We start from the raw sequence: 71075 nt of genomic DNA, 5'->3' as shown, positions 1-71075 counted from the left end.
TGTGAAGTAGGAAAACAATAGATAAGGACCACTGTGCTGGGCCTTAGGGCTCAGGCCTGAGAGGGACTGGGCTCAGCTCTGAGTGCAGCAAGTGGGGATGGAGTGGTGCGGGATCTGTAGGGAAGGTGGCTAAATCCAAGCACCAGCCTAAGGGACCTCTGGCTAAGTTGACCTAATGGGACAATTGCTGAAGCCTGCCCAGGATGGTCAGTGGCTACCTGTGGGAAGGTGAGGGACCAGGACCCTAATCAGGGATCAGCCCTGGAATTTCTACCTAAGCTGATGTAGCAAGGGTTCTTTGCTATAAGTGCATTTCATAAGGATGAGTCATAAGCCTAACTAAAGTTTGGCCAAGCAAACGTCCATGTCACCTGCAATGGAGCTGTAACACCTGTGCTTCACATCAAAGCTGAGCTTCATTGGTACACCTATGATCAGCCCTATTTACACTACCTGAGGACTGTGGGCTTGCAGGAGAATGAAGAAAGCTAACGAGAAGTGCTCACTTCTCCAGCAGTGATCACCGCCACTCTGTTGCTGATGACACACTGCAACTTCTAGGTCTGATCTGCACTGGAAAAGTGAGAAGGCAAGTGGGGACACCGCAGCTACTTCCAAGTCACACCTGCAGACGGTGGGATGAAGCGCTATCTTCGCTACTTCCTCCAGGTGGCTGTGTTGCATAGCTTTTGGCCACAATCGCCTTTTCTATGGGTCAGGGTGTCCATAAGAGCGTTTCTGAGTCTGGAGTGATGGAATTTAAGTATAAGGTCATAACCTTGTGTCTTTCTGTTACCACTATGTGAAATCAAACTCTTTTCCACTCAATGTCCCTGAGAAGCCAATAACTATTTATCAGTGTTTGCATGTATTATTCCACTCAATATGTGCTCTTTTCTCCAACATGTTTGTCCATGTCCACAAAAGTCCTCCTTGAAAAGAGTCAGGTCCAGCTCTGCAGTAAAACTGTGGACAACATGAGGCCTGTCCTCACTTCTGCCATAATCTCCTCATCTAGCAACTGACTCAGGTCCAAAAAGTAAGTGAGATTGTGATCATCTTTCAGCTGGTTCAAGTCAGACCTCTTTTCAGCAGACCCCAATTATTCTTGGTTTTATAAGCCTGATGGGAACAACTTAGATGGCCCAATCATTCATTAGTCCTAACCTGGGATCAACTGACTATATGCACAGGTTTCTAGGTTCTAGCATCTAGTAGGTACATCGTCTGTGCCCAGCCATGCTGCTGATACCACAGGTTAAGGGTGGTGAGTTCTGCTCCCTCCCATATTGAAGTATGGCATTAGAGAAGCACACCAAGGCAGGCATATAAACAGGGTTTATTTAAAAGGGGGTACATAGACTTCTGCAGGAGGGAGTAGGGGGCTATAGCTGGTATCCTGGTATCCCAGGAAGCGAGGGTGTCCTGCCTAGGCTTCCTGAGTTCTCCTGCTCTCTTCCCTCTCTTCCCTCTCCTTCCTATGTGCCTGATTATGCTCAGGAGATGCTCAGTGGATGACCACAAGGTGAGAAGCAGATGGGTGGGGAAGGGCCAGATGGAGCAGCCCAGGAAACATTAATTAACAACTTTCACAACCCCCTGTAGGGAGGGGCAATCCCTGGGACAGGTTACCTCAGCAGGTTGTCTTGATAGGGTGGAGGAAGGGCTCTGAAGGCCTTTCAGTCCCTCAGGGGACAGTCTCCAACTTCCCAGACTCACTCCAATAGGCGTCCGCGATGCGACCTGGCTCCATTTACCTGTCTATCCTGACTGCCTGTCTGATTCTGGCTTCACTGCTACCTGCCTGTCCTCGCATCTTGACACCCTCTGTCCCTACTAGAATCCAGGAGCTTTCTTTATTACAGGTTCTCTTCAGTGTGCCCAGGACAAAAGGGGAGCTTGCTGAGCGCTCTTCAAAGTGCAAGGAACCAACAGAGGAGGCAGGAAGTGGGGGCAAATTCAGCGACTCCGTCCTCAGTGAGCACCACCCCATCTCTTGGAGGAGGTCCGTGCACTTCCTGTGTTGTCGGTCCAAAGTCAGAAGGTGGCCTTGAGCAGAATTCTGGAAACTTCCCTGGGACCCCAATAAAACTAGAGGGCAGGAGGGGCATGCTGTCCTGTCCTCTCTGGGAGGACCCTCTCTCCCTGGAGACTGTCCCTTTTCCCTTTCCATCCCTCCTATTAAATCTTGCCCGATACTCTGAGCACTCTATCTGAAATCTTTCTGACTTGATGGCAAAAATCAGGGTTTGAAGCGAGTTCCCAGGGCCCCAGTTTCCCTGAAGGTCCCTGCTCTGAAACAGAGTTAAGCAAACCACGTTTGTTACCTGCCTGGTCCTGGCCAGCCCAGGAGGTCTCACTGAATTTCCACCGGCCCTAATCCTGTACAGAGGACAGGTTGCTCAAGGCCAGAGCCCTTCTTCAGGGGCTGGTGAACCTGGAGTTAATATGCTGACAGAGTGACCACCAGACAACTCTGACTTCATCACAATAACACACTGGAATGCCTTTCCTCTTCGCAGCGCAGCCAGCCCTCCCTCTCATTCCTTTTACCCTACCTTAATTGCTGCCCCATCTGAAGGGTGAGAAGTTCACTTAGGAGTCCAGCTTTTACTCCACCTGTTCTTAGCCAAGAATCAAATTCTCCTTGACTTCTCAATTGGCATTTAATTCTGTTGCAACCAAAAGCTCAGTTCTAATTCCTATGCCAATTCAATAAGGAGGACATGGTTTTGAGAAAAGGGAAAATAAATTTTATTGCTTTGCTGGCAAAGGAGAAATACAGGGGACTTCAGACCCAGAGGCGGTGATTCTGCCCATCAGCAGGAACAACAGGGGGACTTTAAAGGAGCTATTCAAAGGCTGCATTCTAGGAGTGCCCTGAAAGGCGATCTCCAGGTGCCCTAGGGGTGTGTTAGGATTTACTTGTTAATTTGGGAGATAACCACTTCCTAGATCCTCTGGCAGACATCTGGCTTCTGTGAGGCACAGATAACTCAAAGATAATCTTGTTCCCACCCCCAGTTAGGGAGGGGTAAAGCGAGAAGAGGAAAAGGAAAACAGTCCTTTTTAAAAATAAGCCTCAGAGCTATTTCAAAAGGTACTGGTCAATGTTACACTGTTGCTGCTTCTACAGTTCTGAGTGAGAAAGGACCCAGCCTTGGGGTCAAAATTGGCAACACTTTGTTCTCTCTGAGATATTTTTCCAGAGGCTCGGAGTTTGGCACCTTCCAAGCTGCCTGGGGACAGGGAGCATGGAGTCCACTCAGAACACTAGTGAGCTTCTTCCAAAAGGAGGAGGGTCCCAGGGGTCCAGGGAGCTCTGCCCCATTCCCAGGAACCCCTCCCAGGGCTAGCCCAGCAGGATTCCTGGGTTTCATTCTGGGGAGGGTCTCACAGGGAGCCCAGTTGCCTGTTCACCCTCAGCCCGGCCACACCCTTAATCCTTTATACAGGGGACTTGCCTATTCACACCCAGGTTCCCCTGAAGCCCAGGAAGCCTCCCCTGGGAGCTCTGGTTTGGTTCCACTTAACCCCACCCCAGGGCTGGTACCTTGTGACTTGTGGTGTGGAGAGGAGGAAATGAGAGGTGAGGTGGGGACTGCACAGGCCAAGGAGGTCTGGGAGGCACAGGGCTGGGAAGTACTGTGGTGGCAGAGGAGCCTGGGCCACCTCCCACCTCCTTTCCCTGGTCTGTGTTGTTGTCCTGGCTCTTCCCTAGAGGTGTCTGCCCTCAGGGCAAAGGTGACCTGCCCCTAGGTCCTCAAAAAGTGACCTGAGTCCCAGTAGTGAGTGTCACCTGGGGGATGGGGGAAGTGCAGACCCTCAGCCCTCCCAGAACCCCTGAATCAGAGTGTGCCTCCCAACTCTCAGGGGATCTGTGTGCACAGCAAGTGGAGGATCCCAGGGGAGTCTCCAAAGTGTAGAAGTTTCACACTTTGAAAGTTTCTGTGCAGTAGGAACCTCAGGGATTGGAGTCAGAGAGGCCCTGGGTAAATCCTGGTTCTCTTCTCCTGAACAAATCTCCTGATGCAACCTCCACATCTCAAGCACCAAGTGGGTACAGTGGGAAGGGTGCCAGTCACACTGGACTCTCACAAGCACAGAGGTGAGATGAACTGAGCACCAGGTGGGAACCTGGCAAACATCAGGTGCTTCTCACAAGCAAAATTAAAACACAACTGCAGAATCATCATGCTTCAAGAGTCAAATGGTTCAAAATCAATGTCACATGTGAAAATCTTCATGAATCCAGAGTGTTAATCCAGACATGAATCCAGACATGAATCCAGACATCAGGGACAATGACCAAGTTTGGGGAAGAAGATGTTACAGGTGTGAGGCCTTCAGGGAAACTGAGGCACGGGAAAGACTCCAAACTATCAAACCCTGACTCTGTGATCACATCAGAAAGGTTTCAGGCATGTCAGTCAGAGTAACAGGCATGAGTTTACTGAAGGGATAGGAAAACAGGGAAGGGGACACTCTCAAGTGAGAGACTCAGGCCACTTAGAGAAGAGAGGGACAGTGTACCATTCCTGCACTCCAGTTTTATTGGGGTCCCAGAGTGGTTTCCAGAAAGACCAGTCCAGGTCCACCTCTTGACTTTAGATTGAAAACAGGGTGACATAAGACTTTCAAGTCCCCACTATCATGGTAACCCTATGTCACCTTGGCCCATGCTGACCAGTTCTAATTGGATACTTTTTTTTTTTTTTTTTTTTGTACCTGGGATTGAACTCAGGGGCACTAGACCCTGAGCCACATCTCCAACTCTCTTTTGTATTTTATTTAGAGACAGGGTCTCACTAGTTGTTTACAGCCTCGCTTTTGCTGAGGCTTTGAACTTGTGATCCTCCTGCCTCAGCCTCCCAGTCACTGTGCCCAGCCTGGATTCTTAACTATACATTCTTACAGGTTTTATGGTTAGGAGGAATTGTGCTTATCTTTCAGAATCTGGCCTGGGAAAAGGGTCACAAAGTCACTCCCTTCAAACTCTCTTGGGTTCCTCTCATTAACGCTAATTCCTACCTGCATTTCCGTGCAGAAAACAGGTAGTTTGCTGATGAATTTGACATATCCCTGTCCACTTAGGCCAGGCAGGGCTGCAGGGAAATTGCTTTTTGGCAAAGAAAGCATGGGGAGGGGGTATCAGCCAGTGGGCCCATCTTATAGTCATCCTCTTAAACTTGTGTACCCACCATACTCATCTATTTGTCCAACAAAGGGCAGAAATACCATGTAAGCCTGTGGTGCAATATGGGAGAGAAAACACCAAACCACACTGAACTCAGCCTTTGATGCCATCCAGGAAAAGACAGTAGTTCACACCAAGAGCCCGGATAGAGCTGGGGGATTCTAGATACAATGCATATGTGAGAGCACAATGTGAACTAACAACAAACTACAGAAGCAGAACTCAGAGAGGGGCTGCTTCCAGTGAGGCCCTGATAGGAGCTGGTGGGGTGAGGTCTGCACACCTGGGTGTGGGTGACAGGCCCTGTGCTGTTCGCTCATAAACAGGTTTCAGAAGGCCAGCCCTGCTAGGATGCTGAGAGCTGCAGGCTGAGACCAGTTTTGCTCCACAGCTCAGAGGCCAGCAGTGGCCCCACTGTAGCTGACCCTGAGGCTGGATGCTGGGCAGTTCAGGGCCTCACTCCTTGCCCCCCTTTCTGTTCCCCAGCAGCAGCCTTCTCAGTGCCCCCTTCACCTCCTTGTTTCTGAGGGTGTAGATCAGGGGGTTCAGGAGGGGGGTGACGATGTTGTAGAAGAGGGTGAGGAACTTGCCCTGGTCCTGGGAGGACCTGCTTCCTGGCTGCATGTACATGTATATGATGTTCCCGTAGAACAGGGAGACCACAGTGAGGTGGGAGCCACAGGTGTTGAAGATTCTGTGTCTTCCTGAGGACGACTGGATTCTGAACACAGCCCTGACGATGTGGCCATAGGACACCAAGATGAAGACCAGGGGAGACAGCACGATGCCCACGGCCAAGACAAAGACAGTGCCTTCTATGGCCACTGTGTTGACGCAGGCCATGCGGATCAGGGCTGGCATCTCACACAGGAAGTGGTCCACCTTGTTGTGCCCGCAGCGGGGTAATCGTAGGGTCACTGGAGACATGACCAAGGAGTTGGCCATTCCACAGCCCCAGGCCACTGATACCAAGCCCAGGCAGAGCCTGGAACTCATGATCACCGTGTAGTGCAGGGGCTTGCAGACGGCCACAAACCTGTCATAGGCCATGATGGCCAGCAGCAGACACTCCACTCCACCCAGGCCCAGGAACAGGAAGAGCTGGACCACGCAGCCCACATAGCTGATGGTCTTGTCGCGGCCACTCAGGTTGTGGAGCAGCTGGGGGATGGAGCTGGTGGTGAAGCTGAGGTCCAGGAAGGACAGGTGGGTGAGAAAGAAGTACATGGGCGTGTGGAGCCGGGAGTCCAGCCGAGACACCAGGATGATGGTGCTATTGCCCACCAGGGTCAGCAGGTAGGCTACCAGGATGACCACAAAGAGGACCCTCTCCAGGTGGGGGCGGTCAGAGAAACCCAGGAGGATGAAGTGGCCCTGAGTGCTGCCGTTGGTCCTGTCCATCTCTACTATACCTGAGGAGAGGTGTCAACACCAGTAGTGGCACCTGCTGATGCTGGAGTATGGACTCCTCGCCAGGCTTAGAGGAGCACAGAGCAGGTTTTTTTTACTCACCTAAGCCCTAAACAGTGGTGTGGAGGCTCTGCTATGATTACTGTCTCCAAATTGTAGAAAAGGAAACTGAGACACCTGTGGGTTAAGTAAATGTCACATGTGGAGAAGCAAAGCTGGTCTGCCCCAGGGAACATGCCTGAAATCTTCATCCGTATCCACCGCTGTGCTCTGTCATTCCAGAGAGGAAAGGCACACACCTGCCAAGCTCCAACCTCTGCTTCTTCCAGAGCCACAAGTTCCTGAGCTCCTGTCAAAACCTCAGAGGCACAAAAGATCACTCCAAACACCTGGTAGGGTTTAGGAAATACCAATGCAGCTCATCCTTGAACACCTCCGTCCACTTATGCACAGATTTTTTTTTAAATATATACACTATAAATACACACACACACACACACACATATGGATGTGTGTAAACATAAAAGTTTCTGTGTGTGTTAAATAAAGCTGATGTGTCATGCAAACAGAGAACATGAAAATAAGCCTTTTTTTAGGAAAAAAAAAGTCTACAAGGAGAAATTGTACTAACATATATCTAAGCATACCTTGAAAATACAGGAATTAAAACATAAGTGGCATGAGTGACGTGACATTTGGGGCGGAGGAGGGGGTTGTAGATCCCTGCTGTATTCCTTATGCCAAAACAAACCAAATTACATATTTAAACATTTTAAAATGTTCAACTACTGAAGAAAGTATGAAGACTTTTCTATTTTCCTCCTCATCTTGGACTTGAATAGATTTCACAAGTCAAATTTCAGTTCTTAAAAATGGTGAAATAAAATATGAATAAATCTGGATATATTTTTTAAAGAATCTCTGCTTCTAACGAAGTCTGAAAAATGACAATGGTAGAAGACTACTTTGTAATTTTTTTTTTTCAAAACGTTGGCAAGTAAAACCTATAATAACAGAAATCAGAGATGACTTGGAACAGCTCGCTAGACTATAAGTGATTCACAACCCAGTGACTTGTAGGTGCTAGGAATGTTCCCACTGATGACTGAGGCTATACAAATTGGAGCATAAAGTCGTTTGCTTTTTTGATAGGTTAATCTAAGAGTTGAAAAATGTGGGTGACACCCAGAGCTTAGGGAAGCATGGGAGAGGAGCAGACTCATGACCCCTGCTGGGAGTTACCTTACAGTAGTGCCTTTGGTCACATAAGTTCAAATTTAACCCAAAACGTCACTTTTAAAAAACGGGAAATAAACATCACCTATTTCTCTCCAAAATAAATAAATAAATAATCAAAATAAACCCAAGCAGAGGGGCAGGAGCACCTGTCCTGCTGCCCACACTTGCCTCTCTGTGGAGGAGGGCCCCTAAGGAGTGCAGGGCTCCTTTACCTTCTGGGAAGGACAAGTGTTTTCTCCTGGAATCCTCACTCTAGAATAAAGTGGATCCTCTATTCCCTGCATGGAGAGGTCCCTTGGAGCCACTGGCCCAGTCCTCGTGGCTCTCTGCGACCCAGCAGTTTGCCCTGCAAACACCTTCTACCATCCCTGCCAAGGTTATCCTATTAAATAATCGGCCACCTTTTCCTGCACACGGTGGGTTTCTCTGTATTTCTTGTGGACTGGTCAACACTCTTCCATGTTCTCTCCTGGAGAAAGGGTAGATTTCCCACAGCCCTTTACATCTGGGCGCTTGGCTCAGGGAGCCCCCAGCAGGTGACAGCGGTGGAGCTGCAGCCAGCGCTCCCTGACCTTGGGGAAGCTCTTCCTCCTCACGGAGCCAAGCGAAACACAGCCAGCAATGCTGCTCACTAAACTGGTGAGTGCTCCCCGCCAGGTGCCCACCACGGTGACAGTGGAGAGGCCAAGAACCGGCTGCAAACACGGGTTTGCCAGACAGAGCGCCCCGCTGAGCCCGCAGAGAGTGGGGCGCCCCCTGAGGCAGGAGGCCCGGCGTTAGGAACGCACTTGCTCGGCTGTGGGCCAGGGTTGGGGGCCAGGCCACTCGCAGGTCCTGCGGGCCACTCGCTGGTCCTGAGGCCCGGGGGCTGCGGGCTGGTCACACAGCGGGAAAGCTTCCCCGAAGTACTGTCTGTCTCAGAAAGTACTGTCTGTCTCAGAAAGGGCCATTCGCAAGCCACAAGTCCAAAAAGTGCCCTTTTCAGTTCCTGGAGCGAGGAGGTAGTTATATGGTTGAGTTTTTCTAGTTAATCTTAAAATTTAAAAAAAAAAAAATTAAATTAAAACTAAATTATTTTGTTTGAATTTTAAAAATAATTTTACTTTGTAGCATTGAAGATTAAAGAACTCAAAATTGACAGAAATTATGAATGCAATGACAGATGATGGAGAGTGAGATCTTGTTTTCAGAGAAGGGCACAGGCCCCCTCACCCAGGCAGCGGCTGCCGGCTCCTCAACCTCACTGGAGGCTGAGGACCACGCCCTTTCCATTGTTTTGTTTTGTTTTCAATAAAATTCACGTCAGAGATTCCATTTTCTTAGTTCTGCCTGTCAAATCTCAGTTCTTTTTTTTTTTTTAATTGCTTTTCACGAGTTACCTTCTAAGCAATTTTATACCTAATCCTTTAATATAATTTCGCATTGAAAAATTTACTGCTTCTTTTACTTAAGTAACTTGGGTTGGATATGCATGCTCCTATGTGCACCTGTCTTTGGTGTGTCTGTCATAGTCCATAAACTCTCCAAGAGGAAGCTCTTCATTCTCTTTCCTTCCACACCTTTGAGGCAGTCTTGGGATTTTTTTCCCATTATGGGGGATGGAACCCAGGGCGTGGAGCTTTCCAGGCAAGGGCTCTACCGCTGAGCCAAACCCCAGCTCAGCTTCTTTCTTCAGCAAACCAACCTGAAAGAGCACATCTCTGAGATGAGCTTCTCAATCAGAAACCCACTCACCATTTCTCCTTGCACACTGTGCACTGTTAGGGGCCACAGCCAATCAGGACGTAGAAGGTCCCCATCTGGCCATTTGCTCCCCCCTGATGCACAGTGCCAGGCATGGGAGGAACTGGGGGCGCCCTCAGGCTCAGCCCGTTCTTCTATCCAATGGGCCACACGTGTGTGCAGAGGGGTTTATGGCAATTGCGGGTTCATGCAGTTCCCCTGAGGAAATATCAGAGAGGGACCTGAGGACCGGCCAGGTGCATCAGCCTCCCCAAGCTCTGGGGAAACTTCTGAAACCACCAGGCTCAGCAAGCCTCACCTCAAATGCTCCAGCTTCCCGTAGGGTTCAGGCAGAAAATGAGGACTATGAGAATTTGTCCCTCGAGATCAGAAGGAATTAATACCTCACACAAGTAAAACTGGAGTTCTCCGTCCAGGGTTGCTCAGAGGACATAAATCCCAGGGCCACTTGCTTCCCTCTCCAGCTCCCCAGAAGTATTATATACCAAGAAGCAACCAAATGCTTGGATCTACTAAAAACAGAGCAAATGTATGTTGACATCTTCTGGCTAACAATATTATCTATGAAAAAGAAAAACACCCATTATCCACCTACTGAAAGAACTCCAGAGGTGCCCCGATGAACAAAAAGCTTGTTTTACTTATGTTTACTTCTTTTTACTTTTGGATATGAAAGGAGGTGTCAGCCTATGCCGGTTTATATTTTAATTTTAAACTAACCAGAAGGAAATCGAACATCTTGTGACTGATTCCTTAGACTGTGCGTATGTGCCCATGTTGATGATGCTCTTGTAGAGGCAAAAACGGTGTCACAGGCTAAAACTTTTTGAAAAGTGATCAAATGAAGAGAAACTGAGACCCTGCAATCAGCAAGGCAGTGTCAGAGAAAGAGCCAGCTAATTGATTTCCTGGGTGACCAAGGGGTCAATCAAAATGCTGCTCAGGTACTTTGGTAGAGGTGGTGGAGAGGGGCGAAGAGACCATTCCGCGAGGGCAGCGAGCAGCTTGCGTCGGCGGAGCTGGGCTCTGCACCGAGCAGCCTCCCTCCGCCTCCCCTGGGCAACAGGACCGACCCAGCGGGGACCAGCAGCAAGCCCGAGAGTCTCCGGTGGAAATGGTTCAATGGGAGGCTGGTGCCGAGAGCGGGCGGTGTACCCAGTCCCGTGGCGCTGACTCCTCTGCCCTCTGGGAGCTGGGAGTTTAAACCAGTCCCTCCTCGGCGGCGAAGGGGCTGTTCACCTCCCGTCCCACCAGCTCCAGGTGACCACCGCCCAGCTGCCTTCTCTCAGGCCGTCCCCACTGCCCCGAAAGGGCCGCTTAGCTAGTTCTCTCGACGGACTTGCCACTGTTTCACTAGAGAGGGACTTGAGAAGAGAGTTTACCTGTCAAATTAGTGACTTCAATGATGAACCCAGGCTTCTGGGAACACAGACTGTGGCCCAGCTGTGGAGCGCTACCCGGAAAGTGAGCGCCGGGATCTAACAGGGAGGATTTCATTCTATTTTATTCGTATTATTTTTTATTTTATTTTGTTTTGTTTTGTATTATATTTTATTTTATATTTCATTATTTTATTTTTTATGTTTTTATTTTATTATTTTATTTTATTTGTATTATTTTTATTTTATTGTATTGTATTATTTTATTTATTTTATTATTTTATTTTATTTTGTTTTGTTTTTAAATTTTATTTATTTATTCATTTAATTTTGTTTTGTTTTGTTTTATATTTTATTTTATATTTCATTTCATTGTATTTCATTTATTTTTATTTTAATTTTTTTATTATTTTATTTGTATTTTTAAATTTTATTATTTTATTTTAATTTATTTATTTATTTTATTTCATATTTCATTTTTTAAATTTTTGAATTTTTTTATTTTTAATTTTATTATTTTATTTTATTTCATTTGTATTATTTTTTATTTTATTTTATTTTGTTTTATATTTTATTTTATATTTCATTTTATTTCATTTCATTTTTAATTTTTTAATTTTATTATTTTATTTTATTTGTATTATTTTTATTTTATTTTCTTCGTATTATTTTACTTATTTTATTGTTTTATTTTATTTTGTTTTATATTTTATTTTATATTTCATTTTATTTCATTTCATTTTTAATTTTTTAATTTTATTTTTTTGTATTATTTTTATTTTATTTTCTTCGTATTATTTTACTTATTTTATTGTTTTATTTTATTTTGTTTTATATTTTATTTTATATTTTATTAAATTTTTAAATTTTTAAATTTTATTTTATTTCTATTATTCTTTATTTTATTTATTTTATTTTTTAATTAATTAATTTTATTTTATTTTGTTTTGTTTAATATTTTATATTTCATTTAATTTATTTTAATCTTTTAATTTAATTTTGTTTTATTTGTATTATTTTTAAATTTTTTAAAATTTTTTAATTTATTATTTTATTTTATTTGTATTATGTTTTACTTTACTATTTTTTATTTTATTTTATTTTTTATTTTTTTATTTTATTTTGTTTTGTTTTATATTTTATTTTATATTTGATTTCATTTTTTTATTTTTTTATTTATTTTATTTTGTTTTCAAATTTATTTTACTTATTTTTTATTTTATTTTACTTTTTATTTTTTAAATTTTTAAATTTTAAATTTTTAAATTTTTATATATTAATTTTTTATTTTTTGATTTATGTTTATTTGGTTTTTTGAATTTTTTAAATTTTATTTTTAATTTTATTTTATTGCATTTTATTTTATTTTATTTTACTTTATTGTGTTTTATTTTATTTTATTGCATATTTTATTTTATTGTCTTTTATTTATTGTATTGTTTTTATTTTATTTCATGGTATTTTACTTTATTGTTTTGTATCTTATTGTATTTTATTTTAATTATTTTACTTTATTGCATTGTATTGCCTTGTATTGTATTGTTCTTTATTGTATTTTACTTTGTTGTATTGTATTTATTTTATTTTATGGTATTGTATTTATTATATTGTATTGTATTCTATTGTATCTTATTTTATTTATTTCCTTTTATTTTATTGCTTTGCATTGCCTTCCATTGCCTTGAATTGCCTTTTATTGCATTTTATTTTATTGTATTTTACTTTATTTTATTTTACTTATTTTATTTTTTTGCATTGTACTGCTTTGTATTGCATTTTATTGTATTGTATTTTACTTCATTGTATTGTACATTAATTTATTATATTGAATTGTATCGTATTTTATTTTATTTCATTGTATTTTTTGTATTTTATTTTATTTCATTTATTGTATTGCATTTTATTGTATTGTATTGTATTTTACTGTATTTATTTTGTTTTATTTTCCTGCATTGTATTGCCTTGTGTTGTATTGTCTTGCTTTGCCTTACATTGTCTTCCATTGCCTTGTATTGCCTTTTATTGCATTTTAATGTATTGTATTTTACTTTATTGTATTGTATTGTATTGTATTTCATTTTATTCATTTTATTGTATTGTATTTTATCGTATTTTATCTTATTTTATCTTTTTCATCTTATTTCATCTTATTGTATTTTATAGCTGGGAATTGGACCCAGGCCTTTTAGGGAATTTGATATTTATTAGGGTTGCATTTAAGGATTTGTCAGAGAGAGGAAAGCCAAAGTGATGTGAGTTAGGAAGAAGCTCAACATACAGCAAGGAAAGGGAAGGGCAGTGGAGGGAGCCCGTGTGGAGCAGGGCAGACCCAGGAGTTTGTTTCTGGAGCAAGCACTCTGCCCTAACATTTAGAAAGAGTCGCACAGAGGGCCTAGGAACCCACTCTCCAATGAGAAGGTTTAATCCATAGGCATTTAGAGCGGGTCTCCAGCTTCCTAGCCAGAGTAGCATCTTGAGGGATGGCTATGGAGCATGAGGGGTGCCTAATGCAAGGGTGTCTCCGTGAAATCACAGGGAGCTGGAATGGCAGGAGGCTCCATGCCTTGCCTAGGATGCAGAGCTCCTGTGTGGCTGAACTCAGGTGCTTTCCAGCAGGGCTCTGTCACACTGTCTCTGTACCTAAACACTGACATTGCCATTGAGCCCCTGGTACTGAGCTTTACTGGAAACCAGGCATGGTGAGGCACGCCTATAATCCTAGCAACTTGGAAGGCTGAGACAGGAGGTTCTTAAGGTCAAAGCCAGCCTCAGCATGTTAGCAAGGTCCTATCTTGAAAAATAAGAATTGAAAAAAAAAAAAAAAAGATGGATACATAGTTCAATGCCACAAAACTCCTGGGTTCAATCCCCAGTACTGCCAAAAAATTAAACAAAAAATAAAAAAAATTTAACTTAAACCCTTTATTGGACAATGGTTACTATTATTACTAAAAATATCATAACAACTTATTACATTTCACAAAACATTTTCAGATCCATAATTTAATTCTGCTCTCCACAAAGTCAAACATTTATTCATTCATTCAACAAGTAAGCATTCAGTGCTGACCATGAGCAAACAGTGTTTGAGGTGCTGGGAATGTGTCCAAGACTTATGTTGTCCCTAGATTAAACACCTCTCCCTCTTGGTCCTTGCATCTGCCAAATGAATAAACTAATAAATTAATTCTAAAACAATATATAAGGGAACAATAGAAGCTGACTTGTGCACCTTATTGGAAAGGAAAGAGCCCTGGTGCCCTGGGGCCTTCCAGGCGGGGAGCCCAGGGGCTGTGGGTGAGCACAGCTGCTCCCTCCTGCAGCTGCTCCCTCCAGCAGCTGCTCCCTCCTGCTTCCCAGGGAGCAGGATTAGAGTAGCCCAAAGGAGAGAAGAAAGGGAGTCCCAGAGGCCTGAGGAAGGGGACTGTCAAGCAAAAAGAGTTGGGCAAGCCCCCCCCCCCCCCCCCCCCGCAGGAAGTGAGGCTACCAGGGATCTTTGTCTCTAAATGGAAGGAGCAGCCCCCCCCCCCGCCCCCCCCCCCACACACACACAGGGTCTGGGAAGGGTCAGGGTCAGTTCATTCACTGGAGTTGAGAATGAATGGGAAGGACAGGGACAGCCAGGACTGAAACTGTTAGGATTCACTTGTTAATTTGGGAGATCCTCACTTCCCAGATCCTCAGCAGGCCTCCTCTTCCTGTAGTGGGTGTGTTGGGGCAGTTAACTGGGGAAGAAAAGATGACACTGTCTCCCCAATCTTGTTAGGGAGGGGGAGGGGAGAAGAGAGAGAGCAATGAGGGCTACATCCAGAAGGTGAAGGGACCACATTACATTTCCCCACTGTCAATTTCTACCTTCCATTTCTATGGAAAAGGGGCTACTTCCACATGTCCAAGCTACTTTGAGCTGAGGGAGGGCCAAGTTGGGGGAAAGTGACCAAAGTCCTTGTTTTCTGTGAGGTAGGGCATGGACAGTGAAGGATATTCAACACCACAACAGTCCAGAGGTCCATGGTGGCAGCTGGATATTCAACACCACAACAGTCCAGAGGTCCATGGTGGCAGCTTATACCTTGTCCAGACAAGGTATAAGCAAGGTTTATGCCAGGACAACAATAAACATGACAGAAAGCTTTACTTTTTTGTCAAACAAGTACAATGAAAGCAATCGGTATTTCAGCCAGTCTCTGGAATGCAGGACAGCCTGTGTCTCTGGAGTCCTCCGTGATGGTTAAACATTAGGCACTTTCCTAAGTACCCTTCCTTTACAGCCTCCAGCTTTCTTAATTTTGGTAGGACTGACACAAGTGTACATCTTAAGTTCTATTAAAAAAAAAAAAAAAATATATATATATATATATATATATATATATATATATATATATATATATATAGTATTTTTGTAAATGTCCCTGAAGGGCTGTGCTCAGGCTAGACTCTCCTGCCAGGTGTTCAAGACCAACTTGGTCAAAACTGACCTTGTTCCCATCTATTCTTAAGAGTCAGCTGAGATCAGCAATCATTCTTGGGGACATGGCTGAAGCCTCCTGGCTCCTTTAGATTTTCTCTATCAGTGGTGCCATGAGCCAGGATGGGTCAGGTCGGGGGTCTTGATGACCACACATGTGGCTTCTCTTAGAAACTTCATGCATTTCACTCTCCAGTGACCTTCCTCTTTGCAGAATAGCCACCACCAGTTGGCTTTCTGTTCTCTAGGGTCCTCTCCATCTCCCTTATGGCAGATAAGGTGACTCACCAGGGTTTCAGAGCCCTTAGAGAGTCCCATGATTCCCTGTGTGCTGGCTGACCTTAGAGGCCAAGGGCCAAATATTGGCTGTTTTTCCCTTTGCCCTTTTACTTCCTTTTTTGACTTTTGTCTCCAAATTTTTTGTTTTAAACACCCATCAAGCCAATTGCACCAGTCTTAAAGAGGGAGTAACAGGTTATATAATATCTGTAAGTTTACAGTTAACCCTTTCACTTAATTGGGTTAGTATTAGTACTGCAAATCAGCATTTTATACTATTTGTCCTGTAGGTGATGGTGGCTTATTCTCCCAAATTAACCCAAGGGTTTTTTTTTGTTTTGTTTTTGTTTTTTTTTTCTTTTAGAAGCAGTTCCTCTGCAAAATACAAACAGGCAACACTTACAAAGTCTACAAGGAAAATTAAAAATGAAGGGCTGGGGATGTGACTCAAGCGGTAGTGCACTCCCCTGGCATGCTCAGGGTGCTGGGTTCGATCCTCAGCACCACATAAAAATAAAATAAAGATGCTGTGTCCACTGAAAACTAAAAAATAAATATTAAAATCTCTCTCTCTCTTAAAAAAATGAAATTAACAGAGCAAAAACATATTCAGTTTGTGTAGTAGCTATGAGTCAAAAAAAATGACTTATAATCTTGAACCTTTACATAGTTATACATTCTATCCCCTGTTTGAGAATCACAGTAATCTTTACAACAAAAGTCAATCTTTTGAACACAGAAGTCTAGCTTCTTTTGGAGCCATTCTAACATGGAATAAGGTGGGATGTGGGATGCTATTCTTGCATGCGATTCGAGTCACCTCCCTGGCTGGGTGAGAGGCACTTAGACACATTTTTGTGTTCAGAGCTTTCTCCACCCTTCTCAAGTTGAGGGCTTGTCCCTGTGGAGGCGTGCCTGACCACAGCCCCTAAAGAACCAAGGTCTCACCTGACCTTGGGACACTGCCCCCCTTAATCTTCATTGGATGGGATTTTCCCCAGAATTTTTTGTTCCCCAATAAAAGTTCACTCCCTAGTGTGTTCTCTCTCTCTCTCTCTCTCTCTCTCTCTCTCTCTCTCTCTCTCTCCTCTTCAGTAAAGCTCGCTACTCTAATAGGTAGCTCATGCAGGAAGCCATCCTGGAGCTGGTTTAAAGGTAGTTAGAATCTGTCTCTTTAATTCAAACTCCCTTTGGATTCCTAGGTATGGAACCTTCACCTATGAAGCCTATGCTGGCCAAGGGCTGAAGTGGGAGCCAGAGCCTGATCTAAGGTAGTGTGGGGTTCTTCATATATCTGAAATATGAATGAAAGAAAATATGAATGAAAGAAAAGCTTAGAGAGCTTTTAACCCTTTTGTGGACAGTGCTAAAATGTTTTCATGTTTTACAATATCCACCTTTAAAAAGATCAGGCACTTATTATCTTTTAAAAATACATTTACCCCAGTATAAAAAGTAACATAAGGGTTGTGGTTGTGGCTTAGCCATAGAGTGCTCACTTGGCATTCCTGAGGCATGGAGTTTGACCTTCAGCACCACATAAAAATAAAAATAAAGATATTGTGTTCACTTGGAAAAAAAAAAAAAAAACACCTAAAAATAAATAAATAAATATTTTTTAAAAGTAACAAAATTATATATATATATCTTATTGATAACAGGTCCTGTTACAGAACATTAAATGACATAAAGAAATCTCTAATTAAATTTCTATTTCCAAGCTTTATATTTTAAAACTTGTATATTAGAAGAACATGAGTATACTTAATATGCAAAGAACTAGTAGTTAGCATTATGATTACACAGATGTCCTTATAATAATCAGGTTTAATTTTTTACAGTAAAATTCAGAATTCATAGATTGTTACAGGTTTGCAGAGTTTACCAGCACTACCAAAAATCAAAGGAGAGCCTTAAATCTCTTATGCATTTAGAGAACAGTGTTAATGGTAAGAACTAGACTTAGTTAAAGCAGACAGATTTATATCAGTTTCTCAATTGGCAGTGTGGCTCTTTTATGTCAGATGCAATATATAAAAGATAGTGCTTGTTGGTTAAACCTATATGAACTTTCATTTTATAAACTTTTATAGAACATTTAAATAAGGCTCAGAAAAACATATTTAGTTTCAGATGTATACATCTATCAAGGGACATATATTCAGGTTATTCATGAAAAAAAAATCAAGCCTGGCCAAAATTATAAGTTATCTGTTTCTCTAACAAAGAAAAATCCTAAAAGTAATGGGCATCACACTTTAATATTTTAGAGCTCAAGCCTTGCACAAACTGTTACTCATTAGTGTGGAGTTTTTTAACAGGCAGCATAGGCAGAGTAGGAGATCTGGCAAAGCTGACTCAAGTCACATTTCCAACAACCATCCAGAAGATGAATCCCCATTAATGACTCTCTCTTAAGGGGTTATCCCCTCCTCCTCAAGGGCAAGTTATTTCCTCCTAAAATAAAATTGTGGTTGAGAAAACATTGATCACTTTCTCAGGGTCCTTCTGGTCTGAAAAGCCTCCTTCTCTTCTAGGAGACCTCCAGCAGAGAGGAAAGCACTTGCAAATGAAGTTGTTACTCTTTGGGTGAGTGAGCATGTTATCTGTACATTTAATTTTTATAACAAATTTTGTCCCAGGAAAGGGATCAGTCTGGAATATTTAAAAACAAAAAACTGTGCCTTAATCTTTTTCCCTTCCAGTTTGTGCTCAAGAGGTTGGGGCACAGGTTATCCTTGTTTGACCAGTCTCCCTTATCATCATCATAATGCCATCAACTTTAAGTGAGTTCCCCACTGTCAATTGTATCCAGAGATTCTCTCTACATATGTATGTATGTATGTATCTAGGGAATTCTGTACAAGGAAGCTCACATTGACTATACAAAGACTGTTAGGGACCTCTCTCTGCAGAAATCAGCAGTGCCAAGACATAGGTGCTTTGGCCCTTGTATTTTAACTTTTTGGACAACAGGTAGGGCTGCACCCAGAAGTGTCCTCTGGCCAAATAGGACATGCTGTCAGAGCTTAGAAAGGGGAGACTATTTTCTCCCCAGGTTATTGTTTTATTGAAGAGTACTGGAACCCATTGCCCCTTTCCTAGTGACTGGCAGCTTTTATTTTTATTTTTTTACCCCCCATTAAGATAGGCTAGTTAATCATCAGACAATGAGTGTAATGGGCTCCAGATAAGGCTATTTATTTATTTGTTTACTTTTTCCAAATGTAAAGTAAACCCAGTGAGGTCCAGCATTCCAGTCCACTCCTTTATCCCCAGGGTGGCAGGAAAATGGAAATGGGGGTGGGCCCAAATGGAGGTTGCAAAAAAAATTCAGACTTCAGGGCTAAAGGCATTCAGCCAAATAGAAAGTCACTCGGCCAAGCCAATAACTTTCATCCCTTCCCAACATCCTACAGCATAGATTCCAACAATTAGTTCGAACGCTTTTAATGTCTGTTCAGCATGGACTTTATCCAGCAGCCTTAAGTTCCCAGACTAGTGTACTCAAGTGGAAAAGCTTTCAGCCACTTTCTTCCTCACATGACAGGGAATTTCATTTCTTTTTCCTCACTCAAAAATAATTTAAAAAAATTTTATCCTCTGCCATCATCCATGGATTTCATTCTTTGAACCCATGAGACAAGAACACAGAAAGAAAATCGGTGAGACCTACAGCCCGCATACATTTCATTTGTCTTCAGAGGCAGCAAACTGAGCCCTGTTCTCAAACTGATGGGAGTCCAACCATCCCTCCCTTTACTTACAGGAATAGCTCCTCTGGTTCAGTTCCACCAGAGGCCCACTCACCCCTAACTTTCCAGGAGTTCTCCCAAAGTTCATCTTACATCTTCACCATGGAAGTGCAGTTCATGGGGTGTCAGGCCTGTCCAAGAAACCTAGAGTGGGCTACTTCTTGGGTCCCATCTGGGGTGCCAAGATTTGTAACCAAAAGCTCTGTCCCTGTCTCCAATGCCAATTTGATAATGAGGCCAAGGTTTTGAGGAAAAGGAAAGAGAAGCTTCATTGCTTTGCTAGCAAAGGAGATAAAAACATTTTTTCAAGGGTTACATTCCAGGAGGGGGCCCCAGGTTGCCCTGATGGCCTATTAGTATTCACATTTTGGAGATCCTCACTTCCCAGATCCTCAGCAGGCACCCTCTTCCTGTAGCAGGTGTTCGAGGGCAGTTAACTAGGGGAAGAAAAGATAAATGACACTGTCTTCCAAATCTTGAGGGGGAGAGGGGAGAAGAGAGGGAAAAAAATTTTTTTAATAAACCTTAGAGCAATGAGGGCTGCATTCAGAGGTGAAGAGACCACTGTGAGATGAACCCAGTAATCTCAAGGCAGGGGAAGCTCAGACTACCAGGATGGGGGTGGGGAAGGGCTGACTGGACTCTGGTCCATGGGAGCCAACAGAGTGTTACCGCTGAGGGACGGGAGCTGGAGTGAAATGCAGAAAGGAGTCACTGAGGTGTTTGGTCTACGTGACAAAGAAATGAGCAGGCCTCCCTTCAGAAGGGGAGGCTTTAAAATATCTTTTTATCATTCAGGGAGACCTGGAGATATTTGTGGTTAAGATTTAGGCATATAGAGCTTAGAATGTCTTTTTTTTTTTTTTTTTTTTTTGGTGTTGGGGATTAAACCCAGGGCCTTGTGCATGCAAAGCAAGCATTCTACCAACCGAGCTATGTCCCCAGCCCCTAGAATATCTATTTTGATGACAGGTGGCACTTGACTGTGAAAAGCTAAGGCTCAGGAGAAAGAATGAAGAAGGTCAGGAATTAGATACGGATTTAGAGGATCTGGCGGGAAATGAGCCAGAATCCCAGGGGAATGGTGGGAACCTTTTAGGAATTGGAAGGAATGAAGAAGAGGTTGCAATAGGAACTGTGAAGATCCCTGAAGCTTAGCACACTGAAGCTGAGAAGTACTGACATTTAGTGGCCCACAGAAATCAAAATAAAATCCAGGAGGTGACAAGTCTCAAGGCCACTGTTGAGACAAGGCTGTCAGGTTCCAGGGCAGGCTGGGGGTGTTCCTGAGGCTCCCTTCACCCTGCAGAGAGAGCAGAGGCTTGTAGACTTGCCACTTCCCACTGAGAAGGCTTCCTGTCCCAGAGAATGGCTGGGTCCCTGGAGGTTTCACCCCAGAGAGCCTTTGTCATCCCTGTGGGGAAGGCTGCACTGCAGAGCTGTCCCCTGCACTGCTTGCACATCAGAGACAGCTTGGTTTCTACAACATCTTTCTACCTCTTCTGTTTGCAAATGAGAGGCAGAGGGCAAGCATTTGCTTGTCATCAGACAATTAAGAATCTGAAAATAAAGTTGTCATTTACATGATTGCAAGGCAAGGGAAGGACAGTCGCAGAAATCTCCTAGAAGAAAAAAGCATCTTGAACTTTGAGATGGAGTTAAAAAGGAAGAATACACTTTGGACAGATTATCAAGATAACATTAATTAAATTTGCTCATAATTTCTATTTCTTCATCATTTAAGCATTTAGCATTAGAATATTATAATATTTGTTTAGCAATTACATATTAGATAAAAATGAAGACAAAGGTGGGAGAATAGGGGGTCTTCAATGACTTTTAAAGGATTTTGTTGGAAAGGTACAGAATATACTTCAAAAGTAAGTTATTTTTATGATTTCATTTTCAACATCACCATTTAATTTGAATAACACAGTTAATTTAAACTAGTCACATCAATCATGACCTTAAATACCTACCCTAATACTGTGAGGGCAGTAAATTGTTCCAGGCACAGGAGACCCCGAGGGAAGGACCCCTGCTGCGGCCCTGGGGCCAGTCCCCTGAGCAGGCAGGAGGCTGCAGCTGTCCCCTGGCCCCATGAAGAAAACCAGTTGAATCAAATTTCTAGGGCATTCCTACTTTTACAAACATTCGCAGAGATAAAGAGAGAAGATGGAAATCCATGTTATGGTCTGAGCAATGAATTTCACGACCCTCAAAAACTGTTCCCAGAATAAAGACGACAGAAAGCAAGTGAAGACTGTGACTGGAAACACACACTTGTGAAGGATGATTTTGAATATGTTGATGTAAAAGGAAATGAAACTTTAAACAACCAGAGGTATCCAGGAAAAAAAAAGGGGGGGTGGGGAGGGGAGGGCAAGGAATGAGACAGAGGAGGAGCCAGCCAGGAAGGTGAGGGAGGGTTGGGAGGGAGCAGCCTCAGCCTGCTCGTTCGCCCTGCAGGGTTTCCATCTCTCAGCCTCGATTCAGCGTCGGGATGGGAAGATACTGAAGAGAATGGAAATTATAACGAACATACAGAACTCTTTAATACGAGACTATTAATTTGAAAGAAAAGCCATCTGGGAATAGTTTGAGGAGACCCTCCAGGTCCAACGTTCCCGCATACACAGCATCTCCTGTCTGCTTGGATTTCAAGAAACCTCCCCAGGCCCGAGCAAGAGGCTGCCCTGAGCTGGGCACTTGGTGAAGCTGTATGTCCGTCCTCCGCCGCTCTCCAGAGCCCTTGGATAGGCAGCGGGAGGACCCTGAGCACAGCACTTCAGGACTGAAGGTCGCCCACCAGAGGAGGGTCAGGGTGGCCCCCGGATGCCCAGTTCTCTGCCTCCGCTTCTGCCATCGGTGGCAAGATCAGCGGCGCCTCGTCGCAGACGAAGAAGTAGGGCCGGAGGACACCCGATGACACCTGGCTAAAGCTGTAGATGTAGGACCCGTCCGTGACGTTGTAGAAGGACACCTCGCCGGCCTCGTAGTCCAGGAAGACCCCGATGCGGCGCGGCCGCTCCAGCTGCAGCAGGGGCGCGGACGGAGAGGCCAGCACCATGTACTCGCAGCCGCGCAGCAGCCACAGGGCCCAGACGCCGTTCTCCGGGGACGGCGTGGCTTCCCCCTTCCTCTGCACCGAGTCCTGGCAGACGCCCAGGCCCCACTCGGCCCGCACTCCCACCACCACCTCCCAGTAGTGTCTCCCTGATGAGAAGCTCTGCAAGCCCAGGATGCAGGGCCAGGTGTCGAATCGCTCGGGGTTGTGGGGCACGTCCCTCCACAGCTCCCCGTCCTGCACGCTGCGCAGGTCGGCCGTCAGCAGGAGGCTCGGGTGCGCGGTGGAAGGGTCCAGCTTCACGTCCACTGCAGAGAGAGTGGTGGGACACGTGAATGCACGGGAAGGACTAGATGCCCCGGGAGTGAGCGTTGGCAACGCCCTCTCTCAGACTGCCCAAGAAATAGGCCTTTCTCCAGGGTCTGAGCAGGTCTTCGACCTACTGGGGTGCCCGGGTGGCCTTGGCATGACCAGGCCATTAGAACAGTGCTGTCAGCTTGCTGGGAAGCCAAACGCCCAGTCGAAGGCACCTTTTCATCTGCACCCAGAGCTCCTGGGTGCACTTAGAATCATCTGCGCATAGCATGAAATTCATAAACTGCTTGGGGATTGTATAAGATAACATCATTAATATGAAATCCACTACTTTCAAAGTGGTGTGACTGGTGGGGGAATTGTACACTAGATGCCCTGACTCCACGCCCTGGTGTTATTACCTTCGTGATTATGTGACATTCTAGGACAACAGAGGCTATCTGGGAGGGTCTGACCTAATCCCACGAGCCCTTTAAAACTAGAAAGTCCTCTAGCTATCAGGATGGTGGCAGAAGAGAGTCCTAGACTTGGCTCTGATACAGCCTTGCCAGGGTGGAAGTGGGAAGGGTCACACCAGGGGAAGGTGAGAGCACTCTGGAGCAGAGTGGCCCCAAATGCTGGCTTGCAGGAAAACAAAGACCATGGTGTTGCAGCTGCAGGGAACTCCAGCTGGAAAGTCCTTCCCCAGACTCCTCAGAGAGGCTCAGTCCTTGGTTTTGGCCTTCAGAAACCCTAACCCAAGCAAGGGAGCCAGCTGCTCCCACCTGCAAGTCTGATCTTTGGATCTGTGAGCTTACTACTGGGTGTGGTCTAAGGTGGCTGTTTGTAGTGATTGGTTCCACAACAGGAGGACCATCTAACATGTACTGTGGAATCCCAGGAAGACTGATGCAGGATTGATTCACATACATAGTAGGCAAATGAATCTACATCAAAACCAGAGTACTTCCTTGTAAGCACTCAAAGGTAGTAAATTCATTAATAGACCTTAAGGTCATGGCAAAAACCGTTACTACTTGTACTAGTCCAATTCATCTTCAAGCCACACGTCATGAACTTCTATGGATACCTAAACCTGACTGGCCACATCACTAGGCTCTGTGTGTTCATTACCTATGTTAAATCAGGAAGCCTTCTTCTTCTTCTTCTTCTTCTTTTTTTTTTTTTTTTTTTGTATCAGGGCTTGAACTCAGGGCACTCAACCGCTGAGTCACATCCCCAGTCCTATTTTGTATTTTATTTAGAGACAGGGTCTCACTGAGTTGCTTAGCACCTTGCCATTGCTGAAGCTGGCTTTGAACTCATGATCCTCCTGCCTCAGCCTCCCCAGCTGCTGGGATTACAGGCAGGTGCCACCAAACCCGGCTAGGAAGCCACCCTTAATGTGGTTACTACCACCTCATAATATTGATGAGGAGATTCAAAGACTGTACCTGATTTCCCAACTCCACAGGAAGCAAATACCAGCCTGGAATGTGGCTGGAGGGGGTGGGACTTCGGGGCTCATTTAACATGCACAATGCTCAGCTTGCTCTTTCACAGATTTCTTTGACTAGTTCTCTCTGTTCCTTCCTCCTAAACCTAGCTATCAAGGGTAATGGGATCATCGTGCACAACAAACTGTCCTGCCCACCTGCCCAGTGGCCACCAGGGTGGTGAAGGTACCTTCCTGTGTCAGTCGGCACTATGAGGACCTGACTGCCTGGAGAGACTCCTGCTCTTTTCCAGACTCACCAGCGCCCATGCTTCCCTCCTTCTTGATCTCCTCTCTCCTCTGTCACTGCCCCAGGTCAAAGCCGCAGTGCCAAGTTGGGGACTTCTTTCTCAGCCCATGCCCTGTGGTTCTAGGTTGGCTCACTCAACTCTCCAGTCAATTCCAGTCCTCTGCTACTGATTGCAGTGCCTGTTGCCAGCCTGGCCTCTCCCCTGGAGGTCCTTATTGTGAACTCATCTGCCTCCCTGGCCAGTTTTGGATGCTAAGTATCTGCCAACCTACCCCCAAACCAGTCGTCCTTCTTGGGCCTTGCCTGCAGCATGGCCATCAGCACAACCAGCCGTTTTGTGTGGCAGTTCTTAGGGTCCAAAACCATGGGTCCTCCTCACTCTCCTCTAACCACAAAACACAGCTCATCCAGGAGCAGATCCCAGCAGCTCCGTCTCCATGGCCGGCCAAGGATGTGGCCATCTGGCACCTTTCATACCAACACTGGGGGTCACCTACACTCATCTGTCACTGAACAGTGACAAAGGACACCAGCTGCTGTCTTGGTGCCTTTAATTCATCACAATAAAGCACCCAGATGATGTGCACACAAGGCCAGTCCTGCCCAGGGACACCTTGTGCTCTCCCACTGAGTGCTGCTCACAGAAGCAGCCCACCTCTCCAGCTCTGCATCCTTGTCCTCCTCGCCCTCCCCCTGGGCTGCCCTCACCATCCTGTCCTCACAGTCCCAGCACACCTGCTGCACTTCCTGCTGCCCGAGGCTCTGCTCCTCTCCCCGTCGCGCAGCTTTTTCTTTCTATTATTATAATTATTAACGTGCATCAAATCACACTCTCCAGAAGCCCATGTCCTCTCCTCACAGCCATGTGCCTGGGTAACTGAAGTCAGTATTTGCACTGTGAATCACGGGTCATAGCACATTTGATTTGCATTTGTTCTTCAATGATTCACTCTACTGGTAGAAAGGGCAGCATAAACTAGGCAGCATGGGGTGGATTCATTCAATAACTATTTCATTGGGTAAAAAGGAAAAGCATAGGAGGTGACAGAGTCTGGGGGTGTGCTGCGAAGGCCCTCATCAAGTCACATGGCTAGTGTATGCTCATCTGTCCACCAAAGCGGGGGGTCACTGGGCTTTATAACTGAGGTAGGTTTTCTCATTACAGGACAAGAATGTCCCTGGGAAACCACAGTTTGTATTATGTGGTGCAAAGTAGATTTTAAAAGGAAATAGTAAAAATACTGAATCATCACCATTTTAAAGAACAACATGATTGGGTGAACAAAGCCATTTCGTGCAGACCCTCTGGGTGTCCCTGACTGGCATCTGCTCGGATTGTGCACAAATGTCCCCTCCCCCTTCCTGCAGGCAGGTGCACTGCTCCACCCCTTCACAGCCAGACTCACCCCAACACTGAAATCCTCAGGAAGGCCAAGGGCAGTGCTTGAGTCATGGTGAGAGAGTGCAGTATATTTTGGTCTATGCCCCAGGTCCTGACACACCATCTCCCAAAAGTCCTGAGACAAGGGACTCTTTTGTATACTAATGAGATGGCTGGTGTTGGTGGCCTAGATGGCCTCAGGATGGGGACTGGTTTCCAGAGAACCCCCTTGGGATTAAAGGGATAGAACCTTCAGTCCAACATCCCCTACCTCTGGGAGGAGAGTGGGGCTGAAGCTCCAGGGGTCAGCAGTGGCCAGTGGTGTCATTGGTCATGCCTGTTAAATGAAACCTCCATAAACCCAAAGATGAGCTTGCCAGTGGCTGCACACAAGGAGATCCTGCAAGGAGCACCCAGAGAGGGCGTGTTGCCCCTCCCCACACTACCCTATTGGTTTCCTCCACCCGGCTGCTGGTCCTCATCCTCTGCAACACCCTGAACAATAACTGACCAAGTGTGAGTAGGGTTTGAGTTCTGGGAGCTGCTCTAGCAAACAAACCGCGCTCATAGAACGGGTCCCAGGAAAGCTGCTTTGCAGTTGGCTTGTCAGAGGCACAAGCCACAGCCTGCTTGTTCCTTGCTCCTGAAGCAGGGCACAGCCTTGCGGGACAAGGCCCTCAACCTGTGGGATTCGATGATGCTTGCAGGTGGACAGTGTCAGAATAGAGTGAGTGGGAGCCAGCGGGGCAACCCTGGAGAACTGACCGACTCCTCGAGGGAGACACCCACATGTTCTGCTGGGCAGGGCTGATGCACTGTGCCCTGGGAAGGAGCTGGAGGTCTGCCAGGCTGGGCCCCAGGTGAGAGGCTGCGACACCCTGAGAGCACACTCGCACAGTGAGTCTCAGAGACCTGGGGCTCTGCTGTGGCTGCTCTGCTGTGGCCACAGGCCAGGGCAGTAAGGGCAGCAGTAAGCCCCACACTCTCAGCATCAGTTCCCAGGCTCGGGGGCTCCACCCACCTTGGAATCTCCTCAACATTTCCCGCATGCCAGGGATGCAACATGGGGTCTTCAGCTCCATGGGGATGTTCTCTGGTTCCAGCGGCATCACAGCCTTACTTCTGAGAAGAGCAGAGAACCTGGAAATGTCAGCATGGCCACACCAGCCCTCTTGGCCTCCCCTGCTCCCTCATTGGAGCGGAAAGTACACTTACCGGCTCAGGGCTCCTTGCACACCCTGGAAGTAAGAGACACAAGCAGGTGTAAGTGCTTCCCACAGTTGACTGGGGACACACCACGAAAATGTCTTTAGAATGTACTGGAAATAATTAACAAGCAACATAAGACTGCTGGTGACAATGAATCTCTGTTAATTAAAGGCAAAAAAGGCTATAATTGAATTCTCACATGACTCTCAAATTTAAAAATCAGGCATATAATTAGAACAGAGTCAGACTACACAAAGTTTATATTAATTCCCATGAAACCTATCCATCAACTATGGATTGTCAACTGATAGCTCTGGTTGTTGGGCTATTTTAACAGTTACATTCTGCACTTTATACAGATGGAATTAGGGTAAAAATCCTACATGTTTTCGGAATTTACTCGAGGAACATATATAAGTACGGCATAGATCCTGGGACTGGGCATATCGCTCATGTTCAGGGTTTGCCTGACTTGAACAGGGCCCTGTGTTCTGTCCCAGTACTCCAGAAAAAGCTGTCCTCAAATTCGAATTCTCTGAACCAACAGACAAAGCTATTAACTGTCTAAGGAGATAAGAAAGGAAGTCATTACTATCCAACAACAGTGTATCTCAAAGCAGGTAACAAAAAGGTCACCTCCAACACACTTGTTTTCTTCCCTAAAAGTGGTCAACAGTCGGACAAATTTCAACAAGGCATGAATGCAGGGAAACCATTTGCCTTGTCCTTTATGGACATGATCGGCCTGGGTCTTGGCCAGTGGGGTAAAATGAAGATCATTGGTATCAGAGAAGAAAGAGAGAGGACACAGACAAAAATTATGTAAGACTATATTCTTACTATGATTTGTACTATAAACCATTTTAACATTTATATGGTGCAAAGAAATACTCATTTTAAATGAGATGTTATCTGAGATAATGCAGTGAATATTATTTTTGAAAATGCCAACATTCCTGTGCTTATTTGCCACCTATACTTGGAAAATTAATTTCTTTCTGGCTCTCTGTTTACTCATTAGGAAATGAGCACAGCCATGACATTGGTAATGGGAATAAAGATAGAATGGGCATATTAAATAAAGTGCTTGGTAGATAAAAGTGTTTCATGCAGTTACTTAGTGATTCCCCATCAGATGCCACAATATTGACAACTGTGTTTGCAAATGTCCCAGGACAGCGACTGGGTTTATGTGTCTGGAACTTGCAGTGTCCAGAGGCGAGTCAGTTGGGACACTGTGGGCCAGCTGCTCAGTGGGGATCTGCACTCTCTTTTAAGTTAGAATCCTCGCCTGTCACTGGGGCAAGGTACAGAGAAAAGTATCAGGTGAATGAATTTCTCTTGCAGGTGGTCCTGTGAACAACACCTGTGGGGTGGAATGGTGGTATCTGTGACCCCAGACCCTGGGGAGGCTGGGGCAGGAGGGAGCGGTTCAAGGCCAGCCTGAGCTTCTGAGTGAGACCCTGTCTCCAATTAAAACTTTAAAAAGGCTGCTCTGAAGTCCCAAAAGATTGAGAAATCTGCACGGGAGTCCATACACTCCCAGCATGGGAGTCCAAACACTCTCACCATACACTCCCCTTAGGATTTAACACGGGAATTTCAAGCTGGACTAGGTGAAGCACTGCTCATACTTCTGGCTATTTTCCCTGAAATGGGCTGCCAGAGACTTTGGGGGTTGAACATTCATGAAAATTAGCAATACCATCTTTGACAAAAGGATGGTTTCTCAGCCAGTATGGCGCAGCTTGTCCTTGCCCCAGCTGTTCACGATTCCATAAATAATTAATTTTAACTCATCATGTATTGAAGTTTTTGTCTTTTGCATGAGCTAAATGGTCCTCTGGGTGCCTCCTGACTCAGGGCCCAGTATTCAGTCGTAAGATGTCTTCTAAGAAAGTACTGCTGAGCTCTGTCCTAGAGAGCTGGGTGCCTTCATGTCCCATGCCAAGGCTTGTCCCCATCCCCTCAGCCTCTGTAGGCCTGGCCTCCTGAGGCCGCCTCACCTCCAGTAGCCCCAGGGCTGGGCGCTGGCACCTCTCCTCCAGCTCCTCTGCCAGCTCCTTGAGGGCCTTGCCATGCTGGGCCAGCTGGTCCTTACTGTCCCGCAGTCTCTGCAGGGTGGCTCTCTCCTCCTCCTCCAGCCTCCGCAACTGCAGCTGCTCTTCAAGGGCCAGAAAGTTGCGGTGCTTCTCAAACTCCAACCTGAAGCGCTGCCGCTGCATCTCCACCTTCTCCTGGAGCAACAGGAGACCCCATCAGGGCTGGGGCAAGGTGTGGGGGGCCTGCCTCACTTGTGGGAGCAGCCAGAGAAGGGACGTCCCGCATCACCCCCCACCCCCGAACCCACCCCCCTCGCTCTGCACCTCTGGGGAGGACCTCAGAAACCAGAGTCCGGGAAAGGAGAGGTGGCTGGTGGGGTTTTCAAGCTCAGAGTCTGGGAAGACTGTGGCTGTGGGCCCCCTTGTGCTGCAGGGCCGGAGGCAAGGCCATCGACACGCGGGTTTCAATATCACGAGTCAAATGCAGCAGAAAGAGAAGCATGGGGATCATCTGGGCACCTCCGAGCGCCTGTGTGGCCCCACAGCAGAGGGGTGGCTCTGCTGATGGATGGGTGGCCAGGAAGAGCAGAAGGCCTGGGCTGTGAGGGACAACATGACAGGAGAACACACAGATGTTCTCTTGTCCCAGGAGAAGCAAGAAATCAGCACAAGGCTGCGTCCTCTGCAAAGCCCAGAAGAGCTAATTGCCACGCAGGCCACTCACTCCAGGCTAATACACCAGCCCCTACCCAAATCTCCCATCACGGCTCTTGTTGTTGCTTTCCTGGTGCTGAGGACAGAACCCCTGGCTTCACTCAGGCTGGGCAAGCACTCTGCCCCTGAGGCACACCTGGCCCTCACAGGGCGATGTCTGACTGAACCTAAGGATCACACTGTGTGCAGGGGATCACATCTAAATATTATTCTCTTGAAATTAGTAGCTAGAAACCCAGCTTTAAACTGCGCATGAGCGGCAAGTCACCCTCCCAAAGCATCTGCACCTTGGGTTGTCCGTTTTGTTTTTAAACCTGATAGTTTTTTGGTTTAATTGAAAAAAGACATAAATTATCATCAAAATTATTATAAAAGACATATATATATATATATATATATATATATATATATATATATATATATATATATTTGTATCCAAATAATAGTTCTCCCCAAATATCTGGGGGTGCTTTGGATCGCCCCTCGAGGGGAGGTGCCGCCTGCTGCCACCATCCTCCGCAGAGGCTGAGTTCTGTTGAGGTCAGCTTGCGGGGGCAATGTCTGCCCCCCCCACACACACACACAAGGAGTTGAGGGCCCCGCTGGCCACAGCGCCAAGGTTTCCCACTTCCTTCTTCCCATTTTGCATTCCTACCTCCTTTACCGTTTTCTAAATCACTAATTCATACACTCTTGGCCTCCTCCTCAGGGACACTGACTCTGCATTCCACATTCTGTTTCCTGAGAGGCATGGCTCATAGAAATGCAAACTGTCTCCCAGGGCAGGCTGCTGGAGAGAGGGCTGAGCACTGCCACAGGGAGGGGAGTCCAGGGGTGCACCAGGGATGACGGGGTGGAGGGGCTACGGCAGCCCAGCTTCCTTCATGTCACCCTCTTGAGTGCCACCTTGGGTTGTCCGTTTTGTTTTTAAACCTGATAATTTCTTGGTTTTCTCCTACATTTCATTTACACACAGTGGCTGTGAACCTGGGCCACAATGCCCTCCTCTCCAGTTCCATAGCTGGGGATGCTTTGGGTCACCACACTTGCTGCTGCCTTTCATGGCAGAGGCTGGAATGTTGCTCGGGCCCCTCTGGATGTGAACAAAGAAGAAGTGCTGCTGCAGAACTTAGAGCTTGTTTCCATCAAGCCTGTGCCTGATGGTTCTAGCTCATGTGAACATGAACGACCAAGAAGTTCAGACATGGTTACTTGCCTCTGAAGGAGATATCTTAGCATCACTTCTATGTTATGACATGTGTTGGAGGTTTTAAAATGTGGGAATTCAGATCTTGCACTTGGGTTCCTGATTTCATAAATCTGTGGTCAGATCAATATTTTAAAAAATTAAATATTATTAGCTTTAAATAATAAAGATTGTGAATCAGTGCTTAACTTTACCTATAATAGACATAGCAATAGGAGAAGATAAGACTTATTTCATAAGAAAAATGTTAGCAAAAATGGTCCTTATGAGCCAGGTACAGTATTGCACTGTAATTCCAGTGACTCACTGAAGCTGGAGGATCACAAGTTTAAGGCCACCCACTACAACTTAGTGGGACCTATCTCAAAGTAAAAAGTAAAAAGGACTTTGGATGTAGCTCAATGGCAGAGCACCTTGAGTTAAATGCCCAGCACAATAATAAATAAATAAATAAATAAATAAATAAATAAATAAATAAATAAATGTCCTTATGAAAATATCTGTATGAAGATAGTATATCAAACTAAATTTTTTTTAAAGAGAGAGAGAGAGAGAGAATTTTTTAAATATATATAGTTTTTGGTGGACACAATATCTTTATTTTATTTTTATGTAGTGCTGAGGATCGAACCCAGTGCCCCGCGCATGCCAGGTGAGCGCGCTACCGCTTGAGCCACATCCCCAACCCAAACTATATTTTTGAGGAAGAAAATAATATAAAGAATGATTCTAGCAGGAAGAGGAATATTCGATAAAATATATCTGATCATGTTGTATACTGGGTTCTGTACATAATATACCCATCCACCCATGCACTATATGTGGTTCACAGCCTTGACACTTTAGCAGGTTTGACCTACAATTCACTGTTGAGGGGTGCAGTTGCTGCTCTGGGCACTGTAGGGAGCCGAGCAATTTTCCAGCCTCTGCCATGAATGGCAGCAGCAAGCGTGGTGACCCAAAGCCTCTCCAGCTGTGGAAAGGAGAGGAGGGCTTAACTTTACCTATAATAGACATAGCAATAGGAGAAGATAAGGTTCACAGCCACTGTGTGTAAACGAAATGTAGGAGAAAAACAAGGGGGGAGGGGCTGCAGAAAGAGGGGACCCTGGATGGATGACCCAAGGAGGCTGAAGGCTCCAATTCCCTCCCTGTATAGATGGTCCCTGGGAACTGCACCACATCTGTCACCAAGCCTGTGGCATTCACTATTTAACTGTCCGACAAATACAGTTTGACACTACAGTAGCAGGTGGTGGCACCCACCCCAGCAGTGAGTTTCACAGTAAGATCAAGAGAGTAAAGCTATTTATAATCTGGATAGGGTCCTGCCGACAGAGGTAAAAACAAAAATGAACAATGTCATTTGGGGTCTGGGACAATTCAGGATGGCCATGAGATGTTTCTCTGGAGCCCCTAAGTAAATGGCAAGCTCCTTGGAGAATGGAGACTCAGGAAGAGGGTGGTGCCTGCAGCTCCCCAGGCCCAAGGCCCCCTACCTTCCACTGCACGGTCTTCCTCCCCATGTTGGCTTCCTGCATCAGGGCCTCCTCCATCTCCTTTCTCACCAGCTCTAGCGCCATCTGCAGCTTCACCTGTGTGGAGAAGACTGTGAGAACCTGCAGGATCAACTGGAAAACTCCCTAGAACGCAGGTGGACACCTTCACTGGTAACTCAGTTAATACCAGATGCAAAGATTCATCTAAAATCATGCTTCTTGCACCATTACAATAGTAAAACTACAATGACTGAAATGTAAAAATGAGTAGCAAAACATTTTACATCAACACAATAGGAAACTTAATGACAAGAAATAGAATTACAACGTCAAATAAGTACATTTTATAACAGTGCCAATTTTGAAAAAAAAATGCTTATAATGAATATGTAAAAAAATAGATGGAGGGAAATGAAGACATCATTAGGTGAAATGTCATCTATTGATGCCAGGTTGAAGAGTGATACAATTTCTTATTAATTACGATGAGAAAAGTATTTGATATTAGTACTATAAGTAATGATATTTCACCAAAAATAAATCTTGTTGGTTAAAATATGTTAAATGAAGTCAGATGCGGTGGTGCATGCCCATAATCTCAGCAACTTGGAGGGTGAGGCAGGAGGATCTCAAGTTCAAGGTCAGCCTCAGCAACTTGTGAGACCCTATCTCAAAAAAAAAAAAAAAAAGTCTGAGGATGTAGCTCAGTGGTAAAGCCCCAGGGTTCAATCCTTGGTGTCAATAAATAAATTAATAAATAAAATAAAATACTTTAGGTGAAAAACACAATATTCTGTACATCTTAAAAGGAGTAAAAGAAGTATATAAAAAAGCCTGCCAAACAATTAAACAAACAAAAACCCAGAAATTAGATCTCTGATCAATGAAAAGACGCTTCCAAGAAGCAAATACATGCCTTTTTTTAAAAACAGGAAGCACCCATAAAGACACATATAGAAATATGTTTTTAGTAGAAAATAATACAAATTCTACCTCCAAACTTATTCAATAAATCTTACATATATATCATTCACTTTAAAATATTATAATACTCTATATAAAGTACACATAAAGTAACGTTAGAATTCATGGTGGCATCAGAATAAAAAGAGGCATATGTTTGGCGTTTGTAAGGAATAGAGCCATTCTCACTTGTAAACAGAGGAAAGTTCTCTGGGACCAAAGACACTGAACAAAAGCAAGGAGGTGAAAGAAGAGCATGTTTGGGGACAAGAGTGACTAGGCTAATTTTGCTGGGTCCCATGTTTGGCTTGGATAAGAGCAGAAGGAAGGGGACTTCAGAACCTAGAAAGTCATGATTGACAAGCCAAAGAGTTTGGATGGTACTTATTTTGTATCTAGTTGACTACTGAAAACAGAGAATGTCTTTAGAGATATCATAGCAGCCATGTTCTGTATGGTACCTTGGGGATTTAGACAGGCAGGAGCATACTTGACTTTTCAGGTAGGCTAGAGAGCGCCTAGTACCTGTAATTTGCAGAGGATAACAGAAATCAAGAGGAAAAATCAAAATTTCCAAGATTGTCCAGATGAATGTCGACTGGTGAATACCCCAGTCCTTAACTTAAAACAAACAAATAGAATAAATAAATGAATGCTTTAAGAAAGCTGGTGCTTGGAACTTATTACAGTGTCACGGAGTGCTTTGGCTAACTGTGCCAGTAGATTAAAAAGACAGCTTTGACCTCTTCTGTGCTAGCAGCTGTTTCAGATGCCGGGACAGGCACGTGTTTAGAGTATGTCCCAGGACCCGTGGGCACCTGTGGGAACACACCTGGGCAGAGTCCCTCGGAGTGCTCTTGGGGTCAAGCACCTCCTCAGGGGAATGCTCAAGTCCACCGTTCCCAGACCTTCGTGTGGAGTCGAGTGGCCCCCTACTTCAGGGAACCCAGACAGTCCAGGCCCGAGCAGACGCTATTCCTCACGAAGGTCCGAGCCAGAGGGTGGCCTTGGTGCCCGTGTTAAGGGACCTAGACAGACACCAGGTAAACGCCGCGCCCTAGGAATCCCGTCAGTGGAAGCGAGTACGACAGAGGTGCAGGGCTGTCACCGAGACTCACGCACAGCCCGCCCGCTCGGGATCCGGAAGAAAAAGACCAGCTTGAAAGCAGCCGGTCCCGCGCTGGCTAGCCGGAGCCGAAGCAGGACGACCCGGCGGGCCTGGGCTCCGTGCCCCGGTGCCTTTCGCCCTACACTAGCGGCCCGCGGCCCCGCTCGGCACCCGGGCTCCCGTGCTCACCTGGTAGCTCCTGGCGGCCTCCCGCAGCGGCGCCGTGTGGTGGCCCTGGTGTTCCGGCGTGGTGTCGCAGACCCAGCACAGGAGTGCCTGGTCCTCCTCGCAGAAGCCGCTCAGGTCCTCGCCGTGCCGCGCGCACTGGCGCGCCCCCGCGGGCCCCGCGCCCATCCCGAGCTGCCGCACGCTGTCCACCAGGCTGGCCAGCTGCCGGTTGGGCCGAAAGTTCTCGGGCCTGAAAGGGCCGCGGCACTGAGGACAGGCGTACACGTCGCCCTGCGCACTGTCCGACTTCTCGCAAAACTCCGAGATGCACCGGAGGCAGAAGCTGTGGCCGCAGTCCACGCTGATGGGGTCCTGCAGGAAATCCAGGCACACGGAGCACCGGGCCTCCTCCCGGAGCCGCTCCCCGGGCGCCCCGGAGGCCATGGTACTGGCCTCTCCTGGCCGCGTGGCTGCCGCTGCCTCGCGGCGCCGGTTATCTCCTCTGTCGCCTGGCACCAAGAGAAGGGCTCATGGCCAGGATGGGTTATCGCTGGCTGGGTTTCAAGAGTCTTAATTAACGACTTCTGCTGATGATTTACAACTCAGACACCGTCAACCACAGGAGTAAAATTGACATTCAAGTAATCCTCACCTCCTAGGAAGCTGAGCTCTTTCTCTCTTCCTCACTCTTCCTTCCATGGAACATTTTTATTTGAGTGTTTTGATGTAATGCAGCATTTAAGTCATCCTGAAAGGGAAACATTATGGAGATTTGACTACTTATCTCAAAAGTTTAAAAGTCCGAAGTTTAACAAAATTTTACAAAGTAAGGGCTGGGGTTGTGGCTCAGAGGTAGAGCGCTCCCCTAGCATGCCGGAGGCACTGGGTTCGATCCTCAGCACCACATAAAATAAAATAAAGATATTGTGTCCACCTATAATTAAAAAAAATAAATATTAAAAAAAAAATAAAGTAACCTGAAGTGCATCGATGAAGGGAATTAGCCGATTGTAGCCTGGTTCTGTGGTCTTCTTGATATTCCAGGTGAACTCAACACGGTGGCACATTCTTGCCTAAGGGTGAGCCCAGCTGAACCTTTCTCCCTGGAGTCCAGGCCGTGCACCTTCGCAGCGGAGCAGCTACTAATGTTTCCAGGGTCAGGGGATTTGAAGAATAACTGAGCTCCTTCCTCTCCTTATTGCTGATCCACTCCATGGTCTTCCAAAAGCATAGTCATTATTTAAATCTTTTTCTTTATATAATATGCTCATTTTTCTTAATCTTCTTTCCACCAACTTTAGTTTTTCTATCTTCTGTGAATTATCTAATGATAAAAAATGAGACCACTGAAGAGGAGATACCTGAATAGATGCACATAATGATGATAGGTCTACAGCCCAGCAACAATTCTGAAGGTTTAAAAAACATGGCACTGGGACTGAGGCTGTACAATGGTAGAGCGCATGCCTAGCACGTGGGAGGCACTGGGTTCCACCCTCAGCATCACATAAAAAATAAATATTTTAAAAAATGTGGCACCCATTTGCTGACAGCCAGTATGGACTGTGTGTTACAATTGGGGCAACACATACACTGGAAGTGAGAAAGAGGTAATCCAAGGTATTAGTTGGAAGGCACATTTCCCACCACCATCAGTGCATTTATGGGAGAGGGGAGACTGAGACAGGAGCAGGTAGGGGATTAACCAAGGACCTGCTCCCCCAAGGGGAGGCAGAGTTGTAGGAGTATAGTGAGGTCTTTAATGTCATCTAGAAGGCTGGCAGGTCGGTAGGAGTGTCTGTCATCTGAGCAAAGTGTAATTTCACTATGGATGAGTTTTAAGGTGACAGTGAGTTGTGCTTCTGGCAAATCAGTCTGTCTGTGCATGTTTGTGTATATTGGTAGCCACGGAACCCTGGGGCCTACGCCATGAGGATGAGAAAAAGAGCCAGGACCTCATCTCTCAAGTAGCCTTGAGGTCCACAGGGAGAGATGAGCACAGAGTCAGGCCAATGTGTCATTACAAGTTATTACCTGGGAGAAATATCACCCACTGGTCCTGCAGGAATATAGCAGAGGACTCTACAGTGGCCTGCAGGATCCAGGCAGACCTTGCCAGGTCTGCTGATGTGTGGGGGCGAGTGAAGCTGCAGGTAGTGCACACAGCACAGTGGCTGTGGAGGAAGGCAGCTGGGGTACCAGATGGCCAGAGGCGGCCAGCCAGGCTCATGCTGGACCTGAGGAGTGGCAGCAAGATAAGTTTGCAGGGAGTGGCTGGGCCAGATGACTCAGGCCCTGGCCTGTCCTCCAAGGTTCATGTCTATGAGCACAAATCCTGGCCTGGGCTTTGGTAGTCAGTGGGGTGTAAAGGACCCTGAGGTTGCCTGCCCAAAGGTGAGGTGGAGAGGTGAAATGGATCAACACTTCACGTGCGAGCAGGACACTGAAGATGTGAGGTTTGAGAAGAAAGGGAAAGGGCTGCAGGCCTGGAATTAGAGAAGCGGACCTGGTTCCAGGTTGCAGGCTGTGCCACTTCCTAAGAGGCTGGGACGAGCTGGGTCACTTTCCCTGCTGCATTTCATCTCACACTGGAGGTCAGGGCTGCGGCCCTCTTACGAGGCTGTGCAGAGGGTCACATGAGCTAAGAGGCACCACATGCCAAAGAGAGGTCCTGGCATAAGCTGGATATATTTAATTAAAGACAGAAAAAGAGATGACAAAATAAGTGGAGCAAGGATAATGAGTCAGAAGATGAGCTGCCTCGGGTCGGGGCCGGCTCCTGTTTTCACTGCCCTGTCCTCGGGACTTCATAGAGTGAGTGGCACATATGACAGCAAATACTAGCAAGCTGGGGTGGGGGGCAGTTTAGAAGGTGGGAGAGAATTCAAAGGTGACCATTATGCATCCAGCATGACATCTGTGTCTTTCTTATCATCTTGTTCTGTCCCCATGGCCCTGGCAGAGGCTGGAATATCTAATTCACAAAACTTGAAAAGCATAAAGCACCCTATTGGCTCCCATGCATGGATAAGTTGATAATTAGGATCATTTGAACCCAGACACCCCCATACCGGACGGCAGGCTAAGGAAAGGTCACCATTTACTGGTGGGGTCATGGTGGTTTTTAGGAGGTTGGGGTGAGATAGTGGAGCTCACTTAATGTTTTAGAGCTGTTAAGCTCAAAGCTCAAAGTGTTTTCTTTCTTTTCTTTTTCTTTTTTTGGCACCAGGGCTTGAGCCCAGGGGTGTTTAACCACTGAGCCACATCCCCAGCTTTTTAAAAATATTTTATTTGGAGACAAGGTCTTGCTGAGTTGCTTAGGGCCTCACTAAGTTGATAAGGCTCGCTTTGAACTCCCAATCCTCCCATTTCAGCCTCCCAAGCCACTGTAATTACGGCTTACACCACAGGGCCAGGCCTAAAATTGCTTGTTTTCTGACACTGGGAGTCTAATGAGGTCTATAACATTGTTCTTAAAAACAAACTTCCCTTAGGAGTGGGCCAGTAGTGGGGTGGATGGTAATAGCCCTGCAGGAAGCTCCTCCCGGGCATCTAATTATTTAACTTGAATTCCTGTTTCTCATGGTCTCTCTTTCCAGGGTAAACAATCTTTGTGCCAATGCTCCTTGTTGTTAACGTGGTTCTGATGGTCAGCCTCTCCATTCCTGACCCTAACCCTGATCAGGGTGCAAACTTTAGGATTCCCCCCCCCCCCCCCCCGAGCCCTGCCCATCCTCCACTCCTCCTCTAGCCTCCCTGGCCAGCCTCCTCTGAAGCCATCAGCTGGCTGGAATACAGAACCCACGTTCTCCTCTGCTGCTAGCCTTAGCTTACTCCCTATTGTCAGGGGGCTGGATTTATGGCTCAGTGGTAGAGTGCTCGCCTAGCATGCATGAGGCACTGGGTTTGATCTTCAGCACCACATAAACAAAGTTTGGGCTCCTGGTCTCTGCACAGCCTCCTGTTTATGAGGAACCCTATTGGCCAAGGCCCTCATCTCTCCCGGGTCCCACCCTCCTCTCTGCTTGAGGGATCCACAATCTCCCAGCCCCACAGCCTGAGCTGAGACCTCAAGAGCACCAGGTCTGACTCAGCATTTCCTTCCAGCTTGGGGTTGTTAAAATGTCTCTGTTTCCACTTAAGCAATTGCACCCTGCCTTTGTAATCCTGACATTTTTTTTAATGGGGTGAAATACACTTAACAAAAAATCAACTATCCTGGGGGCTGGGGCTGTAGCTCAGTGGCAGAGTGCTTGCCTAGCATGTGTGAGGCACTGGGTTCAAGTCTCCGCACCCCATAAAATAAGTAAATAAAGGTATTGTGTCTATCTACATCTAAAAAAAATTTTTTTTAATTTACAATCCTGTTTTTAAGCACAGAGTCGGTGATATTAAATACATCAATAGTGTTGAAAACAACGATAATCTCCTAAACATTTCACCGTACACAGCTGTCACTCTGTTAAATAATAACTTCCTGCTTGCTCTGCCCCATGGCTGGCGACATCTTTTTGCTTTCTGTCCCTTTCATCCTGCCCACTCCAGTTGACTTACCCAGGTGCATCCTCTGATACTCGTCTTTTCTGTCAACTTACTTGACTCAGTGTCACTTCTGCAACAATCATCCTCATCATAACATGTTGCAGATTTCTTCATGTGTAATGGTAATAATGTTTCATTTTACACACACACACACACATACACACCACAGTTGACCATTAACTCCTCTGTCAGGGAACTCATGGGCTGTTTCTGTATTTCAGCCGTGTGCAGAATGCCTCTAAGAGCACAAATACACATGCAATCTTTCCAGACCCTGGTTTATTCTGGTGGGTCTGTACCTGGAGGTGGGATTCCACATCATAAGGTAATTCTAGCTTCAGTTTCTCCAGGAGCCTCTGTACTGCTCTCCTCGGTGGCGGAACTTATACTACAACAGTGCCAAGGGTTCCACTTTCTTTACAAGCTCCGCACACTTGCCATTTTCTGCTCTTATTTTTCATGGTTTTCCTTTTTCAGGGCTCATGCTGGGGTCACACCCAGGGCCTTGCACATTCTGGTCAAACACTCCACTGCGACCGTGTCTCCAGCCCTGTTTCCTGCTTTCTATTGCACTGATGTAATGAGTGTGAACTCCTAGCCCTGCGTTTTCTCCCCAGACCACCCAGGTGGTCTCTTACTCCCTGTAGGCACAGCACCAGCCTTCCCTGCCCAGGGAGGGATGCTGGCACCCAATGCACCTTGGTGCTGCTATGGAAGGAATTCAGGGAGAAGGGCCAAGCTCTGACCACTCCCAGGGACCAGTGGTGGTGAAAGTGAACCAAGGGCCTACCAGAGGTGGATGCCGAGGAGGCAGATGCCCTCCCCAGCACTCTCCATGCCCAGAGCTCCAGGCAGCGCACCTGCATTTCAACAAACTGTATCTATGCGATAATGTTACATTTAAAGAGTGGTTTGTATTATTATTTTATGCAATTTTCCTGATTCAGGGACAATAATGCATTCTGTTCACATTTTTATTCCCAAGTCCCTTTCCTCTGAGCCAGGACAGAGTAAAGTCGAGTCAAGCTCCTTTCTGTCCCTTTCATCCTTCCCACAGGAAATTAATAAATGTGATAGCCCAAGATAATCTCATCATCTCTCTTACACCTGCTCTGTGTTTTAGATGGGAGAGAGTCTCCACTTGAGCACATGTAGGAAGCAGTACTGGTTGTGGACAGGGCTGGACTGGACGGTGCTGTCCTGTGCTTCTCAGGCTGGCCGCAGGCCACCACTTACTGGTTTAATAGATGATTTCAGCTGCCATGCACCAGAGTGCACGTCCTGCTTCAGGGAAAACCGGCACATGGACAAAATAGTGTCACAGAAGGGTGACATTTCCAGACCCAAGTACTGGGGGGAGGGGTAGCAGAACACAGGTAGCATGTGAGCCTGGGGACGGACCTGAAAACTCACAAAGGAGCTCGTGTCTGAACTTGGTGCTTGGGAGGCTTGGCAGATACAGCCTGCCCAGAGGATTCTACTCAGAGGAAGCAGTGTGCAGAGAGCGGCCGAAGATGCAGGACTCTGTCTTTCTGGTGTGCTGGGTCCTCAGGAATTTGATGTGTCTCCTTCTTAGGTGGCCTTCCAGGGAGACCGGATAGGGCTAGTTGTGGGTGCTATTCCAGAAAGTGTGATTTTTGTTGATAGAAAGTGGATCCCAATGGCTGACTCACACTGTCACCGCACACAGTATGTCTACACTGCGGATGAGGCAGTCAGCGTGGAAGCCCTTGGGTCAGTGTGGACTAGAGGCTTGGTATATCCTCAGGGATGTCCCAAGGCAGCTAGGGTGGAATGGCATAGCAAAATCGTGGGGTACTCTGCCAGCTTTTAGAGGCAGACCCGCCCCAGCTGCAGCTGCACAGGGCCCCTTGTCCATCTGACAAATGGAAGACACATATGCCAGGCCTCCCTGGCCTCCACTGGGTGAGGCTTCCGGGAAGCTCTCCAGGGAGCTTGGAGGCCGCCCCAGCACTCGGTGTGGATCCAGTCTCCAGTCTGTGTGAAATGCAGGAGAAAGGTGGGGGCACTTCTCCAGGCCACGGACTTGCACACTTCTTCAGGGGCCGCCAGAGCAGGGCCAGGCTTCACACCATGCGGTTGTGGATGACAGTTTAATACAGAAACATGCCTTGGCCCTGAGCACTCCTGCTGCGGGTCCACGCTAAGAGGGTGTGAATTTGTGGATCTCCCACAAATTCCACTGCAGGACAAGAAGGAAAAATCATGAGCCAGAGGAAAAACAGTTTTCTTCTGCCTTCTATTACATTTAAAGGAAGATAAAGGACATAGTTATTGGATTAATTCGAGGCAAGTTGGGAGGGAAATCAGGAAAAAACTCATCATGATGTTTGAAAGTGGTTTCCCAAAAATGGAAACAGGAGGCAAAGCACTTAAACAAAGAAACAAAAACCAAAGAACAACAAAAACAACAACAAAAACACAAAAGATTAGAGACTCTGACATAAACTTATTTTGGAAATGGACATATTTTCAAAGTGTGTAAGTAAAGGTAGGTGACCCCTAACTAGGCCCTTCAAAAGCAATATTCATCCAAAATTTAACTTTACAAGTAAAATTACTCTGAAGAGCTGATCTTCCTAGGTGGATGTGGTGGTGAGAGCCACGTCCCAGCAGTTATATCCAGAAGCAGTCCCAGCCCTGGTGGATGCCCTCTGTCTACCCTGCGCCTAGCAGGTTCACCACCTGCTGTGCCTGCTTTGGCCTCTTCCCCATGGGCCTCCCTTACCAGCTCCTGAGCTGCCTGATGGGATGGGGACCTTGAAGGGCTTGTGTAACCATCACTAGTTCTCGTCCCTTGGTGTCCCTTGGAGCTTCATTCTATTGATGTAGCACCTGCAATCCCATGACTATCTCAAGAGCAGTTTGAAGCTGAGATGACTTGCATACCCCATGTTCCCACCTGCCCCTGCAGTGACCCTGGTGCTCACACAGACTTTTCTGCCTGTGTCCTGTGGTGAATGGCTTCTAAATAAGGCATGGTTCCACTCTTGGTGGAAACTAAGAGTGGAGCATATGGCTCTGATGTGACCCAGCAGATACTCTTCCAAAGACTGACTGGCTCCCCAGCCACAGAACACCACGGGAGAAAGAAGAGGAAGTGCAGGTCTCTGGGGACACTGGGGAGAAAGAAGAGGAAGTGCAGGTCTCTGGGGACATTGTTGTCTGCAGAGGTTAATTGTTCTGAGTTTTCTTATCTCCAGGGTGTGTTCCAAATAGAGCTGTTCCTCTGTGAGGCTCCCTCTCTAGTTATGAGCTGTGTGGTGTGTGGTGACAAGGATAACAGCAAGTGGGCTGCCAGTTTCAGGATGTGACTGTCCTGGAAAGAGTGACTGGTGGTTTTGAGCCTGTTCATTTATCCTCTGTGGCTGGTTGCTTCAGTTAATTCACTAGCTTAACTCAATTACTTGATTCCAGAGAATGGTTCTAATTTTTAAAAGAAGTCATTTTGCCCAATTTTTCCTGGGACATTAACATATTGATAAAATACAATGTCATCTGTCACTCTGCTAGGAAGAATGCAAAGCATTATTCATAATAGCCCAGGGGATCAAATAGGTACACAGACAATGCAGCAAAAAATGACACAGACTATTAAGATAATCCCAGTCCTTCATAAAAAAAAAATAGAAAAAAAATATATATGTGACAATAATTTTTCCAATAACTTAGGTTGCAGGACTTGGACATCTAACGTATCCATTGCACATCAAGCCCTCTCTGCAGGTTAGCAATGGTGCAGTGTTAAGATGAGGGGCTGGGGCTTTGGGGCAGTAAAGCCTTGACTAGCACTCCTGGGAAATCCCTCCCCTGCGGCCCTGTGCTGAGGCAATTCCTATATTGACAAATTTGAGTTTAGGTTTGTCAACAAACTGTGTCCCCACCTTAGTTCAGGATCATTTTGTCTATGAAATTATAGAGTTAAATTTTAGAAAACACTTGGCTGCCTATCCCATCCATCAAATCATCTGTCCTGTAATACCTAAGCAAGGGATAGTCTTCCACGCAACTTCAGCCTGAGTTTTAGAACACACTTCCTTTTATTGAACCAAAATATCTACAGCAGTTACCACAACATAGCCAGGCTACTCATAATATCACCAACATCATGGTGCTAACTCATTTCAGAATTTCAAACTTCTCTGTGCAGCAATAAATTAATCAATTATGTACCTATAAAGAAAAAATTTAAAATTTACTGGAAAATATTAAAAAATTAAAATAGTAATCCAAGATAAAATTTAAATATTTACACATTAGTAAATGTATTAATTTAGTGTGATGCACAAATGGATACTTATTTTTAGTTCAACAGTGTAACCTTGTGTGTGTACATGTGTTACTGAGGATTCAACTCAGGAGTATTCTACCATTGGATTACTTCCCCAGCCTGTTTTTAAATTCTTGTTTTGAGATGGGGTCTTGCAAAGTTGCTAAAGCTGGCCTAGAACATATTATCGTCATGCCTTAGTTTCCCAAGTTGCTGGGATTACAGATAGACCACACCATACCCAATATTACAACATAATTCTTAATTAATATGTAATTCAAAAATAAGTGTTCCACGTTCAAAATGAGAAGCCAGTAATAGGATGCTTGATCCACTATGAAGTTAATGACTATAAATGAGCATTTCTTAGTACATATTACTTTCTTAAGTCACTATTGGAAATCATAGTGTACACAGGAAGAAAAGGTTCTTGGAAAGAATGACTACATGACTTGGGCTGGGAGGAAGAGGGGAAGATGAATGCATGAGTTCATTTTGCATTACTTTAACACGATACGTGAGATGGGTTGAATTTATAAGGAAAAGAACAATTTAGCTGATACTTTTAGTGGCTGAAAGTCCAAACAGCATGGCACAGGCTCTGGCTGGGCCCTGTTGGCCGTATCACCATCTCTCTGGGGCTCACCCACACTCCCAGCAGATGAACTCTTGAGGGACAAGTAATAGCCACACCATAGCAATGACTGAGTGGAAGAGGAGCACAGAGCAGGTCCTTTCAAAACTTAATTCCCGTAGTCTGTGGGTGCACACATGTTGATGTCTTTAATCCTGTGGGAACATACAAATGCACACTGTGCCCTGCACTTTATACATTTCAAGCGATATCAATATTCCCTTCCATCTAGAGACAATGTGTCTCTAGCTGCAGGATAGGGAAGCCCACCCTGTCATGACATGGCGGAACATTGGACAGTAGCCTCCTGATGCCCCTGCCCGCCATGACCAGCTTTCACTGGGAAGCTGGGCTGACTTGTGCAGCTGATACATTCTGGTGGTGGCTGTGTGCATGCTTCATCCCCGGGCCCCTCTGGCCTGTGGAGGTGAGCTGAGATGGTCTTTGAAAGCCTGCAGCTAGCCTTCTCCTTTTCTCCAGCTGGGGTTGACCTGCACATAGGTCTGTCACCTTATTTCTGCAGCTGACAAAGAAAGAATACACAGTCTGCTTTGCAGGCCCCACCAAGCCTCTCTCTGCAAGCACTCGGGTCTTAGAAGAGCTATAATGGCATCAGATGGAAATGGTCCATCCTGAAACAGGATCCATAAACGGTATGTTAATTTTCCCACTAGAGAGAAAAGGCCTATCACAGACATTAACTATTATTATTATTTTGGGAGGGAGGGGTATCTGGGGCACTTAGGGGCACTCAGGGGTACTCAACCACTGAGCCACATCCCAGCCCTATTTTTGTATTTTATTTAGAGACAGGGTCTCACTGAGTTGCTTAGTGCCTTGCTAAGTTGCCAAGGCTGCCTTTGAACTCACGATCCTCCTGCTTCAGCCTCCCAAACCACTGGGATTACAGGCATGGGCTACCTCACTAGGCTGGACATTAACCATTAAAAAAAAAAAATCTGCAGACAAGCTACAGACTATAGACTAGAACCCCTATTGTGTGACCCAGTAGATGGGCCACACGAGGAGTGGAGCAGAGCACCAGGCAGAGCACCAGGAGCCTGACTCTGGGTGACAGCACTCTGGGTATTTGGAAATATACATTTTGTCTGTAATTTCTTTCATTTTCCAAATTTTCTAAAACTATACATATAAATCATATATTTTTAAAAAAACTGTATATTAGTCAAATCAGCATCAACAAATAACTAATGATGTAGCTTTCTCTATCACGGTATTTGTGTGATTCTCTTGTGTATCCTAATACTCCAACGAGGTCAAGGAATGTAGTAGGTGCTTAACATGCATGTATTTATTAAATTAATGATTAATTAAAAAAGCAAAAAAAAGTTTCTATTTTTTAACTTCTTTATTCAATACATCAACACTTTCTTTTAAACTGAAATATTCAAAATCACTTTCACTAGAAGTATTAACAAATTGAATTTTAAGTAGACAGACTTCCACATACTTAGATTAAAAATAAATCCTGCTATACTTAAGACCTGGGTTGATAATCCTTTCCAATTCGTCTGTAATTCATATGTTACATTTTCTTAGACTGAGAGATTCACTAAGAATGAGCTTTTTTTTTTTTTTTTTTGTGGTGCTGGGGATTGAACCCAGGGCTTTGTGCACTTGAGTTAAGCACTCTACCAACTGAGCTACATCCCCAGGCCAAGAATGAGCTTTAAACTGGGTGTGGTGGCATACATCTGTAATCCCAATGGCTCAGGAGGCTGAGACAGGAGGATCAGGAGTTCAAAGCCAGCCTCAGCAATGGTGAGCCACTAAGCAACTCAGTGAGACCCTGTCTCTAAATGAAACACAAAATATGGCTGGGGATGTGGCGCAGTGGTCAAGTGCCCCTGAGTACAATCCCCAGTACCAAAAAAAAAAAAAAAAAAGAATGACCTTTGCAATATTTCTTTAATTGAATGAGTTAGTTTGAACATGGAGATATATATTAGACATATGTATATACATATATGTATATATGGTCCTACCATTGCTGTCACATACATGTAGATATGTACACATATACATATATACACATATATATATACATATATTATAGCAAAGTTAGGACCCATTCTAAGTTAAGAAAAATTAAATCTATTTTTAAAAGAATGTACAAATTGCTTCTATTTCAACGTTTTATCCACAACAAAGCCTCAGTGGACACAGAGGAATCTCAGAAGTTAGCTTTCTTTGTTTACAGACTTGATTGGCAAATTATAGAACACATTGGGGAAAAGGATTCTCGGAAGGGCCAGGTCCCCAAGATACCCAGGGTTACTGAAAGGAGAAGTCTGCTCCACCCAGAGCCAGACACCAGCAGGAAAGACAAGTTCCAGCTCTCACAACAAAAATGCAGGCGGACTTTGGGTCAGAGGAGGGCAAGGCAGCTTTCAGAGCAGCAGCCCTTGGGTCTCCGTGTGATGGCCAGAGGGAGAGCAGGGGAGGCGCTTGCAGATGAGGCTGCTTTTTAAGGAGAAAATCAGCATGGTATGTGTTTCACATCCAAGGGCAAAGTTTCCTGGCTATGGTTGTGGATTCCTCCTTGTCAAGGCAATTTGTTCTGCCTATGTGGAAAGAGATGGTCTTGCCTAAATGTGCTGGGATATGAAACTGTAATGACAACAACAACAAAAACTTAAAAAGGCTTTCTGAGACATCAAAGCCATTTAATGTACTGTAGGCAGATGGCATATAAGAACAATAAAGGGGCTGGGGTAAGAGGCTCAGTGGTAGAGCACTTATCTAGCATGTGTGAGGCACTGGGTTCGATTCTCAGCACTGCATATAAATAAACAAAAAAAATGTCCATTGAAAGATATTTAAAAACATTAAAAAAAGAATAATAATATTCTTGATTGTGTTTATTCTCATATAATTTGAAAAGAAAAACTTCAGAATTAGGCCTGAGGTTATGCTGGTTGCCCTAGTGCTGAAGCAGGCAGCGTTCTGAGAGGCAGCACTCTTTATTATTTTCAGCTAATGTAATGAAGCTAATTTTTTCTTTTTTTTGTATCAGTCATTGAACTCAGGGGCACTCAACCACTGAACCACATTCTCAGCCTTACCTTGTATTTTATTTAGAGACAGGGTCTCACTGAGTTGCTTAGTACCTTGCTTTTGCTGAGGCTGGATCTAAACTTGAAATCCTCCTGTCTCAGCCTCCAGAGCCTCTGGGATTACAGGCATGCACCACTGCACCCCGCTAATGAAGCTAATTTTAAAAGTTGGAAATAATATTTAAGTAATTGTAGTGAGTTTATCATTGAAAGTATTTAAGCAATGAATGGTGATTAAATAAGTTCAGTTTCTTGTTGCATTTGAACATATAAGAGAAAGTTTAGCCAGAAGCTGTAGTGCACTTCTGTAATCCCAGAGGCTCAGGAGGCTGAGACAGGAGGATTTGGAGTTCAAAGCCAGCCTCAGCAACATTGAGGTGTTAAACAAGTCAGTGAGACCCTGTCTCTAAATAAAATACAAAATAGGGCTGGGGATGTGGTTCAGTGTTTGAGTGCCCCTGAGTTCATTCCCCAGAACCCCGCCCCCCAAAAAGGAACTTTAACTGGGAAACTGAGCCTCAAACCCTGTAAACTTAGTCTAGTGGGATGCTGTGCTTGTTTGCTTTTTGGGGGGTCTCACAAACCTGCATTTTATACTTCCCCATGGCTAAATGATTTATTTTTAATTTATTCATGATCAAGGTCAATGGTAATAAAAGTATGATATAAGCTGTATATAAGGGTCTGTAAAAGTGAGTGAGATAAGCAGGATATTATATTTAAAAGGAACAGCAAATAGATTTACTTAATTACATGATAATGTCACACACAAAAAGTGAGAAAGCCAAGGCAGGAAAAGACCATGTTCCAAGATGGCATAGTTAATTACTCCAAGAATCTGGGGGCGTAGCTGTATCATGGCTGTGTGCCCAGACAGCTTCTAAGTATCGCCCAGTCTTGGAGCAAATCCTTCTATGTGGTTAAATTCCAGCATCCAGCATCCCCTGGTTGTCATGCGAAGGTTGGAGGCAGAACTGCTGGGATATGCTCTTCAGACCAAGGGGCAGCGCTTGCCTTGGATGGTGTCACCTGCACACAGGTGACCAGCTCCTCCAGACTTCAGGCAGGAAGTGGTCTCTGAGGGGGCAAAAGGATGTGGGAAATGAGCCCACAGACATATCCAGGAACAATATCCCAGTGTCCTGTGAAGGGGACAGAAAGGCAAGATCTGGGTGGCTAAAAGAACCCAGAGGAGATAAGAGTCAGGAGCCAAATGGGCAAGGAGAAGAGCAGACCCAGGTGTGAGAGGCAGGGCAGAGGACCCACAGGGCCCAGCCAACCAAGAATGCCCTGGGGTCCCCATGGCCTCATCTTGAGCTGGATTTAAGAGATCCAGTGTGTGCATGAGGCTTCCTGCTCCATGCTGGGCTCCTGAAGGCAGATTCATAGAGCTTACAATGTCGTCTTCAGTCCATGTAAAGGTTTCATGTTCAGTGGATATAGCCTTCCTGATGCTTTTGCCCAAGCACGAGAGGAGAAAACAGAACACAGAAAAAAAAAAAAAAAAAACGAACTGCAGTCTTAGAGATGATGAGCCAAGTGGCAAATCACCAGAAGAGGGGGTCCTCAGGAGAGTGCGTGGACTGGCCAGTGTTCTGTTCACCAACCAGGGACGATCCGCAGCTCCTCTGTGCCCCTGTGTAAGATGCCTTTTCACTTCCTCACAGAGACTGAGTTACTGAGTAGGGCATGGTGGTCATGGAGGGCCACAGGGAAAGCGCTGCAGCCATCAGGGTGAGAGATGGTGGCACCTATTCCAGGCAGCAAGCAAAGTGGGTGGAATAGTGATCCCCCTGGCTCTGGAAATAGTTGCAGGTGGAGCCAGCGGATTTTGCAGTCTAATATTGGGTCAAAGTCAAGGTTTCTGGTTGAGCAGTGGTAAAGAGTGCCCCCTTGTGGGGGTGGACAGCTGCACCAAGGGTCTGGTGGGCAGCTCTGGGAGGCTGGGTGGAGGTGAGGTCACAGAAGCCTCAGGAGCTGAGTGGACATCTGTGGTGCATTTCAGATAGGACAGCTGTTTGCACACTAATATTCAAGACTGACACGTGAAATTGAAAGTTAAGAGCTGAGAGACTGAACCTAGAGTCAGGCTAGCAGGAGGCCCGGTGTAACCCCAGCACCATGAATGAATGAATGAGTAAAGTCAAGAGCTGCATGCTGAGCTGCTGTAAACCCTGAGAGTTTGCAAACGTGAAGAGCCAGCTACGGTGGAACCCAGAGGAAGGTCATGGATATTAAGTGGCGAGCTGATGAGGAAGAGGGAGGGGTCCTGAGAGCAGTGGACAAAGCAAGTAGAGTTGCTGGGGGTGGTGGTGGTCACGCCTGTGATCCCAGCTTCTCAGAGGCAGAGGCAGGAGGGTGGCAAGTGCAAGGCCAGCCTGGGCAACTGGTGAGGCCTTGTCTAAAATCAAAAGGGCTGGGGTGGAGCTCAGTGGTAGAGCACTTGCCTTGCATGAGTGAGGCCCAGGTTCAACCTGCACTACAACAAGCAAACACACAAACCAACCCATAAATGAAGCAGAGGACTAAGGGCCACTGAAGGAAGGGACAGTCTCCACCAGGGAAGGAGTCCACAGGGGTGGGCAGCCCACGGAGGAAGCACAGTTGGACCTTGATGGTGTGCTTCACCTCTCATTTACAGGGAGCGAAAACCAGGCTTTTGGCAAACTGGAACAACTCCAGCAGAGAGGTGGCCACTGCTGACCAGGAGAGGGTGAGCTGGAAACCTGCAGCACCTCCCAGTGTGGGGGAGGACACAGCTCAAGTGAGGGACTAGCTGAGACCCATGCACACCACTCCTTCAGGGTACAGACCAAGGGTAGGTGGGGGTATTAGTGGCCTAAGCCTGCATGTGCTCCCATGGGGACCCCAGGCTTCTGGTCAAATAGATCACTTGCGGAAGGTACAGAGAGACAAGGCCATGCTGAGGTTTGAAAACAGAACACATTTGCAATCCTCACTGAGGAGACGGAGGAGTGACTGGGTCAGGAAGCCTGGAGCCATTGATCTGTGGATCCAAATGTGGTCAAATAAAAGGAGCATGGGATTGTGCATTTGAACCTCCCAAGAGCAGCACATGCAAACCTAAAACAAAACAAAAAAGCCCTGAAGGTCCAAACACCAGCAGTCATTGCACCCTGTGCTTTTCACACATGTTTTCTGCACTCTCTGCCCCCAGATGATGCAAGCCCCAAATGTGTCTGTGGTCACCGAGTTTCAGCTGCTCGGATTCCAGACCCTTCAGGAGTGGCAGACCCTTCTCTTCACCATTTTCCTACTCATCTACCTCCTGACCCTCACCGGGAACATCGTCATCATTGCAGTGGTGAGCCAGGAACGGCGCCTGCACTCCCCCATGTACACGTTTCTCCAGCACCTCTCTTTTCTGGAGATCTGGTACACGTCCACCATCGTGCCCCTTCTCCTGGCCAACCTGGCCTCCTGGGGCCGGGCCATCTCCTTCTCTGCCTGTATGGCGCAGCTCTACTTCTTCGTGTTCTTTGGGGCTACTGAGTGTTTCCTCCTGGCCATGATGGCCTACGACCGGTACCTGGCCATCTGCAGTCCACTGCACTACCCCTTCCTCATGAGCCCTGACACCTGCAGGCACCTGGTGGCCCTCTGCTGGTTGACAGGGGTGGGCACAGGCTTTCTGCCATCCATGATGATTTCCCAGCTGGACTTCTGTGGGCCCAACCAGATCAACCACTTCTTCTGTGACCTCCCGCCGCTCATGCAACTCTCCTGCTCCAGTGCCTACGTCACCGAGATGGCCATCTTTGTCCTGTCGGTCGCAGTGCTGTGCGTCTGCTTTCTCCTGACCCTTGTGTCCTATGTCTTCATTGTGTCCTCCATATTGAGAATCCCTTCAGCTTCTGGACGGAGGAAGACCTTCTCCACCTGTGGGTCCCACCTGGCTGTTGTCACCATCTACTATGGGACCATGATCTCCATGTATGTGCGCCCCAGTGCCCACCTGTCACCTGAAATCAACAAGATCATCTCTGTCTTCTACACCGTGGTCACACCACTGATGAACCCAGTCATCTACAGCTTGAGGAACAAAGACTTCAAGGAGGCTGTTAGAAAAGCCATCAGAAGGCAGCACGGCCGCTGTGGAGTCAGAGTGAGAGGACAGGTCTTCGTTAGGTAGGGAGAGTCTGCAGGCAGCAGCTTCTGGGGCCAGGCAGGACCAGGACTCTGGCTTCAGAGCCCAGACTGAGCGTCCCCGCTGGTGTGGAGAGGGTCCTGCGCCTGTAAGGAATCAGTGACTTGAGGTCCCCCCTCCACGGATGTCAAAAGATGGGCTTCTGTGTGCGGACCTTCTGTCCTCAGGCATGTCTTCTCTTCTGCTGGGAATCTGCAGTCTCAGTGCCTGGTGATCGCACACATGGCCTGAACCCAGTGTCTTCAGCTTGAGGAACAAAGACTTCAAGGAGGCTGTTAGAAAAGCCCTGAGAAGGCAGCTCGGCCACTGGTCCCTGAGGGATTCCCTTGCATTTGCACAGCCTATGGACAGGCAGTTCTAACCTCTTACACACTGTTGAGAAACTGGCCTTGCACACCTCAAACCTGATGTGTGACCACTGCTGTGGCAAGAATGAATGAAAAAGGAAACCAAGACTTTGGAATTGTGTTTTGTCCTGCATTATCTCCTAGTGATAAGAGAACAAATAAGGATTTTTAAAGTGCTAAGCATTTGTCTTGGATAAGCTAGATTTCTAATATTTTCTGTTTAATGAAATTCCAGGGAAGGAAGGAAGAGGGTGGAGGGATTGGAAGACTGGAGTCAGGCCCTGTAGCACAACACAAATTTCTTTCACAAGTTCCTTTGCTCACCCAGGATTTAGGAGATCTCTGCTATTCCCACCCCCCCCACCCCGCCCCCATACACACACCCTGACCAGTTCCATTTGTTAATTCCACAAATACTTTTAACCCCCTGAAGTAGGAGGTCTCCTGCTGCAGTCTGCAGTGCCTGGAGATACAAGATATAGAAAAGGCGAGGAAGATTGGCCTCAATGAAGCCTAATTCCAGAAGGCAAGAGGGTTTGATCCCTATAGAGAATAAGGATGTGCTTCTGTTTCTCTAGAACACTGTGGAACAGAGAGTAGGCTGGGCATGAAGGCAGACCTTAGCAAGGCCTGCATCAGCAGGGGATTGGGGAAGCTCTGCCCACCTAGTGCTCAACCTTCACTGCTGGGAGGAGGAGAGCAGAAGTGGACAGAGAAGTCCAGGCTGAGATGGTGGCATGCAGGACAGAAGAGGGAGGCAGAGTGACTGGGGAGGTGGACAGAGGTCAGCCTGGGGAGGGGTAGAGCCTTGTTCCTATGGATCATTAGTAGTCCTGTAGAGGTTTTGAATTTTGCACTAAGAGAAATGATTGATTATTGGAGGACACTAAATATAGAATTGAAGATGAAGTTTGCCTTTACAACTATTATTTAAAGACTATTTAAAGAAAAGACAGAGAAAGAACTGTTGGAGTCAATGCAGCAGCTCATGGGGTAGAGGAAGTTGCTTTGATTTTAGATTTGATGATGAAATCCATATAAGCAGGTCCCTTCAGGAGACTGCAACCAAAAAATCAAGAGAGCAAAGACAGAGCAGAGCAAAGGAATGAAAAATACAAAAAGGTGGGAGGAGGAACCCCATGTGGTAGGAGGCACCTGGAGGAGGCTGAGCTAGGGGTTCAGGGGCAGAGCTGGTGGCTCAGTAGCGGAACAGCAGGAGGAAGGGACAGCAGGAGCCAGGGGGTTGCACTCTGCCTGACCCAGAGCATGGCTGTGCTCTGTGAGAGGGCAGTGTCTTTGTCATGCAGGGGGTGATACCACAGGGGGCAGTGCCCCAGAGAATGCTCCAGAGGGAAGGGAGCAGCTGTGTTTGCAAACAGTTTTCCTGAAGGGTAGTGTTGAAGGGGTGAGAGCCAAATATCTCAAGGGAGGTGTAGTTGTGTTTTTATAAATTGTAAGATGTTAGCACCTGGGTCGATTCCAACACAGGTGGGGAAGGCCATTAGTATGCAAAAGCCTGAGAGGTCTCTAGTATAAGCAGCACCTGAAAGCCTAGATTGGGCAGGACAGGGGTCCAGGACAAGTGTGAAGTGGCAGTGCTCAGAGGGAGAGAACTTGGTTCAGCCTCAGGGGCAGAAGGCAGAGGTCTTCCTTGGATGAGGTCTTAGAAATGGAGATGGGATTGGGCACTTTCACCTGAGGGCGCGCCTGCTTATGTCTTTTTTTTTTTTTTTTAATTTTGTGTCAATTTTATTGAGGTACAATTAACATACAGTAAGATTTGCCATTTTTTTTTTTTTTTTTTTTTTTTTTGTGTGTGTGTGTATGTGGTGCTGGGGATTGAACTGAGGGCCTTGTGCATGCGAGGCAAGCAATCTACCAACTGAGCTGTATCCCCAGCCCTAACCTGCTTGAAACATTTATGACAAGGTCGGTGGCGCTTATGTGCCACCGATAGCGGCCCCCTAGGGCTTGAAGGGAGGGCTACAGGTACCCCAGACCCACTTTGCCCAGTGAGGGTGGTATCATTCGTTCACTGCCTGTGGGTTCAGCACCTTAGGATTACGTGTGAAAGTCAGGGTTCATCCTGGGTTGAGGCTGAGCTTGTGGGCACAGTTGGAGATGGAACAAGAAAGGGAAGGACTTCAAGTCGGTGATGACCAAGAAGATAAATGAAGAGTCAGTTAGTAAGCGAAGCCAAGGATAGAAATCCAAAGCAAAAACTAAAGGCAAGTCTAACCAGGTTACCGGAGCTACCTGGATTGACAGGAAGTGATACTTAGGGGTCTGGTGTCTTCAATCAGTAATTTAAGGCATTGTCTGGCTTGGAGTGAAAGCAGAGTCAAAGGTGTGGCTTCTGGAACAGTGAGGAGCGGGGTGTAGTGAAGTGGGAAGGGGTCAGTCCCTGTAGGGCTCCTGGCTGTGAGAAGACCTGCAGGACTTTAGAGTCATTTGCAAATGAGAGGGAGCAGTCTGGGGCACAGGGGTTGATCTTAATCTGGAAAGACAGCTTCTTGTACTTAGGAGCAAAATTCTCCAAGGAAGAGGTTTTCAAAAGGAGTGTGGGAGGACACCCGGGACCAAGCAGGGTAGAGCAAGGACTTCCTCAGGCTCCTCAGCTACTCCTGAGAAAGAAGGAGACCTAGAGTTCAGCTTTCCACTGGACGGGGTGGGCATGATGGGGTCAGGCATGCAGCCGTGCCCTCTGCCCAGCAGTGGCCTTGCCTGGAGCGCCCTCCGGGCTGTGCAAGGCCACTCAGGCACAGCAGCTGTCACTCCGCCCCACACCTCGCTCCCCTTTCAGTGGCTTGTGCAAGTGCAGGCTCACGGAATTTCTGTCTTTTGTGGGAGATGGTTTAATGGAACTGAAGTTCAGCGCAATTTATTCCTCAGTTACTTTTCCAAAGATCACTGGACCATTGTACAGTGTTATATGAGTAATATTATGTGTTTTAAAATTATTATTTATTTTGATTCTCAGTTGTTGAATAAATAAATGTATCAACTTTTTAAGGGGTCATTTCAGATACCTGAAGTGTTTCTGTCATAGGTACAACATAGACAGGAGTTAGAATAAAGCTCACCCCATGCTGAAAATAATTCCTGTGGCTCTGAGCCTTACTAATGCCTAAAGGATGCTTCAGTTCTCTGACTGTGATGTAACAAACTGAATCATGTGGGTACATTACCTATTGTGCACATAGAATGAAAACAATGCATTTATTATATGAATACCATTATTTTGGTTAAGTTGTCAACATGACCAACAATTTAATGATGGTGTAGAAAAGAAAAATTGACATTTAGTTTCCTGATGAATAGAGAAACTATTCCATTTTCATGAAAATCACCTCTATTTCCCATTTACTTCTGAACCACTGAGTGACTGATAAACTCAGCCTAATTCCATTTTAAGATTGGGATCCATCTCCTCACAAATTCATGAAAAGTTCATTTCTGTTTTACTATAAATTCCTGAGATTTCTCAACTTGTTTGGAATGCCTGCCCATGCCTTGAACTCATCCGTGCCTGGGTCTCCCTGACCAGATAACAACCCTCTCTTAAATCTCAGCAGCACCTCATAAATTCTGATGTTGGGATCTGAATTTACTCCCTACCTTGAAATGTTAAGCCATGCAGATCATTGTATTATGCTTGTCAAAATCCTGTTAGCTATAAGTTCTCAAGACACCTCCCTTTGCAACTTTTTGTGCTATAAAATTTTTCTGGAGAGCTGGGGTGCTGATCTCTAGCCCAGGGTTGGGAGAGACAGTCCTGGCCAGCTTTCTTTGTGTACACAATATAAGCTTGCTTAATTTGATTTAAAATTGGAATCAGTGGTCTTTTCTTTGCAGAGTGGTTCAACAGTGAAAAAGAGTTTGTGATCAAAATAGAGGAAAATGACTGCCTGATCTTAGAGTCTAAATGGCATGTGAATCCACATTCTTTCCTGGGTTTGTAATCTTTTATCCTCTTCACATGTTTGCTGTTGTTTTAACCAAAAATCTATTTATAACCTTTCTTTCCCATCTCTAAATCTGTATGATGCCTCAAGGAATAGCTCCAAATTTGAATAGCGCTCTCTTTCTCTCTCTCTCTCTTTTTCTTTCCCAGGAATTGAACTCAGGGACACTCTAGGACTGACCCACGTTCTCAGGGAATGGCCATTTCACAGCCCACAAGTTCTAGTTATCACTGCTCAGCCGCTGCAGATGCAGGAAGAGCAAGTGAGGGTCCAGGGTGTAGTGGTTCCTGTGGTCTGGCACAACCCAAAAACATCTGGTCAGAATGCCATGGGCCCAGTGCCCTCCACAGCTGCCCACCTCTGTTCTGGGCTCTGAGCCAAAGTGCAGTCATTCCATGATCTCAGTTCACACCAACTGTGCAGCAATCACCTCGGCTTAAAAACTTTTGCGTTCTCATTGGTTTTGTAGTCAAGACTTTAGATTAAAGAAGAATATGGCTTCTTTCCTCTATGAGATAATTATTATTCTGAATTTTGGAATAACCTTCCCTTTGCTTAATTTTGCTGATTTCACTATCTATGTATGCCTAAGCAGAATATTATATATATATGATTCCCCACTTTAGAAGGTCTTATAAATAAATTTACATTTCCTTACCCTTTTTAATTACAGTTCAGTTTTTGATAGTTACTCATGTGTAGAAGTGAAACTAATTTCTTTTTTCACTGGTGTACACAATTCTATTTTAATACTATAATTTTTTTCCCTCCATTCTAAGGAGAAGAGGGTAATCTGGATAATATTGTAGTTCTATTTTCTCTTTAATTTTTGAGGAAACTCCATGTTGTTTTCCATTGGAATGGAGAAGCTGATAAAGGACTAGCAAGACAAAGCAACAAAACAGAAATATATCCACTTTTATATGTCCAAAGTATTATTATTATTATTATTATTATTATTATTATTATTATTATTATGTACTGGGGATAGATTCCATGGGTACTTCACCACTGAGCTATACCCTAGTCCTTTTTACTATGTAGCTTTTTTTTTGGCTATTATTTCATAAAATAATAAGTTTAGTTGAAAATGAGAGAAATTACAAACTTGTGTACTACTTGTAGAATGTAAAATTTTGAAGCCCTTATGGAAAACAGTTTGGGGGTTGCTGAGAAAAATGAAAATTTAAAATTCATCCTATGATCCAGCAATTTCACTCTGGATAGTTTCTGGATCATGGTTTCAACCAACTTCACATTGAATATATTTTAGAGATTGCATATGTAATGAATGCATATAGACTTTTCTCTTATTATTCCCTAAACTAAGGTAGCATTTACATTGTATTAAGTATTATAAATAATCTAGAGTTGATGTGTGCAGTGTCTGCAGGATATGTGTAAGTTATATGAAAATGCTATACTTTTTTTTTTTTTTTTTTTTTGATAAAGGACTTGAGAATCAGTAAATTTTGGTGTCTTTTGGGGCAAAAATAAATCCTCTGTGAATACCAAGGTTAAAAGTAAAAAAGAAAAAAAAGTCGTCCAATTTATGAAATACATATACCCTTAAATCTTACTAGAGGAAAATATCTTTTGAAGTAATTAATAAAAAAATTTTAAAAGATGTGTAGGCATTCTCATTTTTGTTTTATTGTCTATTTAAGAAAAATGTTACCTGTGAGGGAAAAGAATGTGATTCAACTTAAAATTGAAAGAGACTCTTCTCAATTACATATTCATTAACTCCATATGTGAAATAGTTTAGATGCCTAAATACTTATAGCAGTTTTATATACTTACTTTTTAGGAAGATACATTAGTTACAACATTTGCAATTTTGATGTTTCAAGGAGCCAGATGCCAATTATTCTGATATTGCTGAAATTGGAGACAGAGATAATTCCAAAATCAGCAACTGGGTTTTTCCATCTTTCATCAAAAAACCACTCTGCGTCACTTTCATACTGGATGGACCAGGTGATGCAGCCTACAGGACACTGCTCGAGTAAACACAAACAAGATAGCTAGAGCAGAGGACCTGGAGCACACTCGATACCATCATTTTCATCTGTTACTAAGTGCAAAGGAAGTGTTCTGTGCTGAATTTTGTAAGTTCATAAAAGAAGAGAAATATGCAATTTAACCAAGTAGACAATTTTTCAGACTTTTCTTACCACTCTTGGCAATTGAAACTCCTCTTTCTAGGCCAGGTAGTACACTGAGAGTAATTTGGGGTTCTGTCCATATTTTAGGTACATGCGAAGCCCCGGGAACATGACATCCACAGCTATCTTAGTGTTACCTGGTTCCAGGGCCCTCCAGCTGCTTCTCCAGTGAAAGACCTCTAGTTTCTTCCAAAGACATTCAATGCTGAAACACTCCAAGCATCTGGATTTATTCTTCAGTTATTTATTCTTCGTTGGATTTTCACATGTGAAGTCGCCAGAGAACAAAGGAAAGGAAACAGGTTGTGTGTCTAGTTTATGATGCCTCCTGCAGCAGGTATCTCAGTGCTGAGGAAACATGAACATGAATGCTGGGCCCAAACTCCAATCTAGTGGGTTCCTTTTGCAGTGGCTGCATCTGGACATCTGTTGAGAGCTGTGCTGCCACCTCGTTGACCCTAAATGACACCATGTTACATACGCAAGTTCACACTGACATCATGACATCATGCCCTGCTCTTGTGGTCCATGCTTCAGCCAGGGGAAGCCCCAAGGAAATGGTGCTAAAAGGACACTTTGTCTGACTGCTGCATGTATCATTGTTGAAATTGATGCTTCCATGGAATTAAAATTCTTCTTTCTAGACCAGGCCCTGTGCACATAATAATTTAGAGGCTCTATCCATTCTAGGTAAGTATGAAGCCCCAAGGACCTAATGTCAGCACTTAAAGACAGCCCACATCCAAGGGATGACTGTGGCAGTTTTGAGGGTGTGGAAACCTGGGTGTGGAACCAGAGACCTGAATAAAATCACACTAAAACTGAATGTCCTTGGAAGGCTGAGGCAGGAGGATTGCAAGTTCAAAGCCAGCCTCAGCAAAAGTGAGGTGCTAAGCAACTCAGTGAGACCCTGTCTCTAAATGAAATACAAAATAGGGCTGGGGATGGGGCTCAGTGGTTGAGTGCCACTGAGTTCAATTCTTTATACCCACTCTCCCCCCACAACCCCCTCCAAAACAAAAAACAAAACTGAAGGTCAGACTGGCCATGGACAATATGTGGATGTGGAAAATGCAAACAGTTTTGCAAATAACTCTGTTCCTGGAACCACAGCAAATTTAAACAAGGCTAAAAAAGTACAATTGTGGGAAGATATGGAGGGAAGCCAGCTTCTTTAAGGACCATTTGTGGGAAACTTTCTGCATTAATTAATGATTACATGGTTTTCCCAGAAATCTTTTTTTTTTTTTTTTTTTTTTTTTTTTTTTTAATACCGGTATTGAACTCAGGGGCTCAGGGGCACTCTACCACTGAGCCACATCCCAGCCCTATTTTGTATTTTATTTTTAGAGATAGTGTCTCACTGGAGTTGCTTAGGGCCTTGCCATTGCTGGGACTGGCTTTGAACTTGTGATCCTCCTTCCTTACCCTCCCGAGCTGCTGGGATTACAGGTGTTCACTACCTCACCTAGCTTTCCAGAAATCTTAATGAGATCATAATAGGGAAGAAATTTCTTAGTTTTGGGCTCAACATTCTCACATATATAAATAAAAGAGAATTTTCAAAGTTTAAACACAGGTTTAATCATTTCACAGTATGTTTATATATAAAAGCATCAAGTTACGTACAGTAAATTTCTACAATTTCACTTGTCAAGTGTGATATTCAAGCTGGAGAAAGATAAATTATGAAACATTTTATTACAAACAAAAATATTTTATTGAAAATAAAAGGAAGGAGGAGATACATGATTTCTTGTGACTAAACATACTTACTCTTTGGGAAGAAGATGATTACTTCTAATTTGTAGTGCAATGCTGTCAGAGACTTCTTTCTTGTTTGCTTCTAAGTATTAAGACATATCAAATTCTTACTTGATTAGAACCCACAACAAAGAACTGATTAAGACCATATATTTTAAAGACACACACACACACACACACACACACGCACACACACACACTAAATCTGTCCTCTTTGTATGCTAGAGAGAAAAAAAAATTAATGGGCTTTTAACTTTCTTAATGTAATTAATAAATAAACAAATTTAGTTGATTATTCAGCTCATCTCAACTGGTCAAATTGATTCTGTTTAAAGTTGCAGGTATCCCATTTAGACCCCTAAAAAGTCATCTTCGTTTATGTGTTGGGAATGATGAGTCAAAATCAAGAAGCACTCTCTGCTGTGATCTCATTAAGATTCTGGGAGCACCGAGAGCATCCTTGAACCTGAAGTCACCCAGGGAACTGACTTCTCCCTGTGCCACCCTCCCATAAACACACCTTCCCCTCTACCCACTTCTTGTCTGTTTTCCAGGAACAGATTGATTTGCAAAATTGTTTCAATTTTCACAGACTCATCTTATCAGTAACCAATCTAAGGTTTACTTTTCATGTAGCTTCAGGGTCTGGTTTAATCAAAACTGAAGAGTGAACTAATTAAGTTCACTTAAGACTTAATTAGTCTTTTGCAGGATAAAGTGCAAAAAAAAAAAAAAAGACAGTAATGCTTACTAACTTTGGTTTGAGTCAGGATTTTATTCAAGCCTCTGATTTTATACACAGTGTTTTTCCTTAGGATTGTTCACTGGCTAGGCAATGCACTTGAGAGCAAGAAGAGATGTCATGTTCAACTGTGTCAGTAAGATGGCAAGGCTCTGGGTCACCACAGAAACATTGTTGCTTTCAACAAAAGCCATACACATACAGCTACTGTAAAATGAAAGCATACAATTGGGGACACACAAAACCATGTTTGTACAATGTTGCAATAGTGGCATAGATGTATCAATTAAGCACCTACTGTCTCATTCCATCTTAATATTTGCTTCTTTTTTCTCTTGTGGCATTGCATATGAAAATATATTAAAATTTATGGCAGAGGAACAAGTTCAGATTCTTGGATATTTTAGTATTAAATGTCTTCACAAGAAATCAATGTCCATCTGAATAGGGATGTGTGTAGGCTCTCTCTCATTCATCAAGGAGATCCATGCATGGAACAGGGTAGAGGAGAGTGTGGCTGCAGAGTCGCTAATCAAGACCTTTGCAGACCAATCAGGGAGCAGGTCTGATTTTATTGTGCAGTTACCATGTATATATACTCAGGCAGCAGCTAAGCAGATCTCAGGCAGCCACCAATGCAATTTCTAGCCAACTGTCCTTGTAGTGACCAGTGGAGAAGCCGGCTGTGAAGCAAGCACAGCGACTGCAACAGGAGGCCAAACGCCCAGGGCTGTGCCTCCCGTTTGCCACTAACCGGCCTAGCTTGGGGGAGTGGCCTGCCACTTATGCAGTACTCTATGCACTTGTCCCCACAGGGATGAACTGTTATGATCAACTAGTTATCCCCAGGGTACAGATGTGCATTGGTTAACCAGACACGTTTTAAGTTCTTTGGATCCTATATTTAGTCACCTTATATTTAGAGCCTCATTTTTTTGGGGGGGTACACTACCTGGCCCTAGAAAACAATATCCACTTCAACAGGAACATCAGCTCCCAACAGTGGTCAGTAAAGTCCATCTAAAATGATGTCGATGTAAGCTAGATGTGTAGCACAGCCTGTAATCCCAGCAGCTGGGGAGATTGAGGGAGGAAGAACTGAACTCCAAGAGCAGCCCTAGCAATTAGCAAGGTCTTAAGCAACTTAGCAAGACCCTGTCTCAAAATAAAAATAAATAAATAAATAAATAAATAGGGCTGGGGATCTGGCTCATTGCCCCTGGGTTCAATCCCCAGTACCAAATAAATAAATAAATAAATGGGATGTCTATTTAGTGGAAGTACAATCACAATTTCAGTATGAAATTGTTCTCACTAGCAGATGGAAGATGGCAGAGGATCTAGACTGCATGGTGTTCTAAATCAGAGTTATTGGGTCTAAGGGGACAATGTCCATCTACCTGTACAAAATCATAAGTTTATGTGGCATTTCCTGAGCTTTCAAGTAAGAAATCCATGCACAGAGAAGTTATTTGTAAAGAACATAGAACAATTAATTGTTGTGATTTGGAATTAAAACTGCAGTCTGCCTCCAAATTCAGCAATCTTAGTAACTAACAAATTAGTATGTAGCCCTTGGAAATTCCACACTTGTTATTATATTGTAGCCAATTTATTTAAGTATATAAAAAGTAAATTAATGGAATTACTGTTATTATTTATTCATAGGACCTGTCTTCGATAGGGAACAAACTGAATAGAGAATTTCTTTTATGCTCAAAAACTCAACTCTTAAAGGGAACAGGCAATAGTAACAACAACAACAACAACAACAAAAAAAACAGTTATTTTTATCAATTTATATAGAATTAAGTCAAATTTTCTGCCTGTGATTCAAGTTTGTTAAAGGGTTATTATGGAAGCCCACCCAGGAGCTTTATCTTGCCAGTGATCTTTTTAAAAATATAGTTATAGGTGGTCACAATATCTTTATTTCATTTTTATGTGGTGCTGAGGATCAAACCCAGTGCCTCACTCATGCTAGGCAAGTGCTCTCCCACTGAGCCACAACCCCAGCCCTTGCCAGTGTTCTTGCTTTGGAGAATGGCTTATGTCTGACCACAAAAGAGTTATCCACACTTAAGTAACATAACATTTCTTTGTTAATTGTATTACATATATTTATAACATAATTGAATTTACCTAGGATTTTGCAAATTTTCTGTTCAGAAAATTTGTATGTCTTAAAATATGTCATTAACATATTAGTTTTAAATTTTTTGAATTTAAAATTCCAAATTAAGGTGTTTCTCTCAGAGAAGTAACAGTGTCAACACCTGGCACCATCAGTAGGAAATTAAAGTTGCATTAATGAGCTGTCTGCATCAAAAGTAAGAGGCACAATAATTAATTAGTTTTTATTTTTTACATGAAGTTAACTGGTTCCCTTTGGGATTCAGCTAAAACTTCGGCTGTTAATATATTTCACTTAACTCACTGAAGTCTCTACTCCAATTTATAATGCCTAGAAAGCATCTTTCCCTCACTTCACTCTCATTTCCTTTCAGTGAATGCAATATAAATTTGGGGGGGCGGAGTAAGGAAGGGAAAAAGAGGATGTGAATAGCTTCTAAGCTTGACTAAGAATGTGAAATGGGCTTTGCAGATTATTACAATGGTCCTCTCATTCTTTGCAACCTGAGTTCCACAGTGCTGAGAAGCACCTTGTGAAGAAGAGACAATTTCTAGCTAAGTTAAACTGTGAGGAGCTCCAGTGGCTGACAAATCTGTGCTCCTCATGCCACCTCTTTAATAGGTGAAGATCTGAAAATTTGATCCTTTTCAGGACAATTCATTTACAAAGTACCAGTACCAACTATGAATGAACATGTTGCCTAACATCTAAAAGCAGGCAAGTATGGAGACTCCTCTCCCCAAGCTCCTCCCTCCCCGTGGGCATCCTCCAGTTCCAGCTCTCCCTCTCTGGCTTCATCTGGGCCTCTATTTCCCTTTTATCCTCCCCCACCATGTGGCTTGGTGTCAAGTAGTCCTGCTCATTGATTGATGTAGGCTGTGCAAAATGGGAAAACACTGAGAAGAGAGTAGATGGAAAAATCTAGAAATATCCTTCATAAAGAATCAAACAGGGAAGCCACAAAAGGGGGGATTTTAAGCAGGACAAAGATAAAAATAGTAGAAATAGAACTCAGTGGAGAAAAGAGTGACGTCTGAGTTTATGTGAATCTTGGGCTCCATATTTTATGATTTCTGCACTGCTGTAATTCAAAATATTCTCAGAGCTGGGCAGAGTGACACAAACTGGTAATCTCAGCAACTCAGGAGGCTGAGGCAGGAGGATCACAAGTTCAAGGCCAGCCTCAGCAACTTAGTGAGGTCTTAAGCAACTTAGGGAGACCCTGTCTCAAAATCCACAGTACAAAAGAAAAAAAAAAAAAAAGAATCTCAGGAACAGGACTGGAAATGTACTCAGTGGTAGGGTACTTGCCACTTGCCTAGCAGGAATGAGGTTATGGCTTTGATCCCCAGCACTGGGAGGAAAAAAAAAAAAATATCTCAGAAGCTCTGTTTGTTTCCCTTTGGTGCTATGCTGCATGGTAGCAGCAGTGGACATTGGCTTATGTGTGTCTTAGAAGACATTCTGCACTTCATGTGACCAGTCCACAGCTTCTGTTTCAGCACAAGCAGGAACATGAAATTCATATTTTCTTAAAGATTATAGGACGTGTATTGCTGTAGATGTGGACACATTTTGGAAACACAGTCCGGTAGAGCCAATCCCACATTGCTTAGAGTAATCAAGAGGCCTGGGTTTGAAATGACAGTATTATGTACTCGGAGATCATGATTAACTATATTATTTTCACTAACACTAAGGTGGTTGAAATAGACCAATTAGCTGTAGTGTTCCACAAATATGAGATGATAATTAATTTTCCTTAGAGATCAGGAAGAAAAAAACCAAACCTTTTGTCATGATAAGGAAAAACTATTCTGTCATTTCTGTTTTTACTGTAGTTAGAGGAGAATGGAATTATTTTCAGCCTTCAAATTTTCAATGTGTGATGTTGGACAGGTCACCTTATTTTATTGAACCTAAAACATTTGATTAGCAAAATATAGGGGTGCACTGGATACATGGAAAATAGTGAGTAGAGGTGGCTGAAGTTCTCAGCTTGAAACCTAAAGATCTACCTTGCGTCATATATGTAATTAAAATAAATACCTAAGTAAAGTTCTGCTTTGCCAGAAGGCAGGCCACGGGGTGAGAGTGCTGTGCTCTGAGTGTTCTGCTGTCCAAGGAGATTTCACAAACGGTTGCCAATTCTGTTTAAAACGCATTGACTTTGGCAGTGGAGCCGAGTGCAGGGGGACTGGCTCGACCCCAGGGTTCCTTCCTCAGATACTGCTTTCTCCTCCCTGCCACAGGCATTGGTCAGTGGCGGCCATGAGACTGGCCAACGCCAGCGTCGTCTCTGAGCTGGTGCTTGTGGGCTTCTCCAATCACCCCCAGGCCGAACTCCCCCTGTTCCTCCTGCTCTCTCTGGTCTACCTGACGTGCTGCTTCGGGAACACGGCGGTTGTCACCTTAGTGGTCCTCGATGTCTCTCTGCAGTCGCCCATGTACTTCTTCCTTTGTCACCTGGCTTTGCTGAACGTCCTCTTCAGCACGCTGGTGGTGCCCAAGATGCTCTTCAACTTCCTCACAAGCAGGAAGGTCATCTCCTACGCCTTCTGCCTTGCTCAGACCTACCTCACCCTGTTCCTCGAGTGCACGGAGTGCTTCCTTCTGGCAGTGATGGCTCTGGACCGCTACGTGGCCATCTGCCACCCGCTGCGATACCTGCTGCTCCTGAGCTGGCCCGCGTGCGTCGCGCTGGCGCTGGGCGCCTGGGCGCTGGGTTTTTTCGCTTCAGTGGTGCCGCTCTCCTGCGTCATCCTCCCACTCTGCGGTCCCTACGTGGTGGACTACATTTTCTGTGAGCTGCCCATCCTTCTACACCTGTTCTGTGCAGACACGACGCTGCAGGAAGCCATGATGGCGGTAGGGGGCGCTGGAACCGTGATGGTACCCTTCCTTCTCATTCTGCTCTCCTACCTTCGCATCCTGCTGGCTGTGATGAGGGTGGACTCCATAGAGGGCAGGAAAAGAGCCTTCTCCACCTGCACTTCCCACCTGTCTGTGGTGACCATTTACTATGGGACGGGGCTGATCAGGTACCTGAGGCCCAAGTCCCTTTACTCGGCGGAGGGGGACAAGCTCATCTCCCTGTTCTACGCAGTCATCAACCCTATGCTGAATCCTTTCATTTACAGCCTGAGGAACAAGGAGGTGCAGGGAGCCCTGGGGAGGGTGATAGGGAGATACCGGGCAGCGCGAAAGCCACAGGCTGCGCTCCTTAGACGCTAGCCACATGCCCACTTTCCTTCTCAGCATGCTCACATCCAAATTCCATCATGGAAATCCAGTCTGGCAGATTGGCAGGTGAAGATCACCACTGCATTTTTGCAAATCTTCCCTAGTGCTTCCAGCTCAATTTCTCCTCTACAAATGGACATGTGTAGGTTTTCATGTAGGGAGTCTTGGAGCATCGCTCTGCTGGTTCGGACCGCATACCCGTGAACCTCCCTCAGACTCTACCCTTGCATAGCATTTGATTCTGTCTTCTCTGTCTTCCGAAGCCTCAGGCCTCACTGAGGTGTGCATTCCTGTTCCCCACAGCAGCTGCCTGGTGGGGTCTCAATGTGAAGGTGAGTCTCATCTCTTTCAGAAGCAAAAGAATGGCAATGAAAATGGAGAACTCCATATTGTTTACAACATCAAGAGATGGAAATATATTTAAAGTTATTAATGATCATTTTTAAAGGAGCATATATTCTGTTAATTTTTATTTATCTAAATTTTTGCCCATTTTGAATAATTTTAGAAAACTATGTTTTCCTTAACAAAACCAGTGAGCACAGTGGGTGAGTTTAAGGACCACCACTCTTTGATGGCTATTTTTATGTGTCCAGCTGGCAAGGTTATGGTCCCCAGTTGTTTGGTTAAGCATCAGTCTAGATGTGGAAAAATACTTCTTAGCTGTGATTAACATTGACTTTGAGTAACATAGGCCACCCTTTATAGTGTGGGTGGGCCTCATCTAATCAGTTGACAGCCTTAAGAGAAAGAACTGAGGTTCCTAAAGCAGAAAGGATTCTTCTCAAGTCTGCAACAAAGAAGACTCATCTGAGTTTCCAACCTGCTAACTTATGGAAATGACTTGAGATTGTAGCATTTACTTTTTCCTAAATTTCCAGCCTGCTGACAAGTGCCATGGATTTCAGATTGTCTGCTCCCATAATATGAAACAACACATCAAAACTAATCTCTCTCCCATTCTTTCTCTCCTTATCTCTTCCAAGACTACACGGAATGCAGATACATTCAACAGAATATTTTTGTTAAATTAAAGGATCACTAAAATGTTATACATTTATATGCATTTGTACACACACACAAAAACACATACACATACACATGTAATGTTAGGAATACTAACAGCTGCAATAAAACTTCAAAGAAAGTGAGAGAATAAGGACTCCTAAAGGTGGAAGGAGGCAGGGGAAAGCATATACTTCCATGAAAGTTGTTACACTTGAGTTTTTAAGGTAGGTTTATGAGAAACAACTAAATATTTAATAAAAACAGGCCAGTATGGACAATGTAAGTTTGTTATCAATGTGAGTTATGGGCAATTGAATCTTTGGCATGTGAGATCTTTTGAAACATGAGAAAATTAGCAATCAATGTTTCAATGATGTGCATGGATTTCTTCTGGCAGTGGATGGGGGTGGAAGAGGAAAACAAAGGCCACATGCTGAGGAGAGGCACTTTCCCACACCTGTGCTCACTTTTCAGTCATCTGACCAGCCAACAGAACTGTGGAATCTTGGCTGTCCCTGGAGTCACCTGGGAAGTTGTTAGTTCCTGGATCTCACCTCCAGACATCCACATTTATTGGCCTTAGAATGAGTTTAGGCAAGGACATATCTGAAGGCTCACCAAGGGGTTCTCAGTGCAGGTCTGGGACTCCCTGCAGGACAGGATGCTCTCAGGCTGCAGGTGTCTGAGCTCTGATTTAAAGTTAGTTTCAAGCAAGTGAAGAGCACAACCAGATCTGCTTTGTACAAAGAGTACAGGGCAGAGGGTAGAGGACAGATGAGCAAGAGGACAGGCTGGCAGTCGCAAGGCAGTTGGACGCACTTCTTGGTGGCTTAGGAGAAAGGTGAGGCATTTGGAAGCAAACGTGCTGACTGTGGTGTGTGGAGACCAAGAGGGGAAGATGCTCAGGGGTGTCTGGTGGGACCCAGGATTTCAAGCTGGTGATTAGGTAGGTTGTGATAAGTAGTGATGGTGAGCAGACTGGAACCCCTGGCCCTTTGATGTGCCAGCTTTGCAGCGCCTGGGAACTCTTTGCTGCAGAAAAATATTTGTTAATCATTGGATGGCTTGAGAGAAGGTTTAAAGCAATGAGTGATTATGGGCCTGGTGGCATATTCCTGTAATCCCATCGGCTCAGGATGTTGAGGCAGAAGGATACTGAGTTCAAAGCCAGCCTCAGCAAAAGTGAGATGCTAAGCAACTCAGTGAGAGCCTGTCTCGAAATAAAATACAAAAAAGGGCTAGGATGTGGCTCAGTGGTTGAGTGACCCTGAGTTTAATCCCTGGTACCTTTACTCCAAAAAAAATTTTTTTTTAATAAAAGCAATGGGTAATCTGTGCATTTCCTCCCAGAGGGCTGTTCAGGAAACTTTGCTTCTCATTCTCTGGTTCCTTGTGCCATGTCTGTTGGTGGCACAACTTTTCTAGAGAGCAGGATTGATGATTACTATGAAACCCACAGACTTCTCGTGAGTTGTTCCATAGGGCCAGTTGCACTCACCTCTGTCTTCAGGTATCCAAAATGCTGGTGCAGTCCCATGAACATCTTCTTGGTTTTATTTTATCTGTTTTTAAACAAAAAGTGAGAATCTATTGAATTGTCACCTAAAGTAATTAGCAAATGACATTTTTCCCCTTAGTTCACAGTGTCACAGCAAACCATCTAAAAGGTATTCATGAGCAGAGTAATTTTAATATTAATAAACCTAATGATGATTTAAAAGCAAATTAAAAATTTAATCTTTCATTCATTCATGACATAGTTATAGAAAGCCTAGTTATTATGACTTCAATAAAAGGTCTTTTAGAGATTGTCACATTTTATTTGGAAAGAAACTGAAGAGCAAAAGTTTCTAAATCTAACTTGCAGTTCTAATCTTCCAATTCCTCCTTCTTTTCTGGAGGCAGAGTGAGGCTTAAAGACTTCCTTTCACTCTTTTCTGCTTTCTTATTATGGACTTTCCATCTCCTCCTGGCTGAAGATTTATTTGAGTTTCTTAGGATGGAAGAGGAATAATCCAGGGGGTGGAAAACATCCTTCAAGAGCTACAGCTTGACTAGACAGTACATGGACAGGAACCTGGGTGAAGAGCTGCAAGTGCTGGGTCCAGGGCCTCCTGCAGCCTCAGGCACAAATGTTTTCCAAATTAAGCTCCGAAATACATCAGGATTTTTTAAGGGAGTTGGGAGTAGAGGAAAAGCATCGCCGGTTTGTGAGATCACATGAGGAGAAGATGGTTGCCTGGGCCGCTGCTCTGTAAGGTCACTGGCTCTGGAATAGAGCTCAGTATAGAAAAGGTCAGAGCCCAGTCAGAGGTTGCCCTGCCTCTAGCCTTCCCATAACTGTGCTTTGGCAGCCTACACCTTCTGATGGACTCAGCGCCAGTATTCGCAGCTGCTCTGTCTGCCAGAAGAGCTGTGTGAAGACAGGCATGTCAGGAGGTGTCAGGAGTAGTAGGGATGAGAGCCTGGGCCTGGCTCCAGCACAGGAGTGAGTCTGGGCTGCACCAGGTTGTAGAGACGGCTGCATGGCAGCCTGGCAAAACTCAACTGTCCTGACCTCTGAAGGTAAGGAGGACCCCACATTGCTTTTAGGACCATGCTACATACCACTTTTAAATATCTTTATAAGGAACTGGCTTCAGAGTTATCACCAGGCACTGCTCACGGAGTTCGATGAGAGGCCAGCACATGTTTCCAGAAGGTAAGACAGAAATACCCAATGAGATCCGACCCCTCACACAGCATCCTCCTCACCCTCTCTCCTGTACAATAAAAGGTGTGAAGGTCATTACACTTCTCAGCACTGGGCTGGGGACACATGGGTGACTCCGTACCCTGTTTCAATTCTGGCTGATGGCTTGACTATAACAGTGCATGTCTGGAATGTTAGAGGGGCATTTATGATCATTATAAATAATCAAGTTCAGACCAAGGAAAAAGGTCTAAGACAATGTTCGATAATTTATAGCTAAATGACTTTGGGACCTCAAGATAGAATATCCAGGTGGTTCTAAAAGGACTCATAAATGCTCAATTTAAAGGGGAAATATTAACATGGAGGTTTATGATCAGAGCATTGAAACTACATTGATCATGTCTACTATGGCTCTATAAATAAAAATGGAATAATAATCCATCTACCTAAGCAAGAAGGCTGCAAGCCATGTCTTGCACGGTAAAGCAACATCTGCCATTGGCACCGATCAGGGACCATGCTCCAGGAGACCTTCCTGGAAACGCCCCCAAGGACTCTCAATGGACCCAGCTTCTAGCACCAACTCTGCCTGTCAGGGGTGAGTGTGTGCATCATTTGCTGTTAGATTTTGTTCTTTGAGGCAGAGAGGACACATATCAGAGTGAGAGAGGTTGATGGAGGCAGCTTCTCAGGAAGAGGTCTGCTCATGAGCTGGAATGGTACCTTCCAAAGTTCGGGTTGTGCTGAGGCTAACATGGAGACTGCAAAATAAGAAGTGATCTGAGGGTCTTTGGTAAGGGTTTACAGGACAGAGGGGTGAACCACGATGAGAAACGAAGAAGTGTGAGGCCTTCCTAGGGAAGCAGAGAGCCCAGGCCTCTCCTTAGATACCTGCAGCTCCTGAGAGGGTCGAAGAATACCAAGCTGGTTCAGACACCTCCTAGAATGGAAATGACAGAAAAACTCACAATTTCTGCCCTACCTACCCTAGGATCTGTTGGAAAAAATGCAGTAAGAACATTCTAGAAATAGATGAATTCTAGATAGGGCAGAGGGGTGGGAGGGAAAGGGAAGGGGCAAGGGATTAGCAAGGATGGTAGAATGTGATGGACATCATTATCCAAAGTACATGTATGAAGACATGAATTGGTGTCAACATGCTTTATATACAACCAGAGATATGAAGAATTATGCTGTATACGTATAATAAGAATTGTAATGCATTCTGCTGTCATTTATTTTTTTAAAAAGTCAGTAAATATAAATTTTTAAAAATGAGAAGCTAAAAAAGAGATTAATAATAATAAAATAAAAAAGTAATAATTATAATAATTTCTCTGAAAAAAAAAAAGATCATCCTGGAGACTAAAAAGTGCAGTCCAAATGCAAGCCCCACAAAACACACATGAATGTTGATTAATTATTTCCTG

At 44.9% G+C, this 71075-nt stretch overlaps 4 protein-coding genes across 4 annotated transcripts; 2 read left to right on the top strand and 2 right to left on the bottom strand.

The window, feature by feature from the left end:
* Nucleotides 1-5653: 5653 nt before the first annotated feature.
* Nucleotides 5654-6598, bottom strand: LOC143398905 (olfactory receptor 2W3-like). Its single transcript, XM_076855619.2, has one exon. The coding sequence runs from the start codon at nucleotides 6596-6598 to the stop codon at nucleotides 5654-5656; it is 945 nt and encodes a 314-aa protein (XP_076711734.1).
* A 15660-nt stretch (nucleotides 6599-22258) lies between these two features.
* LOC143400188 (E3 ubiquitin-protein ligase TRIM58-like) lies at nucleotides 22259-35311 on the bottom strand. Its single transcript, XM_076857505.2, has 6 exons — nucleotides 34889-35311; nucleotides 32629-32724; nucleotides 29173-29403; nucleotides 27173-27195; nucleotides 26979-27079; nucleotides 22259-22845 (listed from the first exon to the last, which is right to left on the bottom strand). Exons 1-6 carry the CDS (start codon nucleotides 35309-35311, stop codon nucleotides 22259-22261), a joined length of 1461 nt encoding a protein of 486 aa, XP_076713620.2.
* A 15281-nt stretch (nucleotides 35312-50592) lies between these two features.
* LOC143400187 (olfactory receptor 11L1-like) lies at nucleotides 50593-51564 on the top strand. Its single transcript, XM_076857504.2, has one exon. The coding sequence runs from the start codon at nucleotides 50593-50595 to the stop codon at nucleotides 51562-51564; it is 972 nt and encodes a 323-aa protein (XP_076713619.2).
* Nucleotides 51565-64970: 13406 nt separating this feature from the next.
* On the top strand, nucleotides 64971-65933 carry LOC143400186 (olfactory receptor 2A12-like). Its single transcript, XM_076857503.2, has one exon. It carries the CDS (start codon nucleotides 64971-64973, stop codon nucleotides 65931-65933), a length of 963 nt encoding a protein of 320 aa, XP_076713618.2.
* The last annotated feature ends 5142 nt before the right edge of the window (nucleotides 65934-71075 follow it).

The sequence above is a fragment of the Callospermophilus lateralis genome, chromosome 5 (assembly GCF_048772815.1).
Source record: "Callospermophilus lateralis isolate mCalLat2 chromosome 5, mCalLat2.hap1, whole genome shotgun sequence".
NCBI classification, from domain to species: Eukaryota; Metazoa; Chordata; class Mammalia; order Rodentia; family Sciuridae; genus Callospermophilus; species Callospermophilus lateralis.
Note: the sequence above shows the minus strand (reverse complement) of the source record. Positions and strands in the feature narration are given on the sequence as shown.

Excerpts from the sequence above, each read along its gene's own strand:
- LOC143398905 (XM_076855619.2), bottom strand. The coding sequence starts at position 6,598 with ATGGACAGGACCAACGGCAGCACTCAGGGCCACTTCATCCTCCTGGGT.
- LOC143400188 (XM_076857505.2), bottom strand. The coding sequence starts at position 35,311 with ATGGCCTCCGGGGCGCCCGGGGAGCGGCTCCGGGAGGAGGCCCGGTGC. Across the intron at positions 32,725-34,888 it reads AGGCCGCCAGGAGCTACCAG|GTGAAGCTGCAGATGGCGCT; the intron begins GTGAGCACGGGA and ends TTCTCCACACAG. Across the intron at positions 22,846-26,978 it reads AATGTTGAGGAGATTCCAAG|TGGACGTGAAGCTGGACCCT; the intron begins GTGGGTGGAGCC and ends CTCTCTCTGCAG.
- LOC143400187 (XM_076857504.2), top strand. The coding sequence starts at position 50,593 with ATGCAAGCCCCAAATGTGTCTGTGGTCACCGAGTTTCAGCTGCTCGGA.
- LOC143400186 (XM_076857503.2), top strand. The coding sequence starts at position 64,971 with ATGAGACTGGCCAACGCCAGCGTCGTCTCTGAGCTGGTGCTTGTGGGC.